Consider the following 72,089-nt stretch of genomic DNA (forward strand, 5'->3'; position numbering starts at 1 on the left):
GGTTAGAGAAAAGGATATTCCGAAGACAGCATTCAGGACCAGATACGGACACTTTGAGTTTCGTGTTATGTCATTCGGTTTGACTAATGCCCCAGCGGTATTCATGGACTTGATGAACCGTGTGTTCAGACCCTTTCTAGATCTGTTCGTGATTGTATTTATAGATGATATTTTGGTTTATTCTCGTTCAGAGGCTGAGCATGCAGATCATTTGCGTAATGTGCTCAGAGATCTACAAGAAAGGAAGTTGTATGCAAAATTATCTAAATGTGAATTCTGATTGAATTCTATAGCCTTCTTTGGTCTTATTATTTCGGGTGAGGGTATCTGGGTCGATACACAGAAGATTGAGGCAATGAAGACTTGGCCTAGACCCACGACACCGACAGAGGTTCGTAGCTTCCTGGGTTTGGCAGGTTATTACAGGAGATTTGTAGAGGGGTTTTCTTCCCTTTTAGCACCATTGACAAAGTTGACTTAGAAGGCAACCAAGTTTTAGTGGACTGATGCTTGTGAGCGGAGTTTGCAGGCATTGAAGGACAAATTGACTTTAGTACCGGTTCTGACACTTCCAGAAGGGACCGATGGTTATGCTATCTATTGTGACGCTTTGGGCGTTGGATTGGGTTGTGTATTGATGCAGCATGGTAAGGTTATCACTTATGCTTCTAGACAACTAAGAAACCACGAGAAGAATTACCCTACCCATAATTTAGAGTTAGCCGCGATGATTCATGCACTAAAGATGTGGAGGCACTATTTGTATGGCATTCATGTTGATATCTATACGGACCATAAGAGCCTTCAGTATGTATTCAAGCAAAAGGAATTGAATTTACATCAGAGGCGATGATTGGAGCTACTAAAAGACTATGATGTTGATATTTTAGACCATCCAGGAAAGGCGAATGTAGTAGCCGACACCCTCAGCCGTAGATCTATGGGTAGCTTATCATATTTACAGCAGAGAAGAGTGAGATAATTTGTGAGATTCATCAGCTAGCTAATCTTGGAGTTCGATTATTAGATTCAGGTGGTACCGGAGTTACTATTCAGGACACGGCAATATCCTCTCTAGTAACTGAAGTGAAGGAACGCCAGTATGAAGATCCTGTGCTAGCTCACTACAGAGATACAACCCCTCAAAAGGAGAAGACACCATTGGAGATTACAAGAGATGGAGTCCTCAGATATCGAGGTCGATTATGTGTTCCTAATGTAGCAGGGTTGCGCCAGCAGGTTATGGGAGAAGCTCACTATTCTCGTTATTCCATTCATCCAGGAGCGACGAAGATGTATCATGATATCAGGGGAATATACTGGTGGGACGGAATGAAGAAGGATATAGCAGAGTTTGTTGCTCAGTGCCCAAATTGTCAGCAGGTTAAGATTGAGCATCAGAAACCCGATGGATTATTGCAGGCTATAGAGATTCCGACTTGGAAATGGGCAGTGATTAACATGGATTTCATCATAGGCTTACCTCGTACCCAGCGTAAGTTCGATTCTATATGGGTTATTATTGATAGACTTACAAAATCAGCCCATTTTCTGCCTGTCAGGACTACGTATTCAGCAGAGGATTATGCAAGGATTTACATTAAGGAGATAGTACGACTTCATGGTGTCCCTATATCTATTATCTCAGATAGAGGTGCTCAATTAACAGCTAATTTCTGGAGGTCCTTCCAAAAAGGATTGGAGACTCAAATAAGTCTTAGTACATCATTTCATCCCCAAACAGACGGTCAGGCTGAGCGTACTATTCAGACACTGGAGGATATGCTACGGGCTTGTGTGATGGACTTCAGGAGTAACTGGGATGATCATCTTCCACTTATTTAGTTCGCATATAATAATAGTTATCATTCCAGCATTCAGATAGCTCTATACGAAGCTCTTTACGGATGAAAGTGTAGGTCACCTATCGGATGGTTCGAGGTTAGGGAAACTAAGTTAGTAGGACCAGAGTTGGTACAACAGGCAGTTGAGAAGATTAAGCTTATACGGGAAAGGCTATTAGCAGCTCGTAGTCGTCAGAAGTCATATGTAGATAATCGAAGACGAGACTTGGAGTTTCAGGTAGATGATTGGGTATTCCTAAAGGTATCACCGATGAAAGGTGTTATGAGATTCGGTAAGAAAGGAAAGCTTAGCCCTCGGTACATTGGACCTTATAAGATCATATGCAGAATAGGCCAGGTAGCATATGAGTTAGACTTGCCTTCCAACTTGGAGTCAGTACATCCAGTTTTTCACGTGTCTATGCTCCTCAAATGTATTGGAGATATTCTAGAGTCGTTCCAGTTGACGATATTCAGGTCACAGAGCATCTATCATATGAGGAAGCTCCCATTGCTATACTAGATAGACAAGTTCGGAGATTGAGAACTAAAGACATATCTTCGGTTAAAGTACTTTGGAGGAACAATAATGTGGAGGAGATGACTTGGGAAGCTGAAGAAGACATGAAGTCTAGGTATCCTTAATTGTTTTCGCTTCCGGAGGAGGATCGGACTGAGACATCATAGCCTTAGGTACGTATATGGTACTTGATTCTTATGTTAGTTATTGTCATTGGTCGTGTGAGACCATTGGTGTTATTGATGATTGTGGACCTATGTGGCTTTGTATTGTTGGGGTTTTCTATCTGACATGTTGGTAGTGGTACCATTACAGAGGAGACTCTGCCAAAATTTTTATAAATCTCTAGGAGTTTAACATTCGAGGACGAATGTTTCTAAGAGGGGAAGATTGTTACACCATGTACGTCCCAAGGTGATGTATAATAAATATGAGACTTGTTAATCATGATTTAAATGAATTTAAAGTCATAATATAATTATATATGATGTTTGTACAAAACACATAATGTTTGGGGAAAATCGGATTAAAATTGCGGAAAAACCACTTAGAATTTGCCATATAATAGAGCTTTTTGAGAAATAAATTTCGTATGCTATATGAGGTCTTTTTTGGACATATTATATACTAAATTGAAGGTCTTGGAATGTAATTTCCAAAGCTCTTAACCGTTCATTCATACGACATCCGGATAAAAAGATATAAGTATCGGAAGATGGGCGAATGAGAGGGTGCCAAGCTAGCATCTTTTGACTTTTCAAAAGTTTTGATAAATATGTTTTAACTCGTCTCTCTATTCATTTTACTTAGAATCTGACCAGAGGCACCATAAAAAAATGGTCCTTGAGCTCTCTAATAGCTTCAAATAATACTAACATCCCGGGTACGAAATCGAGAAGCGATAACATCAGAACGATCCCTACGACGTAAGTATCACTATATCGCCTCTATTTTTCTTTGTAGTTTGAGTTTTGGAATGTATTTAATAGTTAATAAAATTTCTAATTTCTGCATTTAAGCTTTAAAATATCAAAAAAAGTTGATAAATCCGTTTTCTAATAGTTAGACCTCACGGGACGGTAATCGGAAGCCGTGAGTTCGAGTTATTTGACTTGTAGTGGACTGTTTTGTGTTGCTTTTGGGCTGTCTATTATGCTACTGATTTATGAATTTTGGAAGGATAAAAATGGCGTGGAGAAACACCACATGTAGTAGGGTAGTAGGTTGGTCGCTCGTCGTTGTAGTTGCCTGCTAATTGATAATTTGTTAATTGGGTGTATTATGGTATATTTGGGAGTTTTGTTGTATTGAAAGTCCCGAATTGTAATTAGGTTGGTTTTGAGTTGCTGATTGTATTATGTTTGTATCTCGCCTATAGTAGGCTTGAGGGAGCAGTAAAATCAGGGAAAATGCTGCCCGTTTTATTTTAGAATCGAGTTATCGTTTGAGATACGTAATATACTACCGCCATCTAAATTGTACACGTATTTCTTTGCTATAGGGTTGGCGCACTAGTTGTCATAAGTTTGTTGTTGAGTTGCATTGACGGCTTGAGGTATGTTAAGGCTATCCCTTTTTTCTTTTTGGCATGATCCAAATGATACAAACGAAACGAGCAAAATACGCAATATTCATAAATGACTCTATTAATAGAAATACTAGGGGTGTCTATATTCTTGATTCCCCATGTGAATTATTATTATATCCTCTATTCATGGATCTCAGAAAAATACGTATTTGATAAAGTTTGTCCGAAAGGCATATTGATTTTATGATATTCGAGTAATCTTATTAACGTATTTCTTATACATTTCATGCATTTATACATGTACATTGACCCATGACCAGAAGGCGTTATATATATATATATTATATGTATATGGGATATGGGAAAAGGTTAAGGCGTTATATATGCACCATCACCTGATCAGCTGGTATACGTTGATGATTTGCCCACAGTGGCCGAGATGATATGATGGGATGCCCTCAGAGGCTTGATGATGTTATGTACACCTATACCTATGCATGATACGACATTTACACGTACGTGCATGATATTATAAATGTTTCAGGATTCACAAAGTTATTTAGACTCCCAGGTGGAATTCTTTACGCCATGTTTTATCTATATCTTTTATGTACTGATTTTCATGTTTTACATACTCAGTTCATTATTCGTGCTGACTTCCCTTTTTGCCTGGGGACGCTGCGTTTCATGCCCGCAGGTGCAGGTAGACAGGCTGACGGTCCCCCTTCTTAAGATGCTTAATCAGCGAGAGTTGGTGTGCTCCATTTGATCCGGAGCTGCTTTGAGTTTTGGTACGATGTGTTTACATATATATATGGGTACGACGGGGCTCAGTCCCGTCCTTTATACAGTTGTACACTCTAATAGAGGTCTGTAAACAGTCATGCATAGTTAGATAGTATATGGCCTTGTCGGCTAGCCCTACCGTATTCCATATGTATATATTATATATGTCTTTTGGGCATGTTTTCTCGCGTAAGTTGTTCATATGAATTAGTAGTTTATTTTCAGACTTTATGCATGACCTACACTTATTTCATGTTTATATCTTAGACGAATGCTTAGTGGTGTTCGATAGGTAGAACTCAGGCACTCGTCACGACCTATCGGTTTGGGTCGTGACAAAAGTCTCATACCAGAATCTTAAAGCATGCAGGCAGAATTTTAAAACTAACAACATTTATGATTACCGTAAGGATATTTGTCAGAAATCTTGATGGGTTATTAGAAATCAACATATTAGCTAAAATTTTTGGTGATCGTCATAATTTTTGATGCTTCAAAATTCTGGCACTAAAAATTTTGGCGAGCATATTTTAAAATTCTAACGTGAGGTTATTTTTCGCAATTTTTTTAATGGGATCAAAATATAAACAATTATTTGAAAAATTCCATCCAACGTAATTTTTAGTCTGGTAAAACTTAGTGGTCGTGAAAAACCTATCAGTAGATATAAGTTAAGTCCAATTTCTATACTATTTGGCTATTAAAATTATGTATAGACAGTTACTCATAGTAAAAACAAGTTGATTTTTTTTAATACCCTGCCTCAGTCAACTCTATAACCCCAAAAGTTAGTATCATCTCCCTTTTTACAAATTCCATATGAATATCTGTCCTTTGCGTCCAACCAATCAACACTATTAAGCCCATAAGCAATACATAACTGAGACAATAGTGAACAACACTCTCCACGACAGCTTTTCAAATAATTGGTGAATAAATGAAGGAATAATCAAAAAAATGTTTGTTTTATTAAAGAGGCTTCTGGGCTCTGGTCCACTTTTGGTGAATATACGTCAGCTCAATCAATCAATTGTCGTAAAGAGGACTTGACATAGGCAAATTTATGTTGAGGAAGCCAAGCCGATTGCCTCCATCTATGATAATTACCTTCACCTTCTCTTGTTTATCATTAATTCTTTTTCTTCCTTTTGTATTTTTCTTCATGTCTTATAGAATCTCTACAGTACTTGTCAAGAATTCTAGTGCCTTATTCTAATATAAAAAGAATTACTTTTTGAAGGTGTTTGAGAAATTAATCAACTATCGCTATCTAAATAAGAGCACAGTTTTTATAACCACATGAAGCCAAATTAAGAATGATGAGGGTAAATACTCAATACTCTGAAAAGAAATAAAGAAGAAAATTGGTTGATTTTTAAGTGATTGTGATAGGGTGGTAGCAGTCGAATATTTCAGAAACAACAGTGTGTGCGTTGCCTTTCTAGAAGTTCTATCATTGAATGCAAAGACTCTAATACTTCAACATAAACTGTATGTCATTGTTCTGAAAAAAAGAAAATGATAGATGATGATAATAATAAGAAAGGTGATTGAAATTTCTGGAAAGTAGATATAGTCTCGAGATTCCAACAATAGCCCATAGCTCTTAAACACAACCTAATAGTCTCTACCCATAATGCTGCCACTACTTTCTAAATTCAAGTATACTAACACTATTCGGCGTTAGCAATTCTGAATGGGCAATCCTAAGTCCTAACCCATGCCCAAGTCCCACAATAGAGGTGTCTAATGGACAAACTGAACTACATTTAAATAAGTCAAATTGAGTTGAATCAATAATGTGTTGAGCAATAATCTGTCAAATATTTGCTAGGATCAAAATGAACTGGTTAACTTAACTAAACAATGAGTTTCAATTTGCCCAATTCAACTCTGTTTTTCATTTACTTCTTTGTTCTTTTATAGTTATTCAATTATCAAATCAAACTAACAAAAGTTAAATCAAACTTAAAAAAATATTTTTTACTTTTGACAAATTTTCCTATGGATTAATTTGGATTACATATGCTATCTAAATTGTTCCACACTTTTAGATGGATTAACTTGGCGTATAGCCAATGACCTGCAAATGAATTTAGATGAACTAAATTTGACACATCTACCCTGCTCGTCGTGTAACAATGCCCGTTGAACAACACAAGCATTCTAGTATATTATTAGCGTTCGGCCTAGAATGTGGTTGTATATTGTTTCTTATCCCTTACTTGGTTTTATTTTTATATTTTGCAAGAGTTTACATTTGTAAATATATATTCATTCCTTTCACTTTTACTTTTTCATTTTAGCAAATTAAGATAAAGATAATTTTTTTCTTATTTTACCCTTATCATTGACCACTAATTCTTCAAAAAAATTTCCCAAGACTTTTTGAAATGCTATCAATATTATTATTATTATTATGCGTATTGCGGTAAAATATGTACTTCATTTATTAACTCTTAAGAAGAATGCATGGACAAGTAAAAGTGAAAGGAGGAAATATAATTCTTGGATTTGTCCGAAGAGATATGGTTCTGGTTTTGTTTTGTTAGAACAGTGTTTCTTTTTCAATAAAACATATATATTTTTGTTAGAATAAATAGTTTTCTATTAGCAAGACAGTAAACAATCAGAAGCTGTTACGGCAATTCAGAATCCTAAGATTTTATTAATGCTAGTAGAAATGATGAAAAAATGAGTAGTCCACATTAGCTTAGTAATATGCAAGGATACTCCGGGACTATTTGGAAAATGCCAAAATCTGTTAGATATTTAAAGTTGTCATTACAATAATCCAAGGGAAAATGCACAGCCAATGCAAACAAAAAAAACTTATGCATCAAAAGAAAAAGAAATGGTCAAGATTCGCAACACTTTGCAATTTTACTATGCATTGCTATAATAAGTTCAAATTCCCCCGATTGTACCCTCTCTCCTTCCTTCTCCTTCTCTGTTACTTTATTTATTATTACACTTATACCCTAAACAAAAATTTGAAAAAAGAAAATTATAGAATTCACCACCAAGTTATACAATACAGGTGAGCAGTAGTGGATCTAGAGGAAAGATACGGGTTCATTGAACCAATAGTTTTTGCATAAAACTTGTATATGTATTAAGAATTCTACTAAATTTTTTTATATATTTAACTGTAAACTCAATTATTATTATATATTAACTTGATGTCGTTATAAGAATTGATAAACTTTAAATCCTGAACTGTCTTTGCCAAGAGTCTCAAAAGAGTGTAAATTCAACTCTCACCATCCCCTCTTTTTATTTGTTTTTTCGTATTTCCAAAAGTAATAAATTTTTTGTGGAATTCATCCAAGAGAGGAGTCAACGTCGTTTTCTTACGCCAAATATAACTGAAATGCGTGGTCCACTTTAAAACCTGTTAAAAAGCCTTCATTGCATGATATCCAACCGTTATTCATTCACATTATCTCCCTCACTTGGCTTTTCTCCAAACGTCACCTAAAACCGATTAACCCCCCACCCCTTCATTTCTCCCTTCCTAACTTGTACAACTAAATATAAAATTACGGATATCCTCAATTTATTTGTTAGTACCACACTATAAAAGCAGCCTCTTGTTTATATTTTGTGCTTAATACCATCACTCAAGTTCCTTTTAGCCTGACTCCTCTTTCCAACAAGAAATAGTCACCCTTCTATGCTTTTGCTTTACTTTTTTGGTATACTTATTTCTCTTTGTTTGTCTTGTCTTTTCTGTGTTTAATCTTTGAGTCTTTCTGGGATTGATATTTATAGGTTTTTTTCTTTTGCAGGCTATTAAATTGAGAAGAAAATGATGGGATTTGAGAGATTAATGGTGAACTTGAAGACAAAATTGAGGAGGTCTCTGAAAATGAAGGAATCTTACGATAAGATTGAGAAGAGTGAAAGCATGAGAGTGGAGATTAGGAGCAAGAAAGCTCGTAAACTCATCGAACAGACTCTTCAAATTGCTGACTCTCCCAAAACCAGAAGCTATACTTTCTAGTTACTGCTAAAACGTGTTTTTTGTACCGCAAATGCCTTGTAATAACAAATTTCGTCCCAACTTGATAAGAAATCAAGCCAACTGCAGAACCTTAGTGGCGTATCTGTTTTCTTCTCTTCTTATTTTCATACACAAACACACAGGCCAATAGTACTTCTGGGCTGTGTCTCCATCTGCATCAGTTTCTCTGCTTTTTCTTTCTTTTGTATTTGGTGTTCGAAACTCACTTTTTATCAAAACAAAAAATTCTTTATTTTGCTTAGCAACTAAAACCTCTAGTTAAAGATTTTGCTACGTCCGAGTTGTGTAATTTTAGAAAGGGAAAATGATACGGTATAGTCTCTTTAAAAATATTAGTCAAAGAAATATATTTTTCATTTCAATTCATGTGAACCTATTTGATTGGACACAGAGTTTGAGAAAAGAAAGTTTAATTTATGTGAACCCATTTGATTGGATACAGAGTTTGAGAAAAGAGAGAAGACTTTTAAACTTGTGGTGTAAAATGAATCACATATTTTGTGTGGATATAAATCATTGCATAAAAGTAAATTATTTCCAAATAGGGAAAAAGTTCATTCTTTTTGACAGTAAAAAGGAAATAGGTTCACATAAATTGAAACATGGAGTATATCATTTTGTATATATATATATATATATATATATATATATATATATATATATATATATATATATATACTGTATATTATTATTATTCTTATATATAAATTTTCGGCTACGGAATATAAATAATTTCACCGCGAACTAAATATTATCGTTGCTTAGCTTACTAACATTAATTGCATCTAGACACCTCTCTCTCTCTTTCTCTCAACAGATCTTAGGCAGAGCACGTTTTGACTATTTGTTTTGTTTGGCCTGTTTAGCCTGTAATCTTACATTTGCATTGCAGCCACTAACTTTTCACCTTCTTTTTCTTTCCAGTAGACGAGACGAATTAGAGTTTTATAAATTGACATAGAACATATCCAATGTAACATCTTTTTGGGTAAATTTACAGCTCAATGGCAATAGAGTTTCAACTATAAGTTCCTTTTGAAAAAAAGACACCAAAGTTGAGTGAAGATTTGTGTATTTTTGTTTGAATTATTGGAAATTGAATGCTGGTGATTTATGTTTGTGTATTTTTGTCTGATTTGTATAAAGAAAAATGAATTCAGAAGAATCACATAGCAACTTTGAAACGAAGGTAATTGATTAATCGGAAAAGGGTCATATATGCCAATGAACTATACGAATTAGGACAGATATATCCGTCGTTAATAGTTTGGCACAGATATGCCCAATCCGTCCAATACTTGCTCATTCATGCCCTTAGTTTAACGGAACCATTATTTTATCTTTCTTAAATAATTAATAACCGGACTCAATCAAAATCTGTTTACCCGATCCGTTAGGACCCCACCCACCCTTATTTCAAAGATATTTTTTGATATATTATTTTTGTTTGATTGAGAAATTATGTGATAATCAATATTTATTTATTTGAGTAATTTGATAATCGATTTTTTTTGTTATACATCATTTCGGGAAGTAATCCTACTAAAAATAGTAATTGATATTTATTTATTATTTTAATAATATAATATTCGAATTAGTTTGTGCTTTCTTCAATCATTTTACCATCTATTTTTGTTTTCCTCAGTGGTGTTTGTTATGAAATAATTAATTAATAAAAATGGAAAAGAAGCACCATTATTTTAATAGTGGTGCTTGATATGAAATAATATTTGTTATGAAATAATTAATTAATAAAAATAAAAAAGAAGCACCACTGTATTAACAATTTATTACTTATTTCATAACAAATTTGTTATGCAGAAATAATCCAATAAACTTATAATCAATCATATAATGATCACTTATCTAAACAAAAAAACGGACTCATTAGGTTAAGTTATAGTGAACATGGAGTTATTTGTATTTGTATTGGTGAAAAATACAAATAGATTATGAGAAAAATAAAAATAGATGGCAAAATAATTGAAAAAAGCACAAACTAATTCGAATATTACATTATTAAAATAATAAAAAATATCAATTACTACTTTTAGTAGGATTACTTCCCGAAATGATGTATAACAAAAAATAAATTGATTATCAAATTACTCAAATAAATAAATATTGATTATCACACAATTTCTCAATCAAACAAAAATAATATATCAAAAAATATCTTTGAAATAAGGGTGGGTCGGGTCCTAACGAATCGGGTCAGCAAAATTTGGTTGGGTCCGGTTATTAATTATTCAAGAAAGACAAAATGGTGGTTCCGTTAAACTAAGGGCATGAATGAGCAAGTATTGGACGGATTGAGCATATTTGTGCCAAACTATTAACGACAGGCATATCTGTCTTAATTCGCATAGTTCACTGATATATATGGCCATTTTCAGTTTGATTAATTGGATGTTGATACTTGATAGCAAGTGAGATTATATTTACTAACCACAAAAATGCCATCTCAATCTTTGTACTTACAAAAAACCACATCTTAGTCATCGTACTTATCAAAAAACAAAAAGGAAAATCTCCATCTCAATCTTTGTAATCTTGTCTAATAGGGAAAATTGATAATTGCATATAAATCTCTGGTAGATTGCCCTGCTGCTTAACAGATCTACTCAATGATCATTCTTATATACTACTACTATTTGGTATAGAGTAATAAAATTGCTTAGTGTGAGTGATCTAAGAAATGAAAAAAACAAGACAAGGAATTAATTAGTATTGCATGCTGTCTTTATTATTGGACTGTTGCCTATACCGAGATGTGATTAGCTTGCAATAAGACAAATAATGAGTCATTGACAGAGAAAGCAAGAGAAAAACCAAAACAGAAATTAATAAAGGCATGCAAGTTTGGCTTTGTGCCTACTTTTGATTGTCAGCACAGCTAATTATTTAGACAAAAAGATGGTAAGAGGAGTAGGGCAATGAAAGAGAAGAAAGTGAGAGATCAAGCACTACATGTCTCTATGGTGATGTGGATACTGCCTTGACATATCCCCATGTCAGCTGCTAGATCTGTTTTTTTCTCTCTTGACATGAGAAATGTTTTTGTAAAAGATGTAATCCACCATAAATTAATAACTCTATAATCACTACTTATTACATTTTGTTTAGGAATATGTAAAAGTATACTAAACATAAAATAGCAAACAATTATTTTTTCACTCAATATAAACCAACACTTATTTACTAAGAAAATGCTTTATTGACCAAAACCCTATTTGCTTCTTATGATCTTATTTAAGATCACAAACATAATTGATAAGTCGGTTATTATTCAAAAACAGAAATCAGTTTGTGAGCTATTAATTAATTTGGTTATTCTAGTCCATAAGTAATAAACTTAATCAGCATATACATAGTATAGACCAAACAGCCCTTCACACATGGGTAGTATATATGTTGCTGAAACGTACCCCTGCCCCCCTTAAGAATTTGTCGAATTGGGTTTGTGATAGAAAATGATTTAAAGCTGCCCTTTTGTTTCAGCATAAAAAAGAATAGTTTCAATACCAAGCTTGGTTTGATGCAATGGATATGGTTTTTTGGTCCTGGAATTGTCTGACTAACTAAAAGGCACATTCAAGGAGGCCGCCCTCATTGCTTACTGTCGTGAAGAAATGGTTAGTTTCTGATTGTCTTGTTCTGCTTTCTTTTTCTTGTCGCAGACAAAGCTAAACTTATTCTCCTTGGTCCTTAATTGCATCATTAACCACGTAAGAGAAATTAGTGATAACTTCTGCAAACCAATATTATATTTATGAGCTACCAGAAAAGTGTTTGAGGCACCTAAAGGTGACTTCATGGTAAAAAAAATGGGTGAAAACTATGAAAAATTAGGTTCAAATTTAACAGATACAAAAATAGTTAGGGGTTTCTTTACTATCTGTTTAAATTTCGACGGGCAGAATTACTCCGAACTTTTTATTGATTTCCCTAGATATGAAGCTTTACAGCAACCTAAATTCACATTATCAGCCAAGTAAAGAAAATGAAAAGAAAAAAAGAAAGAAGTGCTGCCAACACACTCAAAGAATGAGCTGGTATTAGCTATCAACATGAAATTGTGGATTACAAAACCATTTTGTTTGTCAAGGTCTGACCCATCGAGTAGAGAGATCGTATTAATTTTAACTTAGGAATTATTGTTAGCAAACAAAAATACATTGTTTACAAGCATAATGAGATAGATTGCCTTTCTTGCACGGAAAAATAAAAGTCACTACATTGAAAAAACACGGATCATGAAAAAGTAAAGTTTTTATGCTGAGTGACACCACCATTCGCGTTGATTTGATTTGAGCATTTCTAGCAAATCAACACACTTGGATATGTTGGCTTTTTCCTTCATACTGATTATCATGTAGATTCATCAGGTTTGGTACGATAATGGAGCAAATAGATGCTATATTCAAATTATGACCGTTTACCCTAGATATTAGATAACAATTAAATTTATAATGTGAATTTAAGAATACGAGATTTTACTTAATACCAATTGATAAATATAAAAATTAAAGGCAGAATTAAATTATAAGGCAAATCAAACCAGTGTTTGAATAGAACTCAACCCTTGAGTTGGAATACCCTCGAACTGGTGGATGCAATGACAATAAAAATATGATAAGTTGAAGAACAAGAGTTTGAGCGAGAAAGAAAATTATATTACTTTTGTCTTTGTCCCCCTTACAAATGGTTAGAACCCCTCTTTATATAGTAGAGGAATTTTATATATGGTACAATTCTAACTACAGAAGAAAATCTCAAGATTAACTAAATAACCGTTCTTGATTCGATCCGTTCCGAGATTTCCGCCATGATCTTCGACCAGTCGTGGATATCTCGTCTTTCCGTTATTACGCAATATTCGGTATTGCTTGATGCCTGTCTCGTTTGGTCTCGATTGCTGTCGGTCTCGATCTTGGCAAGTGCCTCGAATCTCGATCTCGTTACCTTGTCTTCGTGCCTCGATCTGATCCATTTCGGAGTCATCCTTCGATGCAAACTCCCGATCTCGATAAAATAATAAAATCGGGTGGGCCCGATTTTAACCGTATACAGATAGTCCCCTCATTTTTTTGAAGTGTAATGACACGAAACGAATTGAGCCTTCAATTTTCTACCTCAATCTGTCGTGACGTCATCCTTGTGATGTAAGAGAAGGAAGTGACTGAAACGTCCCATCTGTACAGTTTTCTAGGCATTAAATGTACGTTAGTCGATGGTCGGCCACCGCCTATATTGAACCGTCGTTGTGAAATTTATAAATAGCCCCTCTTTCCACCATTTCGAACTTTTACTTTTAGATTCTTAATCTCCAAAGCTTTTTATATCTTCTAACTTCTTCATCTGCAAATTTACGATTTTTACTGCTACCATCTTCTCAAAACAATGAATATTATCATCTTCATCTATTTTTAACTTCAAATCCATACAAAAATGGTAAAAACATCAAAGACTGTTCCTCAAAAGGAAAACGCTTCTTCATCGCGGCCGGCCGGCGACAAAACACAGATGGAGCCACGACCTGAAGAGTGTGTTCCCGGGGGGAGGGGGGGTGCGTTATCACTTCTGACTTCAAAACCGATAAAGCCTCATCGATTCCTGGTCGATGCGAGCCAGTGTCGAGGTACATATGTTCGATAACTGAAGGGTACCTTAAGTAGGTAAGGAAAGGCTGCAACTGGAAAGGCAAAGAAGTGGTGATCCCGACCCCGGAAGAAGACATTACCACCCCCATGTGGAAGGATTTTTAAGTGTTTACACTTACCCTTTCACGCTTGGCCCCCTCGACCCGGTCGTTGTAGATTTTTGTCGTCAGTACCAAATAACCCTAGGCCAAATCCCTCCTTCTTTTTGGCGAATTGTTATTCTACTCCGGTTCTTCGTGAGCAAAGTCAAGGGGATGCCTTTCACCCTCGACCACCTCATTAGGTTATACAGCCCCCGCCTTTATCGAGGCGGGTTAATAAAACTCCAACGCCGGACCACCAAGGTACTGTTCTCGAGCATAGACGAGGACAAGGACCGAGGCTGGATGGGCCGGTTTGTTCGAGTAAAGACTTCCGACCTAATCCCGGCCGAGAAGATGCCATTTCCTGAGAAATGAAATATGAAGCGTAAGTATAATCCCACTGTTAGTTCTTATTTATCGTTTTGCCCTTTTGCTTCTTCTTATCGATATCCTTTTCCATGATGTAGCGGTCGCTTGGATGCCCGGTGCGATTCCCAACCTCAAGAGCTAGTTCGGGACCTGGCCTCGACCTCTACGTACGCTGAGCGCTCATGATGCGATTTATCAAAGGGCTGATGGGAGGCCAAAACTCATGGTAAACCTTTTTTCCCATGTTTTTGGTGATTCGATCAAAATGTCTTTGTCATACTTAACTAATTTTCTTGCGTGTAGGCCTGGGCAAAGATGTGGTCATGAGGCCCCCGTCTGGTAAGGAAGAGACTTCGGTCCCGGTTTCGAAACCGGCGAAGGACAACAAGAGAAAAAGGGCCTTGGCTCCCGAGGACCCAGAACTTAAGACAAGGACGACTCGTAAGCCGAGGAAGAACACCATCCCTCTGACCGAAGAATCTGTTCGGCGTCTAAGGGATGAAGACGAAGAAGAAGAAAACGATGGCTCCATACTGGTGGTCCCAGTAAAGAAAACCATCGATGCCCCGAAGACAGCTGGATTGATGGTGGTTGATGAGGCTCCGCCTCGAACTGAGGGGGTATCGGAGAAAGACTTGGGCAAAGTCCTCGAGTCGTTGAAGATCGAGGATGCCTCCCACCAAAGTGAACAAATGGTGGGTATATCTTAAGGGACCGGCCGTGAAGCTCTTCGAACTGCGGAGAACACCCCAAGTGACTCACTTGGGGCAATAGTAATCGGAGACTTGCCCACTCTCCCTGCTTTTTCTGAAGGGGCGATTTGGGAAGCCCGAGCTTTAGGACCCTCGAGATAGACGGAGCTCACGAGGGAGAGGACCCCTTCCGTGATTTGTTTAAAGGTATCGAGGATGCTGCCGGCCCGAGTGATGCATCGGGTCTTTTCTTCGAGGATCAACGAGCCCTGAATCGGGTAAGTCTCGATTCCCTTTGTTGATGTCATATTCTTCCATTTTCTGCCTAACTTTTTTTCTTTTTCATAAAGGCTTTCGCTCTTCATCAGGAGGTATTTTCCAAGTCTTAGGCAGAGCTGAGCCGATGTGAGGCTGACTTCCGAGGGCTTTCGGAGGAGAGAAATGCCCTCAAACTTCTTAGTGGGCAGAAAGAGGAAGAGATCAAAGATCTTCGAGCCGAGTTGGCTAAGGATCACCAAGATCAGACAGACCTAATCGAGCAGGTAATGAAAATCTTAAAAGCTCATGGGCTCGATTCGGGAACGGTGGCTAACATTTCAATCTCACAGTTACAGCAGAAGATCGAGAGGATCGAGCAATTTCGTGAAGAGGTCGACACGATAAAGGCGGAGTCTTTGGGGTGGAAAGAAGGTATGGACCGCTTTGCTGCAAAATAAGAGGCTGCTCGAGCCCAATTATCATCGATCGAAAGCCAACTTCAAGGCATGAAGGAGAAGAGCTCGACTCAAGTAAGGAAAATAGAGGAGCTTGAGGCTCGGTTGGCTTCCGAACTTGCCAAGGCCAAATCTGAAGCCGAAAATGCAAAGGTCGAGGAGGATGCGATCGTGGCCGTCTATCGGGCCGATGCTGAAGCCGCTCAAGTCCAAGCGAGAGAGACATCCGAGACCGCTCACACTCGAGCATATTGGATTGCTGAACTTGCCAAAATGCCAATCTCTGAGGGAAACCCTCGAGGAGATTCACGCTCGAGGTTTCGATCTTACCAATGAGATAGCAGAGGCTAGAAAGCATGAAGCCAAAGCTGGAGCGCTGGCCACTTCCGATGATGATGGCAGCAAGAGTGGGTCCAAGAATGGGGAGGACCTCGATGTAGAAAAAGCTGCCCCCGGAGGAGATCAGGAACCTTAGGATTTTTCACTTTTAATCTTTTGTATAGGATTCTGATCGGACTTTGTAAATATTCATATATATAAAGATCTCTTTCCTTTCCAATTTGTCTTTATTTCTTTTATGCCTTGTGAAAGTTTTGTTCATAAGTTCGAGGCTTAGGCATTTTGATCGAAACCGAATTAGTATAGTTTTTATAATCGAGTGAGTACTTGCTCGAACTTGGAATAGGGAGACTCTTAGGTTTTAATTGAGTGAGGATGATTTCTTCGAACACAAAAATAAACTGGCCCTTTAGGCTCTTGAATTAGGCCGATATGGCCATGGAAAAAAGAATGGCTTTCTCCCCTTTTCGGCTTGAAAGGTTTATCATTTAATCATATAAATTCTGTCGTGTCTTAACACAAAATAAAGGATTTGCTAGAGAATTTAAACGGTTCCGTACCTATTAGGATTTTTAAGGGTCGATATTATCGAGACCCTTTATTTCGTAATGCCTCAGAATAAAATAAAGGATTTGTTCGAAAGTTCGAATGCCTTTGTATCCATTAAGGTTTTCGAGGGTCAATTTTATCGAGACCCTTAGAAATTTAACCAAGGGTAGCCTTTTTAACCGGTTTGTGAAAATATTCGAAGGCCTGTTTAATAACGAAAATCGGACGTCTCCGAACCGTGTTGATTTAGCCGCAGCTTTTAACTTGGGATTCGCCTTTTGGGCTTGTTCCCCTGTTATACTTCAAACTTGTTCAAAGTATCAGTCCCCGAGTGAGGTGGCTGTGGCCTATAAAATCGAGGATTGCCTTTGAGCCAGTTTCCACCATAGATCATGTATGAAATTGTAAAGTATAAATTTTTCTGAATCATGGAGCATCTGGTAAGGAAAAAATACTTCTTCCAATAGATTATACATGCGTACATATTTTGCCTTTTTAGGGCTCAAGTAATCTATATGGACACGGTTCATTTGACCGTTTGGTCCTCTACAAAATTTACCTATCGAGGCCCTATCGACATGAAGTGTTTTCCTTGTAGCTATCCGAGGGTGATGCCCCTAGAATTCGAGGTTGATTGTAAAGGAACCTCGGATACTGTTGAATTGTTCTAAGTTAGCACGAACAATGGTTTTCTCGTTAAAAATGTTGCTCTTCTCGAACTAGGACTCTACCTACCGCGATTTTCGAGACTGCTAAGTACAAGTAGAGTTGCTCGTCTGCTTTCGGAGTATGAAGCAGTGGTGGGCTCGAGAGATACCACTTTAAATCTTCCAATGCTTGTTGGCATTCCGGGGTCCATGCAAAATTGTTCTTCTTTTGAGCAGTGAGAAGAACTTGTGACTTCTATCTGAAGACTTTGAGATGAATTGGCCTAGGGCGGCTATGTGCCCTGTTAATCTTTGTACGACCTTAACATTATCCACGACTGTGATGTCTTTGATCGCCTTGATCTTATTGGAATTGATTTCGATACCTCGATTTGATACCATAAAGCCAAGGAACTTGCCCGAACCGACCCCGAACGCACATTTCTCCGAATTGAGTTTCATGTTGTATTTCCTTAGTATATCGAAGTCTCCTGCAAATGTGTCAAATGGTCCTCTGCTCGCAGGGACTTAACTAGCATATTGTCAATATAAACTTCCATTGACTTACGTATTTGTTCTTTGAACATTCGATTCACTAAGCGTTGATAAGTGGCACCAACATTTTTTAGTCCAAACGACATTACATTATAAGAATAGGTAACGTACTTAGTGATGAACGAAGTTTTTTCCTGATCCTCCGGGTTCATTTGTATTTGATTGTACCCGGAGTAGGCATCGAGAAAACTTAGGATCTCGTGGCCGGTCGTGGCATCGATCATACGATCGATATTCGGCAGAGGAAAAGAGTCTTTAGGATATGCTTTGTTTAAATCTTTATAATCTACGCACATCCTAAGTTTATTTCCCTTTTTAGGGACTACAACTACGTTCATTAATCATTCGGGATATTTTACCTCCCGAATGGATCCTATTTTGAGAAGTTTGGTTACCTCGTCCTTGATGAATGCATGTTTTACCTCGGACTGGGGTCTTTTCTTTTGTTTTACCGGGCGAAACTTTGGGTCCAAGCTCAGTCGATGTGTAGTGATTTCCGGTGGGATCCCTATCATATTTAAATGGGACCAAGCAAAACAATCCATATTGTTGATGAGAAATTTAATGAGTTTTTCCCTGAGCTCAGGGGTCAACCTCGTTCCCAGGTATACCTTTCGGTCGGATAGATACTTGATCAGTACGACCTGCTCTAGCTCCTCGACCATCGATTTGGTGGCGTCGGAAGCCTCAGAGATTATGAAGGATCGAGGGATCCAATGGTCATCGTCCTCGTCCGTTTTCTGTTTCTCCGATTGAGTCAAGGATGGCAGTTGTGGTTGCTATTTAGCTTCCTATTTTCCTTTGGACTCCGATCCTTTTGTTGATGAAAGTGCCGATATCGGTATCACTTCGTCGACCCCGAACATCTCTTTGGCAGCGTGTTGTTCCCCGTACACCATTTTTATTCCATCCGGTGTTGGGAACTTCAGCATTTGGTGAAGTGTTGAAGGGTCTGCCCTCATATTGTGAATCCAGGGTCTTCCGAACCGGGCATTGTATCTCATATCTCCTTCGATCACATGGAACTTGGTTTCTTGAATAGTCCCAGCTGAATTTACTAGTAAAATGATTTCTCATTTAGTCGTTTCGCTTGTCGTGTTGAAACCATTGAGAACTCGAGTTGCCGGCACAATCTGATCTTGTAGGCCGAGCTGCTCCACAACCCTCGATCGAATAATATTGGCCAAGCTTTCTGGATCAATTAAAACACGTTTAACCTGAATTTTATTCACATGGACAGAGATTACCAATGCATCATTGTGGGGTTGTGAGATCCCTTCTGCTTCCTCATCGTTGAATGATAAAGTGCCTTCTGGTACATAGTCTCGAATTCGTTTTTCCTTGATGATTGATACCTTAGTGCATTTGAAAACGGGCACTTGTGGAATATCGATCCCACCAACAATCATGTGAATCACGTGTTGTGGTTCTTCCTGCTTGTTTTTCCTGTTTGCATCGTTGTCTCTAAAATGATTTTTAGCTCGGTCTCTTAAGAACTCTTGAAGGTGACCCTCATTGAATAGCCGGGTGTCACGAACCAAACTAATCTCTGTCGTGATGGCGCATATCGTGGAGCTAGGCAAGCTCACTCATTTCCAAAACAAACCGATATTTTCATTTCAAAGATAATTTCAAGGTTATTTAACATAAAATCTCCATTTAAAGAGTTCCAATTAAAGAAAAGAAAATAGAAGTGCGGAAAAGAAAAGCCCGACATCGGGGTCTCACTAGTCATGAGCATATACTACAATCTGTCTAACAATATCAAGGCTAACTTAGCCCGAAAAATAGCTAAATACAACTAGAGGAAGATAAGAGGGAGAAGAGCAGGGGCTGCGATCGCCAAACAACTACCTTGCTATCTCCACAAAAATCTACAACCAGAACACTCAATAACCGCTACCGTATCCAGCTACACCTGAATCTGCACACAAGGTGCAGGGAGTAACGTGAGTACGCCAACTCAGTAAGTAACAACAATAAATAAAGACTGAGCAGTAGTGACGAGCAATAAAGCGTATAACGTTCATATCAGGAAATCTGAGTAAAATACCACATGCTTTTAAAAATCAGGATTTGAATCAAATTATCTAGTTTAAACCCCGTTCCAGTAAAAATCATTTAAAGACATTTTTCCAACAGTTTTTCAAACAAAGGCTCAATGCAAAGGTGAGCAAAAATGATGAAATCATAAACAGCCCCTCGGGCAAAACATCACTCATATACAGCCCCTCAGGCAAACCTTACAGTCACTCGTGCCACTCGGGCATACCTCACAATCACTCTTGCCACTCGGGCATACCTCACAATCGCTCATGCCTCCCGGTCATTCAGCACTCGACACTCGCACTCAGTAGGTACCTGCGCTCACTGGGGGTGTGTACAGACTCCGGAGGGGCTCCTTCAGCTCAAGTGCTATAATCTGCACGGACAACTCACGTGCCAAAATAATAAAGTATGCTGCAGGCGGGTAGCCCCGATCCACACTCATCCTCACAAATCAGGCCCTCGGCCTCACTCAATCATAAATATGCTGCAGGCGGGCAGCCCCGATCCACACTCATCCTCACAAATCAGGCCCTCGGCCTCACTCAGTCATAAACTTCTCAAGCCTCTCGAGCATTTCAATAAAATAGGGCATTCGGCCCAAAATATTTATATGTATCAAAATAGAGTCATAAAACTGAGTTATGCGGTAAACAAGTATTTACATGACTGAGTATAGATTTTCAATCGAAAACAATGAGAGGATGATAAGAAAGAGCCCCTAAGGGTCCAAACAGCTTTGGGCTTTGGCACAAGGCCCAAACATGGCACTCAACCCAATTTACAGAAATTCTTTCTAAAACATATAAGTATCATATGGTTTCAACAAAGTATGCAACTTTACAGTTGCTACGGGACGGACCAAGTCACAAATCCCCAACAGTGCACGCCCACACGCCCCTCACCTAGCATGTTCGTCACTTCAAAATAGTAGAATGATACGAAATCCGGGGTTTCATACCCTCAGGACTAGATTTACAATCGTTACTTACCTCAAAACGTGAAACTTTTTACTCTTCTATGCCTTTGCCTCGCAAATCGGCCTCCGAATGGCTCGAATCTAGTCACAAATAATTCGTTTCAGTCAATAAAATTTATTGGAATTAATTCCATAAGAAAATACTAGTTTTTCATAAAAATCCAAAATTTAGCTCAAAAATCGTCTGTGGGGCCCATGTCTCGGAGCATGACAAAAGTTATAAAATCCGAAAGCCCATTCAACCACAAGTCTACCCATACCAATTTTACCAAAATCCGACCTCAACTCGACCCTCAAATCTACAAATCTTATTTCCAAATTTCTAAGTTCCAATCTCCGATTTACACCTCAAAATCATGTAATCTAGTCGGATTATTCGATGATAATTCAATATTATGAAGTAGAAATGATCACAAGGGACTTGCCTCAAGTTTTCCTTGAAAATATATCAAAACTCGCCTCTCCCCAAGCTCCAATTTGTCAAAAATGGCAAATGGGACGAAGTCCCTGTTTTTATAATTCTGCCCAGACAACCTCGGTTCTGCCTCGATCTTGGCCTTAGATCATGTCTTCGACCCGGCCTTCGACCGTGGCCCTCGACTCTGGGCTCGATCATGGCTTCGATCGTGGCCCTCAACTCTGGGCTCAATCATAGCTTCGATCGTGGCCCTCGACCCTGGGCTCGTGGCCCTCGACCCTGGGCTCGATCTGGGCTCGAATCTGGCAGAAGAATTTCCAACAGAAGGAAATTGCAGCAGCTGTTGTAGTTCAATTTTTGATCCGTTAACCATCCGAAACTCACCCGAGGCCCTCGGAACCTCCACCAAATATACCAACAAGTCCTAAAATATCATACGAACTTAGTCGAATCTTCAAATCACCTCAAACAATGTTAAAACCATGAATTACGCCCCAATTCAAGCCTAATGAACTCTGAAATTTCTAATTTCTACAAACAACTCCGGAACCTATCAAATCACGTCCGATTGGCCTCAAATTTTGCTCACAAGTCCTAAATGACATAACAGAGGTATTCCAATTTTCAGAATCGAATTCCTACTCCGATATAAAAAAGTCAACCCCGGTCAAACTTCTCAAAAATAAAACTTTCGGCATTTCAAGCCTAATTCCTCTACGGACTTCCAAATAATATTTCGGACACGCTCCTAAGCCCAAAATCACCATACGGAGCTATTGGAATCATCAAAATTCAAATCCGAGGTCGTTCATACATAGGTCCATATCCGGTCCACTTTTCTAACTTAAAATTTTTAATTATGAGACTAAGTGTCTCATTTCACTCTGAAATCCTTCCGGAATCGAACCAACTAATCCGATATAACATAATATAGCTGAATAATACAAAAAGAAGTAGGAATGGGGAAAACGGGGTTATAACTCTCGAAACGACCGGTCGGGTCGTTACATCCTCCCCCTCTTAATCATCCGTTCGTCCTCGAACGGGTATAGAAACATACCTGGAGTCTCGAATAGGCGTGGATATCTGCTCTGCATCTCCTGCTCGGTCTCCCAGGTGGCCTCCTCCACAGGCTGACCTCTCCATTGCACCTTCACTGAAGCTATATCCTTTGACCTCAACCTTCGAACCTGCCGATCTAAAATAGCCACCGGCTCCACATCATAAGTCATATCACCCTCCAACTTCACCGTGCTGAAATCCAAAACATGGGACGGATCTCCAATATACTTCCGGAGCATGGAAACATGAAACACTAGATGCACACTCGACAAGCTGGGTGGCAAGGCAAGCTTATAAGCCACATCTCTTATCCTCTGAAGCACCTCAAAAGGCCCAATGAACCGGGGGATCAACTTGCCCCTCTTCCCAAACCTCATAACACCCTTCACGGGTGATACCTTCAGCAAAACCTTCTCCCTAACCATAAAAGACACATCACGGACCTTCCTATCCGCGTAGCTCTTCTGCCTGGACTGCGCCGTACGAAGCCACTCCTGAATCAATTTCACCTTATCTAATACGTCCCGGACCAAGTCTGTACCTAAGAGCCTAGCCTCACCCGGCTCAAACCATCCAACCGGAGATCTACACCTCCTCCCATACAAAGCCTCGTACGGAGCCATCTGAATACTCAACTGATAACTGTTGTTATATGCAAACTCAGCGAGTGGCAGAAACTGGTCCCATGAACCCCCAAAGTCAATGACACAAGTACGCAACATGTCCTCCAATAACTGAATAGTGTGGTCGGACTGCCCGTCCGTCTGAGGGTGAAAAGTTGTACTTAACTCAACCTAAGTACCCAACTCTCGCTGCACGACCCTCCAAAACTGCAATGTGAACTGAGTACCCCTATCTGAAATGATGGAAACTGGGACACCATGCAGGCGAACAATCTCTCGGATGTAAATTTCAGCCAACCGCTCTGAAGAGTAAGTAGTACCAACTGGAATGAAGTGCGCGGACTTGGTCAGCCGATCCACAATAACCCAAATAGCGTCAAACTTCCTAGAAGTCCGTGGGAGCCCAACTACAAAGTCCATAGTGATCCGCTCCTACTTCCACTATGGGATCTCTAACCTCTGAAGCAAGCCACCTGGTCTCTGATGCTCATACTTAACATGCTGACAGTTTAGATACCGAGCCACAAACCCAACTATATCCTTCTTCATCCGCCTCCACCAATAGTGCTGCCTCAAATCCGGGTACATCTTCGCGGCACCTGGATGGATGGAATACCGCGAGCTGTGGGCCTCCTTAAGAATCAGCTCTCGAAGCCATCTACATTAGGCACACATATTCGGCCCTACATTCTCAGGACCCCGTCATCACCAATAGTCACATCCTTAGCATCACCTCTCCGAACCCTGTCCTGAAGAACGAGCAAGTAAGGGTCATCATACTGACGCTCCCTGATACGGTCATAAAGAGAAGACCTGGAGACCACACAAGCCAATACCCGACTAGGCTCCGAAATATCCAATCTGACAAGCTGTCCTGCTAAGGTCTGAACATCTAATGCCAAAGGTCTCTCTGCTGCTGGAAGATATGCTAAACTCCCCAAACTCTCTGCCCGGCGACTTAAAGCATCGGCCACCACATTGGCCTTCCACGGATGGTACAAAATAGTAATATCATAGTCCTTAAGAAGCTCCAACCATCTCCGCTGACACAAATTAAGATCCTTCTGCTTTAACAGATACTGCAGACTCCGGTGATCAGTATAGACCTCACAATGAACCCCATACAAATATTGACGCCAAATCTTCAAGGCGTGAACAATGGCTGCTAACTCAAGATCATGGACATGATAGTTCTTCTCATGGGTCTTCAACTGACACGAGGCATAGGCAATCACCTTACCCTCCTGCATCAAAACACAACCAATGCCTATCCTCGAGGCATCATAATACACGGTGTAAGAACCTGAAGCTGATGGCAGAATTAACACTGGAGCTGTGGTCAAAGCAGTCTTGAGCTTCTGAAAGCTCTCTCCTCACATTCATCCGACCACCTGAATGGAGCCCCCTTTTGGGTCAATTTGGTCAAGGGCGATGCAATAGATGAAAATCCCTCCATAAAGCGACGGTAGTAACCCGCCAAACCAAGAAAGCTCCTAATCTCCGTGGCTGAGGACGGTCTGGGCCAACTCTGCACCGCCTCTATCTTCTTCGGATCCACCTGAATACCCTCACTGGACACCACGTGCCCCAAGAATGCTACTGAACTGAGCCAAAACTCGCATTTGGAGAACTTTTCATAAAGCTTCTCCTCCCTCAATCTCTGTAATACAATATTTAAATGCTGAGCGTGCTCCTCCTGGCTACGGGAGTACACCAGGATGTCATCAATAAATACAACAATGAATGAGTCCAAATAGGGCTGAAATACATTGTTCATCAAATGCATGAACGCTGCTGGGGCATTGGTCAGCCCAAAAGACATCACCAAGAACTCATAATGGCCATATCGGGTTCTGGAAGCTGTTTTAAGAATATCTGAATCCCGAATCTTCAGCTGGTGATAACCGGACCTCAAATCAATCTTGGAGAACACCCTCGCTCCCTGAAGCTGGTCGAATAAATCATCAATGCGAGGCAAAGGATACTTATTCTTGACTGTGACCTTGTTGAACTACCTGTAATCAATACACATTCTCATGGAACCATCCTTCTTCTTCACAAATAGAATCGGTGCACCCCAAGGTGACACACTAGGCCGAATAAACCCCTTATCAAGGAGTTCCTGAAGCTGTTCTTTCAATTCCTTCAACTCCGTCGATGCTATACGATTCGGTGGGATAGAAATGGGCTGATTGCCCGGCACCAAATCAATACCAAAGTCAATATCTCTGTCAGGCGGCATGCCTGGTAGGTCTGCAGAAAACACATCCGGAAAATCACGTACAACCGGAACAAAATAAATGACAGGAGTCTCTGCACTAACATCCCTCACAAAAGCCAAATAAGATAGGCAACTCTTCTCAACCATGCGCTGAGCCTTCAAATATGAAATCACCCTACTTGGTACATAATATACAGAACCGCTCCACTCAACCCTCGGAATTCCCTGCATAGCCAACGTCACTGTCTTAGCGTGATAATCTAGAACAACATGACATGGAGATAACCAATCCATACCAAAGTCAACCATACTAAGCTACAATATATCTACTCGGGTCTCCAGACCCCCAATAGTCACCACACATGAACGATATATGCAGTCCATAATAATAGTATCACCCACAGGAGTAGATACATGTACAGATGAAACTAAGGATTCACGGGGCATATCCAGAAAATGGGCAAAATACGAGGAAATATATGAATATGTGGAACGAGGGTCAAATAATACTGAGGCATCTCTGTGGCAAACTGAGACAATACCTGTAATCACAGCATCTGAAGCAATAGCATCTGGTCTGGCAGGGAGAGTATAGAAACGAGCCTGACCACCCCCTGATCCACCTCCCCCTCTAGGGCGACCCCTAGCTGACTGACCTCCACCCCGAGCTGACTGGGCGGGTGGTGAGGTAGCTGGTACTGTAGTGGGAGGCTGACTCCTCTGCTGAGATAGACCTCCATGACGACGAGGAAACTGCCTCCACATATGCCCAAGTCCCCCACACTCAAAACAACTTCCTGGTGTTGGCGGCGGAAACTGAAGTGAACCCCTAGCACCGGGATGACTGGTAGATGAACCTGGCATGGAAGAGCCCTGAACAGGTGGAGCACGGGACGAACTCTGAACTAGAAGGGCACTAAATGATGAGTGGCCCTGATGAGAACTGTGAGAACCATGGCCAGATGATGCACCCCGATGAAATGGCCGAGCTGACTAAGCCTGTCTGAAATGACGACCTCTACCGTGCTGGAACTGACCCCCAAAAGGAGCACCGCTGAATCCACCCTGACCACGAGGCCTCTTGGCCTCCCGCTCAACCCTCTCCTGACCGCGAACCATCTCAATCTGCCGAGCAATGTCGACAACCTCATCAAAGGTAGCACCCGAAACCCGCTCCCTGGTCATGAGCAACTGTAGCTGATAAGTGAGGCCATCAATAAACCTCATGATCCTCTCTCTGTCCGTGGGAACTAACCAGATAGCATGATGGGGGCCCCTCAAAGAATCACATTTCATACTGCGTCACAGACATATCACCCTAGCGGAGCCGCTCAAACTGTCTACGCAGCTCCTCTCTGCGGGATCGAGGCACGAACGTCTCCAAAAAGACCACGGATAACTGCTGCCAAGTAAGGGGTGCTGCGCCAACAGGCCTACACCTCTCGTAAGTCTCCCACCATCTGAGTGCAGTCCCAGAAAACTGAAAGGTAGTGAATGAGACCCCACAAGTCTCCAAAATACCAGCAGTACGGAGTATCCTCTGACACCTGTCCAAAAAGTCCTGAGCATCCTCTCTTTCTATGCCACCGAAAGATGGTGGCTGAAGTCTCCCAAACCTCTCCAACCTGCGCTGATCATCCTCAAGCATAGCAAGAACCACAGAATCCTGAGCAACAGCAACTGGTTGGGCTGGTGGTAGCTCTGGTGTCTGAAGTCCCTGAATAACCTGCTCGGGTGTACGAGCGACGGGAGTCTGGGTGCCTCCCCTGACCTGAGAAGTGGTTGCGGCCGTCGAAATAGAGACCGCCTGAGCAAGGCCAGTACATGCTGTCAGAATCTGAGCTAGGGCCTCCTAAAGGCCTGGAATCACAATAGGCACAGGTGGTGCCTGAGCTGGTGCATCAACAACTGGAACTTGGTCCTGATCTGGGACAACCGGTGGATCTGTAGGTACTGCCCCAACTATTGTATGGGCTGCACCTCTGCCCCTACCACGGCCTCTACCGCGGCCTCGGCCTTTCGCGGCCCTGGCTGGTGGTACTAGTAGCTGGCCCTCCTGACCGGTAGCACGAGTCCTCACCATCTGTGAGAGAATGAAACAACAGATGTTTAGTTACTAGAATCAACAGATTCGCACGACAAAAATTCAAGAATGTGGAGTTTACTAAAGGTTCTGCAACCTCCTGAAGATAAGTACAGACGTCTCTGTACCGATCCGCAAGACTCTACTAAACCCGCTCATGACTCGTGAGACCTATGTAACCTAGGCTTTGATACCAATCTGTCACGACCCAAACTAACCTCTATCATGATGGCGCCTATTGTGGAGCTAGGCAAGCCTACTCATTTCCAAAACAAACCGATATTTTCATTTCAAAGATAATTTCAAGGTTATTTAACATAAAACCTCCATTTAAAGAGTTCCAATTAAAGAATAAAAATTGAAGTGCGGAAAAGAAAAGCCCAACATCGGGGTGTCACTAGTCATGAGCATATACTACAATCTGTCTAACAATATCAAGGCTAACTCAGCCCGAAAAATAACTAAATACAACTAGAGGAAGATAAGAGGGAGAAGAGCAGGGGCTGCGATCGTCAAACAACTACCTTGCTATCTCCACGAAAATCTACAACCAGAACACTCAATAACTGCTACCGTGTCCAGCTACACCTGAATCTACACACAAGGTGTAGGGAGTAACGTGAGTACGCCAACTCAATAAGTAACAACAATAAATAAAGACTGAGTAGTAGTGACGAGCAATAAAGCGTATAACGTTCATATCAGAAAATCTCAGTAAATTACCACATGCTTTTAAAAATCAGGATTTGAATCAAATTATCTAGTTTAAACCCAGTTGCAGTAAAAATTATTTAAAGACATTTTTTCAACAATTTTGCAAACAAAGGCTTAATACAAAGGTGAGCAAAAATGATGAAATCATAAACAGCCCCTCGGGCAAAACATCACTCATATACAGCCCCTCGGGCAAACCTCACAGTCACTCGTGCCACTCGGGCATACCTCACAATCGCTCACGCCTCCTGGTCACTCAGCACTCGGCACTCGCACTCAGTAGGTACCTGCGCTTACTGGGGTGTGTACAGACTCCGGAGGGGCTCCTTCAGCCCAAGCGATATAATTTCACGGATAACTCACGAGCCAAAATAATAAAGTATGCTGCAGGCGGGCAGCCCCGATCCACACTCATCCTCACAAATCAGGCCCTCGACCTCACTCAATCATAAATATGCTGCAGGCGGGCAGCACTGATCCACACTCATCCTCACAAATCAGGCCCTCGGCCTCACTCAGTCATAAACCTCTCAAGCCTCTCGAGCATATAAATAAAATAGGGCATTCGGCCCAAAATATTTATATGCATCAAAATAGAGTCATAAAACTAAGTTATGCGGTAAACAAGTAAGTATTTACATGACTGAGTATAGATTTTCAATCGAAAACAATGAGAGGATGATAAGAAACAGCCCCTAAGGGTCCAAACAGCTTTGGCACAAGGCCCGAACATGGCATTCATCCCAATTTACAGAAATTCTTTCTAAAACATATAAGTATCATATGGTTTCAACAAAGTAGGCAACTTTACAGTTGCTACGGACGGACCAAGTCACAAATTCCCAATAGTGCACACCCACATGCCCGTCATCTAGCATATGCGTCACTTCAAAATAGTAGAATGATACGAAATCCGGGGTTTCATACCCTCAGGGCTAGATTTACAATCGTTACTTACCTCAAAACGTTAAACTTTTTACTCTTCTATGCCTTTGCCTCGCAAATCGGCCTCCGAATGGCTCGAATCTAGTCACAAATAATTCGTTTCAGTCAATAAAATTTATTGGAATTAATTCTATAAGAAAATACTAGATTTTCATAAAACTCCAAAATTTAGCTCAAAAATGCCTGTGGGGCCCACGTCTCGGAACCTGACAAAAGTTATAAAATCTGAAAGCCCATTCAACCACGAGTCTACCCATACCAATTTTACCAAAATCTGACCTCAACTCGACCCTCAAATCTACAAATCTTATTTCCAAATTTCTAAGTTCCAATCTCCGATTTACACCTCAAAATCATGTAATCTAGTCGGATTATTCGATGATAATTCAATATTATGGAGTAGAAATGATCACAAGGGACTTACCTCAAGTTTTTCTTGAAAATATATCAAACATCGCCTCTCTTCTAGCTCCAATTTGTCAAAAATGACAAATGGGACGAAGTCCCTATTTTTATAATTCTGCCCAGACAACCTCGGTTCTGCCTCGATCTTGGCCTTCGATCATGTCTTCGACCCGGCCTTCGACCGTGGCCCTCGACTCTGGGCTCGATCATGGCTTCGATCGTGGCCCTCAACTCTGGGCTCGATCATGACTTCGATCGTGGCCCTCGACCCTGGGCTCGATCATGACTTTGATCGTGGCCCTCGACCCTGGGCTCGATTTCTGGGCTCGAATCTGGCAGAAGAATTTCCAACAGAAGGAAATTGCAGCAGCTGTAGTAGTTTAATTTTTGATCCGTTAACCATCCGAAACTCACCCGAGGCCCTTGGGACCTCCACCAAATATACCAACAAGTCCTAAAATATCATACAAACTTAGTCGAATCCTCAAATCACCTTAAACAACGCTAAAACCATGAATTACGCCCCAATTCAAGCCTAATGAACTCTGAAATTTCTAATTTCTACAAACAACTCCGGAACCAATCAAATCACGTCTGATTGACCTCAAATTTTGCTCACAAGTCCTAAATGACATAACAGAGGTATTCCAATTTTCAGAATCGAATTCCGACCCCGATATTAAAAAGTCAACCCCCCGGCCAAACTTCTCAAAAATAAAATTTTCGGCATTTTAAGCCTAATTCCTCTACGGACTTCCAAATAATATTCCGGACATGCTCCCAAGCCCAAAATTACCATACGGAGCTATTGGAATCATCAAAATTCAAATTCGAGGTCGTTTACACATAGGTCCATATCTGATCCACTTTTCTAACTTAAAATTTTTAATTATAAGACTAAGTGTCTCATTTCACTCCGAGTTCCTTCAAGACTCGAACCAACTAACCCGATATAATATAATATAGCTGAATAACACAAAAAGAACTAGGAATGGGGAAAACGGGGTTATAACTCTCGAAACGACCGGCTGGGTCGTTACATCGGGCCACCTCCTCCCTTAGTTGTCTGCAGTCTTCGGTTCTGTGACCATGCGTACCATGATATTTACATATTTGATTGGGGTTCCTTTGGGATGGATCGATCTGTAGGGGCCTGGGCCATCTAGTATCTTTGATTCTTCCAATGGCTGACACAATACCTGATGCGTCGATGCTGAAGTTGTATTCTGATAATCGTGGTGCCTCTGTGGGATCGACACGTTTATCGAAACCATTTTTGCTCATGAGCCCTCGAGAGCTCTGTCCTCGATCATTCCTTCGATCATTTCGGATGGGATTGCGTCCTGGGCAGCTGTTTCTATGATCTATATTGTATGGTTAATATCGGTCCCTGTTCGACCGAGGTTCTCTGTCGATATCTCTCTAAGTTCTTCCAATAGGCGTGATCAGATAAGCGAAACTGGAAGGGGTCCCTAATTGATCATCCTCGACCCTGATCTTAGACTGGTATCGATTATGTACACTGGCCCAAGTTACCGCTGGGTATTCGATTAAATTCTGCTTTAACTGTAGTGAGGCCACCAAACTCCGATCGTTCAAACCTTGAGTGAAAGCTTGAACAACTCAATCGTCTGTGACTGGTGGTAGTTCTATGTGTTCCATCTAGAACCAAGATACGAACTCCCTCAACATTTCGTTATCTTTCTGTTTTACCTTGAAGAGGTCCGACTTCCTAGTCGCAACCTTTATTGCTCCGACGTGTGCCTTTATGAAAGAGTCTACAAGCATGGCGAAGGAACCGATGGAATTAGGTGGCAGATTGTGATACCATATCATTGCCCCCTTCGATAGAGTTTCTCCAAATTTCTTTAGTAGAACTGGTTCGATCTCATCATCTTCTAAATCATTTCCTTTTATCGCACATATATAGGAGGTGACATGCTCATTTGAATCGGTGGCCCCATTGTACTTGGGGATTTTCGGCATGCGGAATTTTTTCGGAATGTGCTTTGGAGCCGTACTTGGGGGGAACGACTTCTGCACGAACTTCTTCGAGTCCATACCTTTTAAAATTGGTGGCGCCCCTGGTATTTGGTCAACCCGAGAGTTATATGTCTCTACTTTCTTGTCATTTGCCTCGATTTTCTTTTCTCATGTTTCAATTCGTTTAGTGAGCTCCTCAAGCATTTTTATAATGACGGGGTCAGTCCCTGATTCATTGGCGTTCGACATTTTCGGCACTAGCTCGGTCCTGTGGACGACTTCTGGTTCTACCTCACTCAGCGCTCGATGTTGATTTTGTAGTTGTGCTATGGTGGCTTGTTGAGCTTGTAACATTTCAAATATCAATTGGAGGCTGACTCCACCATCTCCTCCGCCCTGCGTACTTCGACCACCAGATCGACCTTCCCTGTGTACGCTACCTTCGGGGTCAGCGCCTAAATTTGTATTTAGGGCGATATGTGAACTGGCGTCGATGGGGTTTGCAATTGGTACTCCCTCGAGATCAGCTTGAGGCACCTCGATTCCTGGGGCGGCTATATTGTCGTTCTCCCCGTAAAATCCGAAACCGTTGTCACCATGTGTGGGTGTTATTTGTGAGTTTGACATGTTTTTTTCCTGAAAACAAAAATACTTACAAGAACAAGCGTAAAGTAGTGTGTGTTATTGAAATCAGTATTTAGCAATCACTATTATCTTTAGCCCTACGGTGGGCGCCAAACTGTTTATCCTAGAAATAGATAACAATTAAATTTATAATGTGGATTTAAGGATACGAGATTTTACTTAATACCAATTTTGATAAATATAAAGATTAAAGGCAGAATTGAACTATAAGGCAAATCAAACCAGTGTTTGAATAGAACTCAGCCCTTGAGTTGGAATACCCTCGAACTGGTGGATGCAATGACAATAAAAATATGATAAGCTGAAGAACAAGAGTTTGAGCGAGAAAGAAAATTATATTGCTTTTGTCTCTGTCCCTTCTACAAATGGTTAAAACTCTTCTTTATATAGTAGAGGAATTCTATATATGGTACAATTCTAACTACAGAAGGAAATCCCATGATTAACTAAATAACCGTTCTTGATTCGATCTGTTCCGAAATTTCCGCCATGATCTTCGACCAGTCACGGATATCTCGCTTTTTCGTTATTACGCTATCTTCGGTATTGCTTGATTCCTGTCTCGTTTGGTCTCGATTGTTGTCGGCCTCGATCTTGGCAAGTGCCTCGAATCTCGATCTCGGTACCTTGTCTTCGTGCCTCGATCCGATCCACTTTGGAGTCATTCTTCGATGCAAACTCTCGGTCTCGATCAAACAATAAAATCGGGTGGGTCTGGTTTTGACCGTATACAATGACGAAATACTTCTGTTCTTCTGATATATGCATTTTTTCTGTAGATATAGAAGTATCAAATGGACGGGTTGGGTCAATTTTGGGCCGGTCAAAACGGGTTGAGTCAATAATTGGGCGGGTCATTAGTGTCAAATGAGCGGGTTGGGTGAATTTTCGGCGGGTCAAAACGGGTTGAGTCAATAATTCGGAGGGTCAAAAGTTATTTGGGCTAGGATGGGTTGGGTCAAGATCAGCTAAAATTTGGGTCATAGCCCATCCCGCCCAACTCTTATCAATATTTCGTTAATATACGATGTTTTCTTATGAATTGTATAATTACTAAATAAGACTTTTTTTTACTTTGTTATGGTCATATATAACATATCAAACAAAAAACAAATTTATTTCTAAGTTATTTTGGCAAAGTTACTCATGGATCAATTTGGGCTTAAAATCAACCCAACTTTAAATGGGGTCAAGATGAGTTGAATTAAATAAATGGGCGGGTCAATAACCCGCCCTACCTTAGACGAGTTGGGCGGGTCATTTGGGCTTACAAAGGTCAAAGATGTCTCTAACACAAAGGTAGCCATAGACAAAATAGCCGCAGCCAAAACTTGGTAGAATTGTGATTGGGAAATAGATTTTAAAGCATCACCGAGGAATTGGTACGGTGAATATGGAGAAGTGAAGGGAATGGTGGAGCCTTGTGTGAATATTCTACTCGTCCATAGTATAAAATTCAAGTTTACAAATGTTTACACGTCAATGATAAACACTAACTTTTCCAGAAGTGAATAAAATGCAGGGAAGAACATTTGGGGCCAGAGGTTCTCTGTTTTATAATTATCTCTTGTGGTCTCTGTCAGCTATTCAAATCATTTTCAAACTGGGAAGAATAAATGATAAATAGCAAAATTTATTATCTTTATGCATCTTCTTAAACAGCTTTTGATCAAGGAAAAATCTGAGAAATTCTAAAGTCCATAGACATTTCACTGCTCAACAACTCATAATTTTGAGAAAATAAAGAATCTAGTCAATAATAAACAAAATTAACACATAAGTTTCCATTTTTCTAGGGATGGAAAACTACAATGATAAATCAACAAAGATGAGAAATGGAGCGAACGACGAAACAGTGTAGAACGCCTGGGAACTGTATGATCAATCTATTGTAGCATTGAAATGTCCATGGACGCATAGGAGATATTAGACAATAGGAATGAACACAGATACAAACTACAATAAGATCTTCCTCTATTGTTACTGAGTATTGGAATGAGGTGAAAAGCCTCTTTTCTATTTGTAACAACAAATTTTCGCGTCGAGAAAAATAAATAATCAAGACTGAAAAATTGCGTAAGAAATATAGTATTTGATTTCAATAAGTAATGAATGTTACAATCTCTATAGTATTCCTCTGATTCTTCAAGAATATAAACTATCTTGATGAGCTTGATTTTGATTTGATTCAAGGGTTTATAAAGGTTGGTCTTGAATCTTGTTCTTGAACTTGATTATCTCTTTTTTTACGTGAGGCCGTCCACTTAAAACAGCCAACTGGGCTTAGGATAGAAAATGACTTTGGTACAAAACTATTAAGTACTTAACTGTGAACTCTGGCATTCAGGGAGAACCACCTATGACATTTTCTATGAAATGTTTTAACATGTTCCTCTGACCTACAACAAAAAACAGCCTCCTTACCACGGAGGAAAAGGGATGCGAAGCGAGGATGGGACTGCTCTCTACGTACATTAACTGATATAAATGCTTTTGGCAATAAATACTGTACCTGCAATAAAACGAGGCTTGCGCAAAGGGTATATGGGAACCTTTCTGGTTGGTGCCTATGACGAGGATATTGAGAGAGGTTAGAGGTAAATATCAATTGAAGTACATTTGAACAGTGTTTATTCGTAAAACGATACGGTTAAATTTATACGTATTTTTTAGACAAATGAATTAATTCGATTCTGAAATAACAAGATAATTGAAGAAATATATACTCGCTCCATTTTAATTTATGTGAACTTGTTTGACTGGGCACGGAGTTTAAGAAAAAATGAAGACTTTTAGAATTTGTGGTCCTAAACAATTCAAAAAAGGGCCAGAGTATTGTGTGGTTATAAAAGCTTCTCATTAAAGATAGAATTGTAAGCTTAAGCAAAATTATTTCCAAATTTAGAAAGGGGTCATTCTTTTTTGAACGGACCAAAAAGGAAATAGGTTCACATAAACTAGAACGGATGTGGTAACACTTAGCCTTGATAGGAAGACGAAATGACAGAAATAAAGACTCTGGTAGTGAAGCCTCCAAGCGCAACAATAATAAGAACAAGAACAAAAAATAAGAAGGTAAAATTAATTAGAGCTTTGAGTAGATTGTAGAATTAGTTTGCCAGAAAATTCGTGTCCTTACAATGATAACAGAGCTCACTATTTATAGCTACATCTAGGAAAGGAGGTTCTAGAATCGTGCCCTTCTTTAATATCAATTATGAGAGCATTGATGAAGATGTAACGGTGAGCATAAATGCCAAATTCCTTATAACTGGCAACGTACTTAATGCTATGGAATGTTCTCCATTAAATGCTACCGGACGAAGAGTATTTATTGCATCTTTATGAGCGTTATTCTTTCTGGTGACAGACGGGACCGTTGCCTTCAGTTTTGTCTATCCCTGTCTTAGGTTCCACGTGTCCCTCTTTTGGGCGGCCACGTAGCATAGCATATTTTACCCTATACAAATAGTCCCCCTGCTTTCCGGTAACATAACTTTGTGTCATCGGGAAGTTGGTAGAAATACTCTTTTGGCGAAAATTACTACGATTCCCTCTGAAGGCTTCTGTCGGTTGATTAGATGCACGTCTCTCCGCATTTAATGCCCCGAACACACGTCATCCCATGATTCAACATAGCTTTTGCCAATTATCGAGGTAATTATGGCCATGAATTTAGCCGCTAAAACTTTTACTTATATGCATCAACCTCCTTCCCTTATACTCCATAATTTTCCAAGCTTTCTAAAATCTTTCTTGCTGTTAATAAACTTTTCTTTAAATCCCTTCAAACAAAAAAGTTTTTCTTTCATCCAAATGGCTTTTTCTTCAAAGAACGTTAGCTCTTCAAAGGGCAAGAACAAAGCCGAGGATGCTTCTCCTCCAACGGTGGATTCCATCATTCCTAGAAGTCTTGTTACAACAAAAGACTTCGAAGAGAAATTTCCTTCGGTTCTCCCTCGCACATGGGCTGTTGGTATATATCCTTCTTACATCTATTCATCCAGTATTCCTGTTGTGAAGGAAGACTGCCGCTGCCATGATTTGGATATTGTTGCTCTTGATCTATCAGAGCGAGTGACCCTACCCAAGGATGGTTTTATATATTTTTACACGTATCCCTTTACTTTGGGTGCATTCTCTTTGAGTGGAGAGTTTGACTCCGTTATTGCGGAATTCTGCCTTCCCTATCAGGTATGTTTGGCACAAGTAAGTCCTTCTGTGTGGAGGACGATTGCATGTCTCTGGCGCTTGTGCCAAGAGACGGGAGATGAGCTATCTTTAGCTCATGTGATAAATCTTTGTTCCCCCAAAATCTTACGCGGGGGAATGATAAATTTCAACAAACCTGGACACGATGCTCTATTATCTAGCATGGATGATGACAACGATCGTGGGTGGATGGAACGGTTCATTGCGGTTGCCACCAACGACATCATTCCAGCAACAGTTTCATCCTATCTGAAAGCATGGAACCGCACTCGTAAGAGCCTTGTTTAATATTTATTTTATTATGTATTCTTCTATACCTGTATTGATCCTCCATATTTTGCTTGTTTCAGCAACTCGATGGTTTCCACCGATGGTTGAAGGCTTAGACTAGTGGGTCCAAATGATCTTGGATGTCACTACGCCATGTTTCAGTTTTTTATGTGAAGAAATTGATTGATCCTTTCTATCTTTTCTCTGAAATCAGGTCTAACCGCGGGATCTGTTGTTGTCCCTAAGGAGGACGCTGATCCTACTGATGCGGTGAGGCTGCTTCAGGAGGCGCTTACTCGAACAGGTGTCTCTGGTCCTGCTTCGGGCACAAATGTTTCATTACGGAGTCCCCGGCCGGAGGACAAACAACCAAAAAGAAGACGTTCCTCCACGGTCGTGGAGATGAATAAGAGGGCAAAGACTGCTGCCCTCGAGTCGTCTCCGGTAGTTGTGGTGACTAGCTCTCCTCCCGGGCCGGTCATAGACACTGTGATGATCGACGATGATGGAGAAGCTAGTGATGGGGGAGCCTCTCTACATAGAAGGCGACGATCCTCATCAACTCATCAGAATTCTCAACCTGTCGAGGATGATGTTTCGGTGCTCTGGGGGGAATACGATATGGTGGAAAATGCCAACTCCCGCTTCCGTGTCTCAGTTGCCGCGTCGGGTATTTTGGGGCTGAGTACCGGGTCCCTTCCGTCCTCGGCTGACGAGCAACCAACAACCAGCACTGTGTTTGCTGCAGCTGCTTCTCACTCTTCAACTCCATCAGCTTCATCTCCCTCTTCACTATCACTAACAACTGCTACATCATTTCCACCGGTTGTACCTGACCACGAAGAAGGTGTTCCTCTTCCCCAGTCCTATTTCATGGGAATTTGGGGCAAAATTATGTTGCCTCTTCTAAAGATCCACAAAGGAGGAGGAATGTTACTTTTTCGGTTTCTACCGGATGCAACTTGCTATCCCGACTGGTGGAGCTTTCTAATTATCTGAAGCCTGTAGCTTAAAAGAAAGATTGGGAAAAGATTGAGGCACTCTCGGGAGAGTGTTTGTTGAACAACACCATGCACAACGCCGCAACGGTACATTCCTTTATTCATTTAGTATTTCTTCTATTTTTGCCTGAACATATCCTGAGTTTTGACTTTCTTGTGTTGTAGGCCAACTTTCTTGCTTCCGAGGGCCTTTTAGAGGTTGATTCGTGAGAAGGAAGAAATTACCTCCGCACGGGATCAACTTTTGGCAGAGGGGAGCAAAGTGTCGCTCGCCTCTCAGAATTAGAAGCCAAAGCCACTGAGGCCACTGTATTGGAGGCTCGTTTGCAGCAAAACGAAGAAGAAGTGGAGACCCTTAGCTGAGAGATTACCCTGTTGAGGGTTCAGTTTGAAGAGGCTGAGGCCAAATGGATTGAAGTTCATAATGTCGTTCTTGTTGCATCCGATCGCGAGGTTGCCTCCGCTGAAAGATTGAATATCTTAGAGGCAACCTTGAACTCCAAAACTGAAGAGCTTGTTGTTGCGGGCACGAAACACGCCCAACTGGAGGAGAAGTATAGGAAAACTATCGAGCATAATAGGCTCTTTAGTTCAATTGTCCGCGACCTTGATGTTAGCCTTAGATCCGTTAGATCCGCCCGGAAAAGCCTTTCTGCCGAGGTAACCCAACTCAAATAAGAACTTAAGTGTCGAGCGGCTTCCCTCGTCATTGAGAAAACTTATGCTATGTACAACATGAGGAGAAAAACCTTGGAAGAGGCCAAAGCTAGTTTCATTGACCTTGATGCTGAAATTGCTAAGGCCCGTGAGCTTGAGTTGTCTCCTAAAAATGGTCTCCCGGCAAAGCCTGCTGCTTCCGGTTCTTCCGGTTTCGGTTCCGGTTCCGAAACTTCGAGAACTGAAGAGGAAGCGGAAGACGAAAATGTTGAAGGCTAAAATATTGAGCCATCGGCGGATCTATCCACTTCCCCTGGGGGAACGGACACTTCTCTTCCTCTGAGTTCCGGAGATGCTACAGTTTAGCCTTTCTTTTCTTTTTCCAATTCTTGTATCTGTGCCATTTTGGCATGTTATTGTAAATAAAATCATCTTTTTGCTCAAGTATTATTTGAGTCTTTCCTTCATTTGAATATTTATGCAGGTTTTAATCTTTGCATTCTTTTCTTTTTGCTTAAGAGTTTTGCGTAAGTTTTACTATTTGCGTCTTACTATGTGAAGCCTTGGGTGTATTTTTCCCGAAAGTATTTTGATTCCGGGCATGAGTTCTTCCGAAATCAACCTTTTAACGTAAGGGTTTTTGTAAGAGAAGGTCGTCTTATGTTTACGGTGCTCTAGAAGAGGACCTCCCATATTCATTACGGCACTAGCATTTGAAGTACTTATTTAACTTTCAAATGACAAAGTTAATTCATCGTTCAGACAAGAAACAAGATAAAACAAAAGGACTTTATTTTATTCCTTCTATTTTCAAAAAGTACATAAGCATTTATTATGCTGAGAAAAGAAATTGCTATTACTTGTGGCTAACTTGTACAATTTATTTCTACGAGGCTGGTCGCGCAGTCCCCGGTTCGGATGATAAAACTATGTTTTTGGTTTTTACTACCCGGTTGATGTGGAAGTCATTGTTATCGTATCCTCATATCGTTCCTTCCCTCCTCCCCAAGTGTTCAAATGCGAAGAATGCGATTTGGAACATTGGAAGCCTTGTACCTTCGAGGATCCCACTAATGAATTGATAGATAATCCTTAACTCAGTAACAAACTTTACTTCCCTTTCAGGAATTTATGCTATCCAGAGAAGGACTTATCTAACAACCCTCTAGTGGTTTTGTACTTGTGAACGGTCGAGTAACCTTTGCTCGATAGCAAACTTAGCTTCCCGATGGGAATTTTGTTATAGAGCAAAAGATTATCTAACCATCCCAGAGTGGATCTTTGCTTGTGTGCCTTGCTATTAAAGGTCTTATTGCCACTGTTGGAGCTTTCTTCGTATTATGTTTTCTGTTGCTGCCTCATTAAAAACCTTGCCAGAAAAACCCAATTGGGACAAAAACTAGACGAAGGGAGAAAGAATGCAACACATACTCTCAGTTCAGGTAATGTTCATGAGCAATAATATCTTTTGAGGTGTGCCACGTTCCAGTTGCTGGGCAACTTTTTCTCTATCTTGGTTCTCTAATTCATATGAAACTTTTTCGGTGACAGCTAAAACCCGGTATGGGCCTTCCCATATTGGACCTAGCTTCCCTACGTTGAGCTCCTGGGTACTTTGATTTACTCTCCTTAGGACCAAGTCTCCTACTTTTAAATAACGTAAATTGGCTCTTCGATTATAATACTGCTCCATTCTCTGCTTTTGGGCTGCCATTCTTACATGCACCTGATAAGTGGGATTCTGACTACTTATTAGCATTTGTTAACTTTTATTTTAGTCTAAAAGTATTGAATTGTGCTCCCAGAACTAATGAAATTGTACAAAATTGCAAAAATGCTGGAAGTTGGGCTCCTAAGATTGTACAAAGTTGCAACTAGAACTGCCGGAGGGATCGGGAGATAAGTCTCATTCTGGCTCGGGTCCAGTCTCTTGAAGACAAAGGTTTTTCACCCCTTTGCCTCAAAGCTCAAAGTACTTCTGTGAATCGGAACCCCTGCTGTGATCCATGGCGGTGGTGGCCCAGGAGCTGCTAGAATCTCTGCTAACCAAGGTGGGGCCTCATCTCCCATTGCATACTTCTCTAAATATTCTATCGGCTCAACATCTCAGTCATTGCTCGGCAGGATGAATCGTCCTACCCATATCCCAACACTATTATAGAGTATCTCACGGATGTGAGGGTAGAGCCGAGGGATTATGATACAAAGGTGTGGCCGAAGAAGCCTTTCTCATGGCACTCACTGATGGATACGAACAACCCCAAGAGAAAAGGTCAGCCGTCTACCACCACAGGCCAGTCTGATGAGCCAGCCGCGGTAGTTGCGGAGGCAGTTGATGTTCTATATACTTCGGTCGAGCCTTCCTCTAGTGCCGCAGTTATGCCTCCACCATCATCCACAAACCCTTATGCAGTTCCTGTCACAGTCTCCACTTCAACTTTGAAGTCAGTGCCCTTGCCTACTGCTCCACTTTCTATGTTGCGAGTCTTCCAAACATTGGCGAGGCTTAACAACTAGATGCAGACAGCCACTGTAAAGATGTCTGACCTATCCAGTACTGTTGCAGCACAGTCTTCAGTTCAGGTACCTCAGATTCCCCCGACAGTTGAGGAGACATTGAAGAAGCTCCTGGAGAGCCAGAACACCATCATGGCTAGCCACTGTAAAGTTGTCTGACCTATCCAGTACTGTTGCAGCACAGTCTTCAGTTCAGGCACCTCAGATTCTCCCGACAATTAAGGAGACATTGAAGAAGCTCCTAGAGAACCAGAACACCATCATGGCTACCTTGGTACAACATGGGTCAGTGATCGAAGAGCTGGGCAAAGAAGTAAAGAAGATGAGAAGGTCCCAGGCCAGTAGAAGTCAGTGGACAAGCTCCGAAGGTAGGTGACCAAGCTTGCTGCCGCCGGAGATATCCCTTTTGACATACTGATTTACCCACACCCTTCAGGCCCTGATCCTACAGCACCATTAGCACCGGTAGCACTAGCTGGCCAGTCTGAGGAGCCAGACTCTGCTGCCGACACTGCCGAGGCAGTGCGCCAGATGTTCACCAACCCTGTCACACCCAAAGCTGAGGATGATGAGATCCAGTTAGATGAGACTGAGGGCGGTAAAATTGCTGGGGACACAGAGATGTCCAAGGAGCCATAAAAAGTTTTTTTACTCTTTTCCCTATTTTACTCTTATTTTTTTAAGCACTAGGGACAATGCTTATTTTTATTTAGGGGGTGGAGTGTATTTTGATGATATTTGGTACATTCTGAGACAATTGGCCTGTAATAACTTGATATTATTTTCATTCTCTTTCTAATTCTGTATATATTCTCTCTTTTTCTCTCATTATATATATTCAGTAGATTTTTGTTTATTAGCTTCTTTATTTTTGTTCCGTTATTAGTTCTTAGTTTGAGTTAGTAGCTTCTTTGCTTGTTTAGTAGCTTCTATTTATGTTGCATTAGATAATAAGCCTTTGATTTTCTTTATGCCACGGTTCTTTCCAAAGGTAGTTTTTGTGTGAATCAGGTGACTCTTCCCAACGATGGATGGCATGACAACCTTTTTAAAGGAATCAGTTTGTTTTTGGTTTTTAGGTAATAATAGTAGTAGTAATAAATAAAGACCTAATTAAGTCATGCTCGAAGAGGCAAACATGCTTTATTTGGTATCAACACACTTAACTACGTGTTTATGGTTAGAAACAAGGTTTTTTTAAAGAAATAGCTCGAGTTAGTGACTTTGTGACTCTTGTGTTGACTTTTGCAACCATCGAGTGGTTTAATTAAACCATAGTGATTTTCAATCTTGTATGTGATCGTTGTTGGACCTCGACTCTATCCTTTTTAACAATCCAGTTGTGTGAGGGGTGAGATACTTTGTTGCTAGTCCAAGTACCCATGCGAAAGGTCTAGAACTTGCCACGAATGTGTTTCAAGGCAAAATCTCAAGTTCTGCTTGATCTCGGGTGAAGGGATTCAAAGAGAGGTAATGACCCCAAAGATGGAGAAACCAAAGAGGGAGAAAATGAATGTAATGATCAAGAAAGAGTGATGTCGAGTCTCTCTAGTTCCCCTAGGAAAAGAAAGTGCCTCAAATAATTAACAAAGTGTGAGCCGAGAATAAAAAATGGAGTGCTTAAGGAAAGGTGTAACCACTCAACCATACTTTATCCAACCCTAATCCAAAAAGCCTTCATTACATCCCGAAAAAAGTCCTATTTGATCTCGAGCCGAGTGAGCTTACATTAGTGGCGATCTACATGAGGGGCAGGCCTATAGTACTTGAAGTCGTACTTGCGACATTCTCTTGAGAGAGATGAGTGAACCTTTCATAAATCTTTAGATTAAGTGCTAAAATTCTTAAGTGAGCCAGGAAACTGAAAAGTAGAGGAGGAAGAGTTTGGAATCCACCATGACCTACATGATAGAGAAAGAGTTCTTGACGAGTAAAGTCAACTTTTGATGCTCAAATGTCGCACTAGAACTATATGTGCACAAATGTTTAACTTGTCGCCTTGTTGATAATAGATAAGTAGTGTGGGTAATTATTGGTCCCAATTGATGTGTGGATGGCTCACATTCGACTCGGTGAAATGACCCTTAACTCTTGGAGGTGGGAACTAAATTGTTTGCTTGAGGACAAGCAAATACTTAAGTTTGGGGGAGTTGATAAGTGGGGATTTTAACTACTTATTAGCACTTTTTAACTTTTATTTTAGTGTAAAAGTATTGAATTGTGCTCCCGAAACTAATAAAATTATACAAATTGCAGGAATGCTGGAAGTTGGGATCCCGAGATGAAATTCGACTAAAAAAATGAGCAGTCTAAGCACAAGGCAATAAAGGGGCACAACAACATAAAATGTGCGGTCCGCAGAAAATATTGCGGACCGCAAAATTCCATCTGCGGCCGTAACCAAAGAGGGAAAAATCTACAGTCAATTGTGTAAATTACGGACCGCACATGAATTGTGCGCCCGCAAAAGCTGGGCTATGATTCAAGACCAGAGAGTATGCAAATTTCCAAGTCCAGGATCTCAGTGAATTGCGGACCGCATAATATTTGTGCGGCCGCAGAAAATAGCCTTGCGGCCGTAACCCTAACATTGTGGACTGCAGAAGATTGTCTTGCGGCCGCAGTTCTAAATCTGCGGACTGTAGAAAAGCTGCTTTGCGGCCGCAGTCCAGAATTTTGCGGCCGCAGAACTCCTACTCCTGTCAAATGAAGAAATCTGCGGACCGCACATGGAATTGTGCGGCCGCAGAAACCTCCCGAGGGGTATTTTTGTCCAAGATTTTCAGCCTTGTATAAATAGACGAGTTTCACAAAATTAGGTTAAGTGAGAATATCATCAATTACTGTAGCCGTTTTTCTTTGCCATTTTTGGAATTTTACTTTGCTTTGGTGTATTTTACAATAGATTTAATCATTTTAAACTTCCATTATGAGTTTAATTAGTCTTTCTTCTTCATTTTCTTCAAACCCAAGTATGAGTAGCTAGATTTTTATTAGGGTTGTGACCCAACCCTAGTGTGTAAACCTTATGGGTATTTAATTTAGTGCTTGTTTAGGAGTGGGTGTTTATTATTTAGCTTAGTTCATGCTTTAATTTGAGGAATTAATGGTTGCAAACATTAATTCATGCCTATTTGACTTAGTCTCTTCTTGAGAAAGAGAGATCTAGTCTAGGATAACTTGGCTAACAAGGAATTGGGTCAATTGAGAGATTGATTTACCCAATTAAAGGGTTCTACCTAGAGATAGTAATAACCTGACTTGAACTTTTATCAATTGTTTTGTGTGATACCCATTTGGTCTTGAGAAAGACAAATTGGGCAAAACCACTCTCTGACCGAGAGGTATTGAGTGGGTAATTTAGAGTTGATAGCTATAATACACACCCAGTCAACAAAACAAGTATTAAAGTCTTTATCCCATTAGGCAAACACCTAGGTAATGATCACAACCCTAGGCTCTTTATCAATTTGGAAAACCCCCAAAAATAATTATCTCTAGTCTTCTTTCTTTATTTTGCAATCAATAGAGTAAAATTAGAAATAGAAAACCATTCTTTTTGTATAAGTACAAAATCGATAATTAAATCACACACATTGAGATGTATACCCCTAACTCCCATCTTAGCTCCTTCTGGATTCGACCCCAACTCTTAGTTGGGTTTCTATGATTGCAAACAACCGTTTCATACCTCTTTTGAGGTGTGCAATTGGACGCGATCAGCACCATGTTCCTGCGCTCATCGAGTAGCTCCAAGTTGACTAACATTGCTTCATTATTTGATTATTCATCTAATTGGAAATATCTCAAGGTAGGTTCCCCTACTTCTACTGGGATTAAAGCTTCTGCCCTGTACACAAGGGAAAAAGGGAGTTTCTCCTGTGCTCGATTTGGCCGTTGTTTGGTATGCCCATAAAACTCTGGGTAATTCCTTGGGCCAATTACCTTTAGCCGTTTCTAACCTTTTCTTGAGGTTTTGTATAATCACGTTGTTCGTTGATTCTGCTTGACCATTTGCGCTCTGATGGTAGGGTGAAGATGTAATCTCTTTATTTTTAAATCCTCGAGGAACTTTGTGAATTTTGCACCGATAAATTGTTGCCCATTATCGCATGCTCTCTCTTTTGTATTCCGAACCTGCAAGTTATATTTTTTCACAAGAAATCTACCACTTCGTGCTCGCCGATCTTCTGATAAAGAACTACTTCCAACCACTTAGAAAAATAGTCAATCAAAATCAAAAGAAATCTTACCTTTCTGGGGGCTGGTGGCAATGGCCCGACGATGACCATCCCCTATTTCATGAACGACCAAGGGTACAGAATCGAATGCAACGGTTATGCCGGTTGATGTACCAGTGGTGCATAGCGTTGGCACTTATCACACTTTTGTACGAAGTTTTTGGCATCTTGTTCCATGCGGGGCCAATAATATCTTGCCCTTACCAATTTTAGCACTAAGAAATCTGTGCCCGAATGATTGCCGCCTATCACTTCGTGGACTTCTTGCATAGCATAGTTAGCTTTAGATGCCCCAAGCATCGGATTAGCGGGCCTTGAAAACATTTTCTATACAGTTGGCCTCTCTTAAAGCTATATCGTCCTGCTTTGGCGCGTAGCACCCAGGACGCTTTGGAATCTTCGGGAAACTTCCCGTGCTCGAGATAATCAATGATTTCATTCCTCAAGTCCCAGACTAAATTAGTCACATTTACCTCATAATTGCTATCTGTATCCAAGACCAAGTTCATTAGTTGTACTACCATCCTAGACTCCGGTCCCTTTATTTATGTCAATGATCCAAGGTTAGCCAATGCGTTTGTTTCTGCATTATCTTCCCTCGGGATATGAGTAATCGGCCATTCCTGAAATCGAGCCAACAGAGCTTGGACCTTTACCACATATTGTTGCATGCGCTCCTCTTTGGTTTCGAAGATCCCATAGACCTGATTTACCTCCAGTTGTGAGTCGCATTTAATTTCGATGACCTCAGAATCAAGTCCCCAGGCCAGTTCGAGCCCTGCAATCAAAGCCTCATACTCTGCTTCATTGTTAGTTAAAGGGATCGTTCTAATGGCTTGCCTTACGGTTTCCCCCGAAGGCATGATTAATACTATACCAAGCCCGGACCCTTTTACGTTAGAAGTTCCGTCCGTAAATAAGGTCCAAACCCCCGATGTTGATTCTGACACCACTACTGCCTCTTTTTTCCCCAGAGGCAGTAATCCCGGACTAAAATCGGCCGCAAAGTCAGCCAAGACTTGTGACTGAATTGCTGTCCTTGGTTTATATTTTATGTCAAACTCACTAATTTCGACGGCCCATTTGGCCAATCTACTTGTGAGCTCGAGGTTGTGAAGGATGTTCCACAAAGGGAAAGTGGTAACCACGGCTATCGAGTGCCATTAGAATTAGGGCCTCAGCTTCCGAGCAGCGACTACGAGAGTAAGGGTAGTTTCTCCAAATGGGGGTAGAGAGTTTCTGCTCCCGTTAAAATTTTACTAACGTAATAAATAGGAGATTACATACCTTCGTCCTCACGGACTAAAATTGCACTTACTGCGACTTTCGAGATCGTGAGGTAGACTAACAATGTTTCACCTTCTTTTAGTTTCGAAAGCAACAAAGGGCTTGACAAGTACTTATTCAAATCTCTCAAAGCCTGCTGGCACTCCGGGGTCCATTTGAAATTATTTTTATTTTTTAGCAGTGCGAAGAAATAGTGATATTTTTCTGATGATCGGGAAATGAACTTGCTCAAAGCTGCCAATCTCCCCGTGAGCCTTTGAACTTTCTTCACGCTTGACAGTTGGTCCGGGATATCTTCGATGGCCTTGATCTTATCATGGTTTACCTCAATTCCCCTATGCGATACCAAAAATCCCAGAAACTTACCAGAGCTAAACCCGAACACGCATTTCTCAGGGTTAAGTTTCATATTATGCTTCCTTAGGATGTCAAAAGTTTCTTACAGATGTTTAAGGTGATCACTTGTATTTAAATACTTACCAAGCATATCGTCTATATAAACTTCCATCATTTTACCTATTTGTTTTTCAATCAACTTATTCACGAGCTGTTGATAAGTGGCTCCAGCGTTTTTCAACCCGAAGGGAATCACATTATAGTAATATGTACCAAAATTCGTAATAACCGAAGCCTTTTCCTGATCCTCCAGGTTCATCTTAATTTGATTGTACCCGGAATAATCATCGAGGAAACTCATTAACTCGTGCCCGGCCGTAGCATCGATCATTTGATCAATATTTGGTAGTGGGAACGAGTCTTTCGGGCACGCCTTATTCAAACCTTTATAATCTACACACATGCAAAATTTATTGTTCTTCTTAGGAACTACTACTATATTAGCTAGCTAGTCTGGATACTTTACCTCTCAGATCAAACCGATATTGAGTAAGCGAATTACCTCTTCCTTGAGAATTTATTCCTGACTTCGGTAATAGGGCATTTCTTTTGTCTTACCGGAGGAAAGTTGGGATCCAAACTTAACTTGTGTACGGCTACCTCCGTCGGGATACCTGTCATATCCGTATGCGACCATGCAAAATGATCGGTATTAGATTTAAGAAATTTAATAAAGCCAGACCTGAGCTTGGGGTGCAACCCTGTCCCAACGTGGAATTTACTTTCTAAGAACTCTTCGAACAATGCAACTTGCTCAAGTTCTTCTGCTGTAGATTTCATTGTATCTGTCTCTTATGGAACCTGAAAATACCTCGGCACCTGATAAAATTCCGACATTTCTGCCCCCGGGCTAACTTCATCTAATTCGGGAGCAGGCGCTGGTTCTTGTAATTGCTATGTCGCTTGTTCCTTTCCTTTGCTACTGGAGATCAAAATTGCATTCATCTCCCTTGCCACCGGTTGGTCACCCCGTATATGTTTAACTCCTTCGGGCGTTGGAAACTTCAGAAATTGATGATATGTTGATGGTACAACTTTCATCTCGTGCAACCACGGCCTTCCCATGATAATGTTATATCTCATATCACCATCTACCACTTCGAAAAGAGTTGTTTTCATCACTCCTTCAGCGTTTTTGGGTAACAAAATCTCTCCTCAGGTTGTCACGCTCGCGAGGTTGAATCTGGCGAGGAGTTTTATAGTCGGAATGATGCTTCCAGTGAGTTTAGCTTGCTCCAATACTCTCCATTGTATGATATTGGCCGAACTTCCTGGATCTACTAGAACACGTTTAATCTTAAAAGCTAGCTCATTTACAAAAATTACCAGTGCGTTGTTGTGCGGTAGCAGCAATCTGTCTGCTCCTCCTCTATAAGAGTGATATCGTCTTCGGCGACTTCCCGGAGCCTTTTGCTATGGGTTATTGATACTTTTTTCATTTTCGCTGCCAAAAAGGTGACCTCGTTGATCTTGTTCCCCCAAAGATCATGTTGATCATTTAGCGCGGGGGATCTTCTCCTACTTTTGAGGTTTTCGCGTTGTCCCGGTTATGATCATAATTGTTCTTAACTCGGTCGCTCAAGAATTTTCTAAGATGACCATTCTTCAACAGTGTTGCCACTTCTTCCCGGAGGTGTCGGTAGACCCCTGTCCAGTGGCCATTCATCCCGTGGTATTCACACCACAAGTTGGGATCCTTCTGGCTGGGATAAGATTTCATTGGTTTCGAAAACTATGCTTCTTTGATATTTCTCATGGCTGACACCAACTCCACTATACTGGCGTTGAAATTGTATTTTGACAGCTTGGGGTAGGAAGGATCACGCGCCCCCGACGCTTCTTTATCCTACAATGATCTATTATTCCGACCGCGATTAGTTCTTCTGTCGATGGAAAATGTGTCCGCTGACCAGAAGACTCTGTCGCGACCTTCGGTCCGTTCGTAAGGCAAAAACTAGCCCCTTGAAGACTGTCAATCTGTGTCGAGATCGTCTTTTGATTTTTCTCGATTCTTCTCCTGTCATTTTGTTGAGGATGGAAAGCCAACCTGATCATCTTTGATCCTTATCTTTGATTCATACCGGTTGTGGACATCCGCCCAAGTTGTTGCTTGAAACTCAAGCAGGCTTTCCTTCAATTTCTGGGAAGCGTATGAACTTCTCGGATTCAGTCCCTTGGTGAATGCTTCAACCGCCTATTCATCCGAGACAGCCGGGAGCAACACTCTCTCCTTATGGAATCGGGTAACGAACTCTCGTAGCAACTCGGACTCTCCTTACGCAATTCTAAATATATCGGCCTTTCAGGCCTATACCTTTTTTGCCCCGGCATGAGCCTTGATGAAAGAGTCTGTGAGCATCTCAAAGGAGTTTATGGAATGCTCGGGTAACAATGAATACCACGTCAAGGCTTCCTTTGTGAAAGTCTCTCCAAGTTTCTTCAGCAAAACAGATTCAGTCCCTTCACCGCTGTTGTATAGGTGGTAATATGCTCATGAGGGTCTGATGTTTTGTCATACTTTGGCACATCAGGCATTTTAAACCACAGGCATTCACTTCCCTCATAAACCGTAAGAGTTCATTCTTGAAGGGATTATTTTCATTATTGAGGCCGGATCCGATTCCCCCGGCTCCATCGGAGCCAACTTCACCCCTCGGGGTGTTGTAGTCGACCTTCTGCGTGGTTTGATTCGCTGGAGCACCAGGAGGAACCAGATCTTGTCTATTCGCATTATTCGAAGCCCCCGACAGCTCCTGCTTCAACTCTATCATAACCTTATCCTATTGTGTGAGGTGGCCTAGAATGATCGCATGTTGTTCTTGTAGGACCCTTACCGCGTCAGCGACATGTTCCTCCTCAGCTTTATTGGGAGTTGTCTCCCGAACACGTCGAGTATGTTGTATGTCATGCACCAGTGTGGTATCATTCCCCTCATTGTGGGTGTCGGTGATTGAGTCCTCGAAATGAGGTTGATCCCCTCGAACCTCGGGATTGTGCGTGTTGTTAACACCGTTATCTACCATTTCTTGTGATTTTTTTCTAATACAAAATATTCAAAACACGTTAGTAAAAAAGGCAAGGATCAACTTAATTGCACGGCTATCTAGGCCCCACGGTGGGCGCCAAATTACTTACCCATAAAATGGTACGGTTGAATTTATACGTGATTTCTAGACATGTGAATTAATTCGATTATGAAATAACAAGATAATTGAAGAAAGATATAACACTTAGCCTTGATAGGAAGATGAAATGACAGAAATAAAGACTCTGGTAGTGAAGCCTCCGGGCGCAACAATAATAAGAACAAGAACAAAAAATAAGAAAGATAAAATTGATTAGAGCTTTGAGTAGATTGTAGTATTAGTTTGTCAGAAAATTTATGTCATTACAATGATAACAGAGCTCACTATTTATAGCTACGTCTAGGAAAGGAGGTCCTGGGATCATGCCCTTCTTTAATGTCAATTATGAGGGGCATTGATGAAGATGTAACAGTGAGCATAAATGCCAAATTCCTTGTAACGGGCAACATACTTAATGTTATGGAATATTCTCCATTAAATGCTACCGGACGAAGAGTATTTATTGCATCTTTACGAGCGTTATTCTTTTCAGTGACAGACGGGACCGTTGCCTTCGATTTTGACTATCCCCGTCTTAGGTTCCACGTGTCCCTCTTTTGGACGGCCATATAGCATAGCTTATTTTACCCCATACAAACGGGCAAACTTCAAAAGTTTCAAGGAAGTTACAATTTCATCTTATTAAATTGGTGATTGAGGGGATTACTTTCTCTAAATAGTGTAATATTTATGTTATCATCCCAACTTCTTGTCCACGGCAAAAAGTTGAAACTCAAAAAATAGAACTCCACCAACAGGAGTGAAGTTTATGAGACTGAAAATAACCAACAGTTCCAACTATATAGAGAGCGATATATCAGGATAAATAGTTCCAACTTTAGAAAGAAGTTGCTACTTTTCGCTGACAAACAAAGCGACTTGATAATTAACTCCGAGACTCCCATATCTGAAAACGTGTACTTCCAAACAAGAAAATAAGAATAATTTTTTATACTAGCTAGATCTCAGCTGTTACAAAAGATGGCGGATCAATTCACAATGGAATCAATTGTACTTACCGTGGTAACACAATGTGTTAACAACTCTAAGATACCTATATCTACAAGTGTACACCTCAGAACTGGAAAATAGAACAATTCATGATATAACAGGATCATGCTTGTACAGATTTTCGATTAAAATAAAAGTTGGTAAGTCGAGAATACTTTTCCTTGTTGATTCTCAGCTATTGGACAACTAGTTGGCGATGTTATTGTGAGCAGGCATCTAAAATAAATGTGTTATGAACCAGCACCAATCCAATCTCACACAAGTAGCTATTGGACTAACAAGAACTATTGGACCGAGTACGAGCAATATGGCTAGGTTAATTTGGGATCCGGGTTGAGTAGTAGTTTGTAGACATAGGATAGTTCCCTTAAAAAGTGAAGTGGCTATGGGTTGGAGGTTATGGATATTGTTGAGAACTCTGTTCCCCTCGTCTTTCGTTCTTCTGACTTCTTCATCTGGACTATCTCTTTCTGTTCTCCCTCGGTTCTCTCTATTATTCTTCTCTGAATATCCTTCTTAGTTCTAGTATCTGTTATTATAATGATGGACTCATTGAGTTTATAAATTAAATTTATCATTTTCCTGATTTACCTTGTGTTGTGAATCCTGGTTCTTAACAAAATGGCACCAGCAGAATGTCACGCATATAATTATCAAAAGCTGATGTTAGAGTTTCAAGATGAAAAAGACATTATCTATCAAATTTCATTAGTTTCAACCAAGTTGGCCGAGGATCACTAAAAATGGCCTGCATTATCATGTGGACCACCTTCTCCGGATGGAAATCATGGATGTTAATTTCAGAGTCCAGAAAAATGTCAGATACAATGACACAGAAATTGAGCTATACAATAAAGGATAAAACCAACGAACCCATTATTAATCGTTAATATGTCATGTTCAAATTTCTTTCCTTCAAATCTCCAACATACTTAACCGATTAAACCATCATCTGTGATGACCGATATATCACACTTTGTTGAAATTTGAAAGCTAAAGGTTTAATGAGTTTAAAATGTTTGACCTATAGTTGACTTTTTAGATATCGGGTCCGTATTTTAGTTTCGGAACCCGGTATAGGTCCAATACCATATTTATGACTTGTCTGTCAAATTTGGTGAGAAACGGAGTTGGTTTGACGTGATTCGGACGTCCGATTGTGAAAATAGAAGTTTTAAAGTTTTCTTACAAATCTTATTTGATTTGATGTTTAATTCGTAATTTTAGGTGTTATTTTAGCGATTTGATCGCGCGAGCAAGTTCGTATGATATTTTTAGACTTGCGTGCACTTTTGGTTTAGAGCCTCGAGGGCTCGGGTGAGTTTCGGATAGGCTATGGAGTGAAAATATGACTTACAACATTGCTGGAATTTCCAGTTCTGGTGAAGGCCTCTCGTATCGCATTTGCGATACCAGGCATCGCATTTGCGACCTCTGAGGGGCTTGCATTTGCGAGCTACTCATCGCAAATGAGAAGAGTAGTTGAGCCACCTTATGTTTGCATTTGTGATACAAAGTTCGCATTTGCGATGGGGACTGGGAGGGGAAATTCTTCGCATTTGCAATCAGTCCAGTTCGCATTTGCAAACTATTCTTCGCATTTGCGAAGAAAGCAGGAATGAGGAGACCTTCGCATTTGCAATAGGTTCTTTACATTTGCGGGGCTTATATTTGCGAACCCTAAGTCGAAAATGCGACACCTGCAACTGATCAAAACTTGACTTAGACGGGATTTTTGGTTCATTCTTCAAATTTTCAAACTCAAGAAACCTAGAGGCGATTTTTCAAAGAACTTTTCTTCCCCGAAACATTGGTAAGTGATTCTAAACTAGTTTCTTTCAATCTTTCACTACTTTTCCTAAGATTTCAACCTAAACTCTAGAGTTTTCATGGTGGAAATTGGGGGTTTTTTGGTAGAATTAGGAATTTTTAAAAAATAAGGATTTAGACCTCAAATTGAGGTCGGATTCCAAAATAAATTACATAGTCGGGCTCGGAGGTGAATGGGTAATCGGGTGTTGGTCCGAATTTTAGGTTTGAACCAAGCGGGCCCGGGTGTTGACTTTTGTTAACTTTTTCAATAATAACCTAAATTGAATCTTTTACAATCGTGGGTAATTCCTAAGGCTTATTTTGAATTGTTTGGTCGGTAATTTGCTAGATATTGTTGTTTCGGAGGCTTGTATGAAAGGCAAAACTGTGGTTGAACTTTGAGTGATCTTTGGAGCGAGGTAAGTGTTGTGTCTAACCTTGACTCGAGGGAATTAGGAACCCTCAGACTATGTGTTATGTGATTCCCATGTGAGCGGCGTATATGCGAGGTGACGAGTGCTTATACGCCTCCGAATTATCTGTTTTCCCAGATTTACCGCATTTCCTTAATTATTTCCTTTGTTGTCTTAACTGTTATATGGTCTAAATGCTTTCCATGATTAATTGCTACTTGTTATTCAATATCTTCTCTTGTTCACGGAGTTAGTTCTTCCATAGTTTCATAATTCCCTGTTATTTGCTTAAATTGACTTACTTGAACCTTCTAACTGTCAATTACTGGATTGGTCTCGCTATGTAGTACAACTCGTGTAGATTTTCTATATTGTACGAGGTTTCCATTTGGTTCAGTTTGGTATTTGTTGATTGTAAAGGTTATTGTGGTTTGAACTGTTGATTTGACTGTGCATTAAGTACATGGTACTGATATGGTGGGATCGGGCTGCACGCCAAAGCAGGTGTAATAATGGTGGATTGATGTGGTGGAATAGGATGAATTTGTACTATACGGTGGGATCGAATTGTACGCCGCAACAGGTGGAATAAGGGTGGATTGAAGTGGTGAAATAAGGGTGAATTATGATACTGATATTAACATATGGTAGGATCGGGTTGTACGCCGCAATATCGTTATGGTGAAATAAGGGAGGATTTTGTGTTGTCTGATAGGATCGGGTTGCGCGCCGCAACAACCTATATGTTCCCATTTCTTGAGTTGTGTTGGTTTTTCAGATATTTGTATCTGAATTATTAAAGATTGGTAATTTTGGACGACACTGGTTTATTCTTGAGGTTGTGGTTATTATTTTTAGTTGGTTGTTTAATTCTGTTCAGTATTCCCATTTTCTGTCATTATTATATATTGAGTTCGGGTTGTAGTATAGGTGACCCGCCTTCGCCTAGTCACTACTTAATCGAGGTTAGGCTCGGCACTTACCAGTACATGGGGTCGGTTGTACTGATACTACACCCTGCACACTGTGCAGATTTTGGAGTCGGTCCCAGCGGCGGCTACTAGAGAGCTCGGATTGGACAGCCTGCGGAGACTTGAGGTACAGTTTCTCAACGCCCGCAGCTCCTAAAGTCCCCGTATTTATTTTTATTTAGCTGTGTATTTTCATTCAGACAACTTTGTATTTATTTCAGACCCTTATATGTATTACTCTAGAAGCTCGTGCATTTGTGATAGCAGGTTCAGGAATTTGTAGCAAATGTTTTTATGGTTTTAGCTTCCATATTTATATTTGGATTATTGTAGTTAAATCAGTTCTTCTTCATTAATTAAATTTAAATTGTTAAAAAGGATAAATTTTTCTAACGTTGGCTTGCCTAGCAAGTGAAATGTTAGGCATCATCATGGTCCCGACGGTGGAGATTCTGGGTCGTGACAAGCTGGTATCAGAACACTAGGTTACATAGGTCTCACGAGTCACAAGCAAACTTAGTAGAGTCTGGAGGATCGGTACAGAGACGTCTGTACTTATCTTCCGGAAGCTATGGAGTTAGGAACAGTTTCACTTCTATTCTTTTGTGTCGTGCGATTTTATTCTATCATTGTTGATTGGACCCTTCTATTTTGTTATCTTGCAGATGGCGAGAACGTGTACCGTATCTTCAGCTGAGCAGCAGCTAGAGCCCCCAGTGGCAGCTCCTATGAGGGGTAGAGGTCGAGGCCGAGGTCATGTCAGAGGCCGAGGCAGGGGTAGAGCTCAAACCAAAACTCGAGCAGCAGCACCAGCGGTGGAGCCTCAGGTGGAGTTTGATGAGGAGGTTCCAGCCCAGGTTGTGCCTGTCGGACCAGCTCAGGTCTCGGAGGGGTTCATCGCCACCCTAGTGCTTCAGGATGCTTTGGTCCGTTTGGTGGGTCTTATGGAGAGTGTGGCCCAGGCCGGTACATTTTCTTTGGCACCAGCCATCTCTCAGGCTGGAAGAGGAGCATAGACTCCCGCTACTCAAACTCCGGAGCAGATGGCTCCCCGGTTTCAGATTCCAGCAGCCCAGCCAGTTGGGGTAGTTCAGCCGGGCGTTGCGGCACAGGCCGGTGATAGATCGGCTATGTCTTATGAGGCTTTATGGAGATTGGACAGGTTTACTAATCTCTTTCCAATTCACTTCAGTGGTGCATCTTCAGAGGACCCCCAGGATTATCTTGACAGCTATCTATGGAGCATGGGTATAGTGGAGATCAATGGGGTCGATTTTGCTGCATTCCAGTTGTCGGGTTCCGCCAAGAAATGGTGGAGGGATTATGTGTTGACCGGACCAGTTGGGTCACCTGCTCTTACTTAGGACCGGTTCTCTCTGCTATTTCTTGAGACGTTCCTTGCTATCACTCAGAGAGAGAGAGAGAGAGAGCTACCACAGGCAGTTCGAGTGCCTCCAGCAGGGCAGTATGACCATCACCTAGTATGAGACCCGCTTTATGGACTTAGCCCGTCATGTTATTCTTCTGATTCCTACCGAGAGACAGAGATAGGGTGAGGAGGTTTATTGAGGGACTCGCTCATCCTATCAGGTTGCAGATGGCCAAGGAGACCGGGAGTGAGATTTCTTTTCAGACGGGCTGCCAATGTCGCCAGGCGGATCGAGGATGTTCTTTCACAGGAGAGAGGGCATGGGTCAGATAAGAGGCCCCTTCATTCCGGTAGTTTTAATGGTGCCTCATCTGGAGGCAGGGGTACTTTTGGTAGGGGCCATCCTCCCAGGCCATATCAGTCAGCACTTCAGGCATCCCACAGTGCTTCAGGGAGTCGTGGTCCTTATGTGCCTCATTTTGGGCAGGAAGCCTACAGTGCACCGCCAGCTCCTATCAGTGCACCTCCTATTCAGAGTTACTACCGTGGTCATCTGGCCCATTATGGCCAGTCTCAGTTTCAGCAGCCACAGCACCAGGATGGATGTTATGAGTGTGGTGGTTTTGGGCACATCAGGAGGATTATCCGAGGTTATTGGTCGGCACGCCATAGAAGAGTTCTCGTGCCATGATTCCGGCACCGGTTACATCACCGCCTGCTCAGCCAGCTAGAGTTAGGGGTCAGGGAGCCATAGGTAGAGGTCAGACCGCTAGAGGTGGAGGTCAGGCTGTTAGAGGTGGAGGTCAGCCGCTAGAGGTGGAGGCCATCCAGCAGGAGGCCGTCCTAGAGACGTAGTTCAGAGTGGTGGGGCCCAGTCCCGATACTATGCCTTTCCAGTCAGGCCTGAGGCTAAGTCATCTGATGCGGTTATCACAGGTACGGTTTCAGTTTGCAGTAGAGATGCCTCAGTTCTATTTGATCCGCGTTCTACTTATTCATACGTGTCGTCCTATTTTGCTTCATATTTGGTTATGCCTCGTGATTCTTTGAGTGCTCCTGTGTATGTGTCCACACCTGTGGGAGATGCTATTATGGTAGATCGTGTTTATCATTCGTGTGTGGTTACCATTAGGAGTCCTGAGACTAGTGTAGATCTTCTACTTCTCGATATGGTTAATTTTGATGTCATTTTGGGTATGGATTGGTTGTCACCTTATCATACTATATTGGATTGTCACTCCAAGATGGTGACCTTAGCCTTGCCAGGGTTGCCTCGATTAGAGTGGAGAGGGACTCCTGGCCATTTTACCAGCAGGGTATCTCTAATGTGAATGCTCGACATATGGTCGAGAATGGGTGTCTAGCTTATTTGGCTTATGTCCATGATTTTAGTGCATAGGTTCCTTCCATGGATTCAGTACCAGTTGTTTGTGAGTTTCCAGAGGTGTTATTTGTAGATCTGTCGGGGATGCCACCCGACAGAGGTATTGACTTCTGCATTGATTTGGCCCGGGCACTCAACCCATTTCTATTCCTCCATACCGTATGGCCCCATCAGAGTTGAAAGAATTAAATGAGAAATTGCAAGATTTGTTTGATAAGGGCTTCATTAGACCTAGTGTCTCGCCCTGGGGTGCGCCTGTGTTGTTCGTGAAGAAGAAGGATGGATCGATGAGGATGTGCATAGATTATCGGCAGTTGAGGAAAGTCACCATCAAGAACAAGTATCCATTGCCAAGGATTGATGACTTATTTGATCAGCTTCAGGGTGCCAAGGTGTTTTCAAAGATTGATTTGAGGTCTGGCTACCATCAGTTGAGGATTCGGGCATCCGATGTCCCTAAAACAACCGTTCGGACTCGGTATGGGCATTATGAGTTTCTAGTGATGTTATTTGGGTTGACAAATACCCCAAGAGCATTTATGGATTTGATGAACCGGGTGTTCAAACCTTATCTGAATTCCTTTGTGATTGTGTTTATTGATGATATCTTGATCTACTCCCGCAGTCGAGAGGAGCATGAGCAATATCTTTGGATCATTCTACAGACTCTGAGAGACAGCCAGTTATATGCTAAGTTTTCAAAATGTGAGTTTTGGTTGAGATCAGTCGCTTTCTTGGGGCACGTTGTGTCAGCAGAGGGTATTCAGGTGGATCCTAAGAAGATTGAGGCTGTTCAGAACTGGCCTAGACCCACTTCAGCTACAGAGATTTGGAGTTTCTTGGGATTGGCGGGTTATTACCGTCGGTTTGTGGAAGGGTTTTCATCTATAGCAGCCCCATTGACCAGGTTGACCCAGAAGGGTTCCCCGTTCAGATGGTCAGACGAGTGTGAGGCGAGCTTTCAGAAGCTCAAGACAGCTTTGACTATGGCGCCGGTGTTGGTGTTGCCCATAGGTTCAGGGCCTTATACAGTATATTGTGATGCATCTCGTATTGGACTTGGTACGGTATTGATGCAGGATGGCAGGGTGATTGCATATGCGTCGCGGCAGCTGAAGGTTCACGAGAAGAATTACCATGTTCATGACTTAGAGCTTGCAGCCATTGTTCATGCGCTGAAGATTTGGAGACACTATATTTACGACGTGTCGTGTGAGGTATTCACGGATCATCGGAGTTTGAAGTACCTTTTCAAACAAAAGGAGCTTAATTTGAGGCAGAGGATGTGGTTAGAGCTATTGAAATATTATGATATCACCATCTTGTATCATCCCGAGAAGGCCAACGTGGTGGTCGATGCCTTAAGTAGGAAGTCAGTGAGTATGGGAAGCCTTGCGTATATTCCAGCCGGTGAGAGACCGCTTGTATTAGATGTTCAGGATTTGGCCAATTAGTTAGTAAGGTTGAATGTTTCTAAGCCCAGTCGTGTTCTAGCTTGTACAGTCGCTCGGTCTTTTTTGCTTGAGCGTATCAGGGAGGGGTAGTATGATGACCCTTATTTGCTTGTCCTTAGGGACACGGTGCGGTACGGTGATGCCAAGCAGGTTACAGTTGGAGATGATGGAGTTTTGAGAATGCAGGGTCGAGTTTGTGTACCTAATGTGGATGGACTTTGTGAGTTGATTCTAGAGGAGGCCCACGGTTCTCGGTATTCTATTCATTCGGGCGCCTCCAAGATGTATCAGGACTTGCGGCAGCATTATTGGTGGAGGAGGATGAAGAAGGATATAATTGCATATGTAGCTCGGTGTCTAAATTTTGAGCAAGTAAAGTACGAGCATCAGAGACCTGGAGATTTGCTTCAGAAGATAGAGATTCCTGAGTGGAAGTGGGAGTGTATCACTATGGATTTCGTTGTTGGACTCACACGGACTCAGAGAAAGTTCGATGCAGTTTGGGTCATTACGGATAGATTGACCAAGTCAACGTATTTCATTCTTGTAGCAGTTACCTATTCTTCAGAGCGGTTGGAAGAGATTTACATCTACGAGATCGTTCGTCTTCATAGTGTACCCATGTCTATCATTTCTTGTCGAGCTACGTGATTCACCACGCACTTCTGGAGGGTAGTACAGCGTGAGCTGGGCATGCAGGTTGAGTTGAGCACAGCGTTTCATCCTCAGACGGACGGATAGTCCGAGTGCACTATTTAGGTATTGGAGGATATGCTCTGCGCTTGTGTTATAGACTTCAGAGGTTTGTGGATCAGTTCTTACCGCTTACGTAGTTTGCCTACAACAACAGTTATCAGTCGAGCATCCAGATGACTCCCTATGAGGCATTATATAGTAGACGGTGTCGATCGTCGGTTGGATGGTTTGAGCCCGGGGAGGCTCAGTTATTGGGTACAAATTTGGTGCAGGATGCCTTAGATAAGGTGAAGATTATTCAGGATAGACTTCGCACAGCTGAGTCCAGGCAGAAGAGTTATGCCGACTGTAGAGTTCGTGATGTTACATTCATGGTCGGAGAGCGGATGTTGCTCCGGGTATCACCCATGAAGGGTGTGATGAGGTTCGGAAACAAGGGCAAGTTGAGCCCTAGGTACATCGGACCTTTTGAGATTTTTCAGAGAGTGGGTGACGTGGCTTACAAGCTTGCATTGCCACCCAGTTTATCATCAAATCATTCGGTATTCCATGTGTCCATGCTCCGAAAGTATCACGGCGATCCGTCCCACGTGTTAGATTTCAACTCTGTCCAGTTAGACAAGGATTTGACCTATGAGGAGGAGCCGTTGGCTATTCTATCCCGACAAGTTTGTCAGTTGAGATCAAAGAGTTATCCTTCAGTTCGAGTGCAGTGGAGAGGTCAGCCCGTCGAGGCAGCTACTTGGGAGTCTGAGTCGGACATGCGGAGTAGTTATCCCTTCCTTTTCACCAGCCCGGGTACTTTTCTATGTCCGTACGAGGACGAATGGTTATTTAAGAGGTGGAGAATGTGATGACCCGATAGGTCATCTAATATTTTAGAACCCAATTCTATGCTTTAAGGCGTTAAAAATATCATTTTTACCCTCCCCGATTTGCGTATGCAGTCCGGCCGTATTTCCGTAAAGCTTTTATGTTAAAAACTGTGAAAAATATAAAATTTTGCTTTGAAAACTATTTGAGTTGACTTTGATCAACGTTTTGAGCAAACGGACCCAGATTCATATTTTGACGGTCCCAGTGGGTCCGTATTGTGATTTGGGACTTGGGCATATGCCCGGAATCGAATTCGGAAGTCCCTAGCCCGAGATATCGGACTTTGTTGAAATTTGAAAGTTAAAGGCTTAATGAATTTGAAATGTTTGACCCACAGTTGACTTTTTAGATATCGGGTCCGTATTTTAGTATCGGAATCCGGTATAGGTCCAATACCATATTTATGACTTGTCTGTCAAATTTGGTGAGAAACAGAGTTGGGTTGACGTGATTCGGACGTCCGGTTGTGAAAATAGAGGTTTCAAAGTTTTCTTGAAAATTTCATTTGATTTGGTGTTCAATTCGTAATTCTAGGTGTTATTTTTGTGATTTGATCGCGCGAGCAAGTTCGTATAATATTTTTAAACTTGTGAGCACTTTTGGTTTAGAGCCCCGAGAGCACGGGTGAGTTTCGGATAGGCTATAGAGTGAAAATAGGACTTAGAACATTGATGGTATTTCCAGTTCTGGTGCAGGCCTATGGTATCGCATTTGCAATACCAGGCATCGCATTTGCGACCTCTGAGGGGTTCGCATTTGTGAGCTACTCATCGCAAATGCGAAGAGTAGCTGGGCCACCTTATGTTCGCATTTGCAATACAAAGTTCGCATTTGCGATGGGGACTGGGAGGGGAAATTCTTCGAATTTGCGATCATGGGGTCGCATTTGCGATCAGTCTAGTTCGCATTTGCGAACTATTCTTCGTATTTGCGAAGAAAGCAGGAATTAGGAGACCTTTGCATTTGCGATAGGTTCTTCGTATTTGCGAACCCCATGTCGCAAATGCGACACCTGCAACTAATCAAAACTTGACTTAGATGGGATTTTTGGTTCATTCTTTAAATTTTCAAACTCAAGAACCTTAGAGGCAATTTTCCAAAGAAATTTTCTTCTCCAAAATATTGTTAAGTGATTCTAAACTAGTTTCTTTCAATCTTTCACTACTTTTCCTAAAATTTTAACCTAAAACCTAGAGTTTTTATGGTGGAAATTGGGGGGTTTTGGTAGAATTAGGAATTTTTGAAAAATATGAATTTAGACCTCAAATTGAGGTCGAATTCCAAAATAAATTACATAATCGGGCTCGGGGTGAATGGGTAATCGGGTGTTGGTCCGAATTTCGGATTTGGACCAAGCGGGCCCGTATGTTGACTTTTGTTGACATTTTCAATAATGACCTAAATTGAATCTTTTGCAATCATGGGTGATTCCTAAGGCTTATTTTGAATCGTTTGGTTGGTAATTTGCTAGATATTTTTAGTTCGGAGGTTTGTTTGAAAGGCAAAGTTGTGGTTGAGCTTTGAGTGATCTTTAGAGCGAGGTAAGTGTTGTGTCTAACATTGACCTGAGGGAATTAGGAACCCTCGGACTATGTGCTATGTGATTCCCATGTGAGCGGCATATATGCGAGGTGACGAGTGCTTATACGCCGCCGAATTATCTGTTTTCCCTGATTTACCGCTTTTCCATAATTATTTCCTTTGTTGTCTTAACTGTTATATGCTATAAATGCTTTCCATGCTTAATTTCTACTTGTTATTCAATATCTTCTCCTGTTCACGACGTTAGTTCCTCCATAGTTTCATGATTCCCTGTTATTTGCTTAAATTGACTTACTTGCACCTTCTAATTGTCAATTACTTGATTGGTCTCGCTGTGTAGTACTACTCGTGTAGATTTTCTATATTGTACGAGGTTTCCATTTAGTTCAGTTTGGTATTTGTTGATCGTAAAGGTTATTGTGGTTTGAACTGTTGATTTGATTGTGCATTGAGTACATGGTACTCATATGGTGGGATCGGGCTGCACGCCGCAGCAGGTGTAATAAGGGTGGATTGACATGGTGAAATAAAGGTGAATTATGATACTGATATTGACATATGGTGGGATCGGGTTGTGTGCCACAACATATATATTATTTACTGTTGTTGATATCGTTACGGTAAAATAAGGGAGGATTTTGTGTTGTCTGGTGGGATCGGGTTGCGCACTGCAACAACCTATATGTTTTCATTTCTTGAGTTGTGTTGGTTTTCCGGTATTTATATCTGAATTATTAAAGATTGGTAATTCTGGACGACATTGGTATTCTTGAGGTTGTGGTTATTATTTTCAGTTGGTTGTTTAATTCTGTTCAGTATTCCCATTTTCTGTCATTATTATATATTGCGTTCAGGTTGTAGTGTAGGTGACCCGTCTTCGCTTCGTCACTACTTCGTCGAGGTTATGCTCGGCACTTACCAGTACATGGGATCGGTTGTACTGATACTACACTCTGCACGCTGTGCAGATTTTGGAGTCGGTCCCAGCGGCGGCTATTAGAGAGCTCGGATTGGACAACCTGCGGAGACTTGAGGTACAGTTGCTCAGCGCCCGCAGCTCCTGAAGTCCCCGTCTTTATTTTTATTTAGCTGTGTATTTTCATTCAGACAGCTTTATATTTATTTCAGACCCTTGTATGTATTACTCTAGAAGTTCGTGCACTTGTAACATCGAGTTCATGGATTTGTAGTAGATGTTTTTACGATTTTAGCTTCCGCATTTATATTTGGGTTATTGCAGTTAAATCAGTTCTTCTTCATTAATTAAATTTAAATTGTTAAAAATGATAAATTGTTCTAACGTTGGCTTGTCTAGCAAGTGAAATGTTAGGCTCATCACGGTCCCGACGGTGGGGATTCCGGGTCGTGACATCATCCACGTCAAATACCACAAAATCACCAAACAACTTGCATTTGTATAATTAAGCAAAAGCTGGAGCATATCACTTGAATTAGATTTTCCTTTAGGGCATATCTTAATCATTAATATAAAAGATTGGGCTGCAGAAGCTTAGAGTTTAACAGAACAATTGGCAGTAGGGCTCTGAAATGAAGAAAACTGGGATTCAATAATGATCGTGTCTATTGGTTCCAAGGTGAATAAACCACCACAGCAAGAGGTTTAGCATATAGATTACTCTACGGAGAAAAATATCAGTCATAGGGTCATTGAGATTCCGATTCGAATTGAGACCTCTTGGCAACTAGACTAGCCAATCCATAAGGGGAATAAATTATAAGTAACTCTTTAGTGTACACTGTTTTTTTTTTTATGCACATGTGATAACACAGGTAAAACAGTTATTGCGATGTACAACAAAAGATGAATTATACAAAAAGAAACATTCTGTAGTTGTTATTCAACTTAAGCAGAGACAACATTGTAAAGAAGATCGTCAACAGAATATATTAACATGTACAAATTCAACATATTCTTATAGATGTTCCTCATTCCCACTGGCACACAATTTTCTCTGTGTTCTTGAAATTGAAGTTGATTAACAAACTCCCATCCATTCTCCTAAACACAAAGCTCTCCACCAAAACATAACAACTAAACTTTGTCCAATACCCATTCTCACTTTCTATCTCTTCTACACCTTCCACTCTTACATCACTCTCTCCTCCATCAAACCATCCCCTTCTCTCTTGCATCCATCTCATTTTCTCAACAATAGCAGAACTCAATCCTACTTTCTCCACTGTACATTTCTTTCTATATTCCTCTTTCACTCTATACCAAACAAAACCTCCACTTCCTTCTTCATCTTTTACAGCTTCTGTCCCACTGATTAAAGTTAACAACTTTCTAACACGTGCATCGACTTCCACGTATGCTTTGTTTCGTCTTGTTTGATTCTCACAAGAAAATATTTGCTCCCACCAACACTTAAGAGTCACTTCATAGAACAAAGATTTATTCATCTGTTCTTTAGTTCTAATATTTCTCTCTTTTACTAGCACACATGGACAATACCATTTGCCAAGAATTACTGGAACTGAACGTTTGGAAGATGATGGAATATTTAATTCAGGTGTATCTGAATCAGATGGTTGAGAGGATAATTGTAGGCCTTGAGCTTCTCTCAAATTCACTTTAAGTGACTGGACACTATTAACTTGCCACCCTTTTTTCCTGAGGAATTTTGGAGGAACTCCATCATAGGCTACAGATTTAGCATAAAACCCACCAAAATCGTAGGGACAAATCTCAAATTGCTGATATGGGTCTTTGTGATTGAAAGGCCTTGGCTTTAGATCATTCATCGAATTGTCAAAGCAACAACTATCCATATCTGCTTCTTTCCAAGATGTATAAGCCCGCCTGCATGAATTGATCGAAAGGAACGAGTAATGAGTTAAGCTTTATGCACTAACATCAATCAGGTCATGTATAAAAGAATTACTTTAAAATTTCTGCAACATATAAACATGAGGTTAAGTTCTATATACTGATTACTGACGTTATATAAAATAAAAAAAATTGCATGGTCAGAGCACTAATAAGTTTAATTGGTAAGTTGATAAAAATAGTAACTAACTAGTTATCACATGTTAAATTACACTGACACAGTCAATGCATATAACTTAAATGGATTTAACTTCCTTGAACTACGGTATATTATTCTCTTATACCATCAAGTTAAAAAAAATAAAATTAGCTATGAACTTCATCGCTATATGTTGCTAATAGAATTTTGATGTTTAACTACAGACTTTTTCCGTAGCTAATTTAGGTTTTATTAGCAGTGAAGTGGCCTACTACAACTTATAAAACTGTTGATAGTAATAATATGTCAATTTTTTCCTGGGATATGAAGAAATTCTAAGTGACATACCCTTTGTGTCTGCCTTTGGCTTTGATAACATAGTAGCGGTTAGATGCTAGAGGTTGATCAAGAACAGGTAAAAACCAAACTTTATGAACACTAGGCTCACCAAACTCTGGATTATGAACAACTTTCACAATTCTGTCCTGAGGAAATGGGAGCTTGGTGATACTGCTGTGCTTGCATATGCCCCAGCAAAAAGTATCCATTTCTTCTGATTCTTCATCAGTAAGTACTAAATACCCTGTAATAGTTGGTGGATTTGCAGGAGGTTTCGAAAGTGCTTTTGAAAAGTTACGGTACAAAGAACGTGGTGTTGTGGCAAACATCGCTTCTGATAAATTCTGTGCTAGTGTTTGATGTTTGCTAGCTGCCTTAGGCTTGGGAATTGGATGGGTTACGTTATTTATACTATGATATTAATATGTTTTCTTATGAGAGAAGGAATATACAGAATGCTTTTACTATCTTTACTAAGTGACTCTTACGAATTGATCAGATATAAAGTTCAGTCATGATAATCTGTTGAAAAGGTTAGGAATTATAATGGAGTAGTAATATTACAATAAAGATTCAGCCAAGAGGGATAAAGAACGATGTAAGTGACAACACGTACGAAAGAAAAGAAAAGCACTTCTATAAAGATAAAAAGAAATAAACTAAAGCAAAGCACCAAAAAAATAATAAGCAAACAAAACAATGATTGGCAACTCAACCTCAATTTCCACTTACTTTAGAGGATATTGTTATTTGCCTCGATAATACATAAAGATAGTGTCCTAACGGGCCGCTTGCTAGAGTGTGGTCAGTTGCCTTTTGTCAAATTTTTACGAACCATATTTAAAAAGAAAATCTTTTGTTTTTGTCCGGACAAATAAAGCAAATTACACTACCCCGATGGAGTGGGGACCAATTTTTAACTCAAACTCAGTAATAATAGCCATCTTTATGCACCATGCAGGTTCCCACACAAAAGTTACAACGTAACAACAATAACAAGTGTGCATTGAATCTCACAAATACTGTCCATAAGAATAAAGTGTACGTAGATTTTACCTTACCTCAATAACATAAAGAGGCAACACAACATCTGTAATTACTCTAGAAAATTATTCGCTGATACAAAGCAGGCATGTGAGTTTTCGTATTCACATAGTGGATGTTAATTTTACCCCCACAACTCATAATTAAAGGAACTGATGTACGGCATATATGACTTATTCTCTCTCAGTTTAATTTCTCTTGTCACTATTCCTTAAGCCACGTGGAGTTACACTTGGAGCTAGAATTTTCCTTGCGGTTCAATAACTTTGGCTTACATCCTTTATTTGTGATAAAATTTACTTACTATATATAAATTATTTATTTAAACCTAGTAAATTATATTTTCTAAAATTCAGAACCTATAAACTCAAAATTATAACTCTATTTTTGATTACGCGTGTACTAATTTATTCTAGTTTGTAATTCACGCTTAGAGGCTTGAGCATGGGAACTTAATGTTGTTAGTAGCTAATTAATCGATGGCATTTTTCAGCCCATTGAATTGGTTTCTATATTCGAAAAAAGGAAAAAATAGTTTTGATAAACCAGTGTTTTAAAAGGCGTTTTCGGGGCGAGGCGCACCAAATATTCCCTGAGGCGATGGTGTGGAGAGAAAGTCTCAAGAGGCGTACGCCCAGCAATTCGAGGCATACGTCCGAGCGTTTGAGGCGCGTTTTTGTCAAGACCTTTTTTTATTGATTGAAACTCTAATTTATGGTCGCTCTCAATTTACTTGAGCTTCTAAGTAGCGTATAATAGATTGTTTTGACTATATATATATATATATCACATATTTATAGTTTTCTTCATTTTTTATGCAATTTTACCTGTTTATAAATATTTACTATAATTTTATTATTTTATAAAATATTAAAAATTAAATACTCATGGGGCTTACGCCCATGCCTCGGGGCTTATGCCTCGCGTTATGCCCACGCATTTTAAAACACCGGTTTGAACCTTCTAGCCGAATTCAGTGTTGGAATTTGGCTCACAGCTATACATAGGAACTTTACATAACGGTCACAATTTAAAAGAAATATAAAAAATTCTTAGCATGAAATCCAATATTACAGTTGTGGCGAAAAATATTTATATTTGTAGCACACAGTTTCATTAAAATAGGAATATTAATTATTAATCTCTAAACATAAGCAATTTGAATGGAAAGTCAATAATTCTTTGTACAAAAATTATGCTTTTTTTTTTCTCTTTATCTATTAGCTTTTCTTCTTTTTCTTCATCTTCTTAATTTTGTTTTCTGCCGAAACCAATATATTTTCTAAATTTGTTCCATTCATTTTTTTTTAATTATATTTCTTAAGTTTTTCTCTTCCTTCTTTCTTCCTTTCTTAATATAAAGATCTTACTTCGGTAATAATATACGTTAATATATACAAAACGTATATAAAAATATATATATTGAATTATTACATATAAAATATACAAAACATATACATAAAAATACATCTTCAATTAAGATGACACTTAGACATGTGAAATATACATAAAAAATATATCTTAAATTTAATTAAGATGGCATATAAATATACAAGAAACATATATATAAAAAATACATCCTAATGGCACTTGACATATAAAATATATTTTAAATATACATTAAAAATACATCTTAAAATAAGATGGCACTTCACAAATAAATACACAAAAAATATATACATAAAAATATATTTTGAATTAAAGTGATACTTGATATACAAAGTATAAAAGATGTATAAATCAATACATCTTAAATTTAGGTGGCATTCACATATGCATCAGATTTTAAAAAATGGAGTGAAGAAGATGAATGTTGGGCTTAATTTTTGTAATATGCTAATAATGAAAAATAAAGTGCTCTTTATGAAATAAACAATAAATGATGCTATGTTTTAAAATAATAGTTAAAAAGGATCAAGTGTGTAAAAAAATTAGAATTTTTACATTCCTATAAACTATTTGAAACTTTATTACCCTCCCTACTCAAGTTTTAATTTAATTACATCATATATATAAATTTACCAATTATATACAATTTAGGAATTAAATGAGTATCTCTTTATATTAGGAATCAATTATTTATCACCCTTATTCTCTCTCCCTCCTACGCTCTCTCTCTCTCTCTCTCTCTCTCTCTCTCTCTCTCTCTCTCTCTCTCTCTCTCTCTCTCAATCCCTAATTTCAATAATGTAGAGCAAAGGAAAAGAGAGCAGCAATTCCACCCTTGACAGCCATTAAAAAGTTTTAAAGCTTTGAATTCGAATTTGAATTTTCAAAAACCATTATTTATTTGGAGTGAGTGTTGTTGCAAATAATTGAGAATATTGTTTGGAGTTTATATCTCGATTTTGAGGGTGTTTTGGTGAAGATTAGACTTGATCTTAGCTGAATTTCAGATTGAAAGAAGAAGAAGAAGAAGAAGAAGAAGAAGAAGAAGGAGGAAGAAGAAGAAGAAGAAGATATGACATACATTATACTTACAAAATTGTAGTAAAGTTGTAGTAAAATTGTCGAAAATTTATATTATGTTGTTTATATATATTTTTTTACTTAAATATTGTATGAAAGTTGAACAATATTGTATAAAAATTATATTTAAGTTGTATGATATTGTAGTTATATATAATTGGGTAGAAATAATTTATGAAAGTTGTAGATAAGCTGTATAATATATAATTAGTTGTATGAAATTTATTTTTACTATGTATAAATCAGATACAAAATATACAAAAAATATATTGTATAAAAATTATATTTAAGTTGTATGATATATATTGTAATTGTATAACTGGGTAAAAATAATGTATGAAAATTATAGATAAGTTGTATAATATATAATTAGTTGTATGAAATATTTTTACAATATTTATGTGATTGCTTCTTAGAGTTGGTTGAGACATAAAATTTTATTTAGTCTTGATGTGTATTCATCTATTAGACCTAGATGGAGAGTAGCAATATCTTGGAAGAAGCATCTTTGGAGTATGTGAATGATTTGTTTCTTTATAAATAAATAAAAAAGGTAAATAACTTGTTTCTTGACCAACTTTTAGTCATCTGAATTCTGCTGGACGTATTATATTTCAGGGATACGATATTAATTTTCTCATTACAAATTATCATTGTGAAGAGATGAAGAAGCAGAAGCTTATTGATTTAATAGTGCAATTCATGAAGGTACACTTATTAATTTTCACCCTTCCAAGGATAAAGTAGCAGTAAAACCTCTGCATCAATCACTTACGTAACTTATTGATATTTATTCAAAGGGTGGAGAAGAATAGGACGGAAGAAAAATAAGGAAAGAGAATAGGAGAAAAAAAAAAGGAAAATGGTGTAACTAAATCCCTTGATTGAAGGCACAAATAATGGATTTGGGAGCCTTTTAAGGTGGATTGTATATATTTTGTAACTAAAATGTATTTAGGTCAGGTAAATACCAAAACATGAACACTTTTCGTAATAAGGTTTCAAATAGTGTATAGGAATGAAAAAATACCTAAAACATTCCTATACTATACATATCATGTGTATCAGGTTGGGCCCAACCTAACCCATTAAGCGATGGGCGCGTAGGGGTGCTGGCCTGGGTCAATCCGAGCCCATGTTAATGAGCCGGGTTCATTGCAAAAGAGAATTGTCCGTCACAGCCCATGACCCATTAAGCTAGTGAGATGGGTCAGGCTGGGTTTATGAGGCCTGGGTTATTTTTTACTTATTGCTTAATTACTAATTACCATAAAGTTCAAATTTTAATATAAAACTTAAAATGTGGGACTAGGATATAAATTTGAAATAAAAAAAAAACTCAAAAACTCAAGTTCGCAAAATTTGTTACAAGTATAAATGAATTTCTTATGTATAAGCAAAATTAAGTTGATGAGATGTTGGGTCATGAGGCTCTGAAGTTAAGGAAAGATGATTATGAAAGGTAAAGATGAAAGATTTCTCAAACGTAAGAAATTCAAGGAGGTGATATATGATGTATTGTCACTTGCTTTAGTCGGTGAATGCTGACGTGATTAAGATATATGTATTGCCACTTCTTGCTACTTGCTAATTATTTATGCACTTCTTGCAAGTTGCAAATTAATTATGTTCTTCTTGCAAAATAAATCTACTATTGGTGGATATAAAGAGGAGATGCTCATTATTTCTCACATCTTACATCATACAGCATTTTCCATTGTTTTATTTCGTTTCCTTTTCATTTGGCGGGGGAGGGGGGATTATTCTGGTGATTTAAGTGCACTAATTAATTAGTTAGAATAAAAGATTACCAATACCTCTATCTATCCACGTTTGAAACACCATATAGAAAACACCATAAAGAAAAGAACACCATCCAACTGAGCGTTTTAAAAGTTTTTCTTTTAAAGATTTTGTCTAAAGTATTTTCCTATAGGTTACATGCACTATCTTAGGAAAATGTAATATTAAAGAAGTTTCCAAGAAAAATCTCCTGCAAAGGTTATTACGTAGAAGAGTGGGCAATTATCTGACTAGTCAAAAGAAATTAAGTACGATTCAACATCACATTTGCTCCTATTTTTCCCATACAGTTAACTGAAAAAAGGAATTTAAGACCATTATATTCTTGGCCCTTAGCCTCGCCAACACGGTATCTTGCTTATTGAGATATATCTTGAAATAGAATTAAACTTTGAAAACATTTCTCTCGCCGCAGAACTACTCTTCAAAGAGTATACAAGCTTTTCCCACCGTCTTTTAAAAAGAAAAAATTAAGTTGATTGTTTCCTCCATTTATTTCGACAAAAATGCGATTGGATGAAAATCATTTGAAGAATATGCTAATTAGAATTCATAATTCAAAACTTCAGTCTTTCAGAATGTGCCTGACCATGTTGTTATATTCTGAATAGAAAAATACCTAAACTTTGGATATATAATTGAACGAAGACAACTTGAGGAAAGTTGGAATATATCTTCTCGACAAATATGTATATTAAGTTTATCATCTCCATATGTCTGCCAACATTACTTATTATCTTACGTTCTTTTCTTTATGGTAATTACTGACGTTTTCAGCATTTTCTAAATGTAAGAATATGCAAGTTGGTGTATTATTAATTAGGGGAATAGCTTATCTTTTGACAATTGAACGCATACAACTTTAAGAAAGTCGGTGTATACCTTCTCCTCTAATATGTTATATTAAATTAAATGTGTCTTTTTGCCGACACCATTAATTCATTATAGTCATGTGTATTGTTAGCTAGGATTGACGTTACGGGATTAGCGTGTAACACAAATAAAGATCGAAGACGTTGAATGATATTAACTAACATATTAAGGAAACAGAATATTCCGTGTTCCAACCAATATGCTACCATTTTGCAATACAATTCAAAATTTTGCTAACGTTGTAAGTATTTTTAATAAACATTTACAATTCTCCCATAAAAATAACTAATTCTCTCGCCCGGTGTTTGACCCAGAATTTTGTGCAAGCGGGTTCAATCTTACAAGTATATAAATTTAGTGGTAAAATAGTAGTTGTCAAGTGGGTTCAAATAAAATATTTATGCAAAATTTACACAACTTTAATCCTAATTTATATATATACACAATATTATTTTTTTTGTGAAACGGATTTAGTTGAACCCGCTAGCCACCACTTGGGTCCGCCACTGCTGTCGCCTACATTAATTACTTGAACATAATATATTCGTTATTTTGCTTGCTAGTTCTTGGAAGACGTACGTAAAAATAAAAGTTCTCTTTAGATATGCTACGTCTTGACATATACATATAAAAATAAAAATAAGTTTTGTTGGTTAAGGAATAAACACCATCCTTTATATATATGATGTGCATATATTAATAGAAGTAGTCGACCCATGTAATACACGAGAAAATACAAATGAAAAATGCTAATTAGCTATTATTAGGTACTGCGTAGCGATCATATTATCACACTATTTATAGAAAGAATCCTTTCTTTGATATGTGATAATTTCTTGCTATTTTTTGCCATTGATGAGCGGTTCAAAAATTGCCCCTCTATAAGTTCGAGGGATTC

The 72,089-nt window shown here is 39.9% G+C and overlaps 1 protein-coding gene and 2 long non-coding RNA genes across 3 annotated transcripts; 2 read left to right on the plus strand and 1 right to left on the minus strand.

Annotated features, from left to right (window-relative positions):
- The first annotated feature begins 8,113 nt into the window (after positions 1–8,113).
- Positions 8,114–8,786, plus strand: LOC104101930 (uncharacterized). The gene is made up of 2 exons (XR_687576.3): positions 8,114–8,376; positions 8,470–8,786. It is a non-coding gene; the product is annotated as an uncharacterized lncRNA (long non-coding RNA).
- A 3,295-nt stretch (positions 8,787–12,081) lies between these two features.
- LOC138906587 (uncharacterized) lies at positions 12,082–34,571 on the plus strand. Its single transcript, XR_011414051.1, has 2 exons — positions 12,082–12,340; positions 34,236–34,571. It is a non-coding gene; the product is annotated as an uncharacterized lncRNA (long non-coding RNA).
- Positions 34,572–63,500: 28,929 nt separating this feature from the next.
- LOC104121572 (uncharacterized) lies at positions 63,501–65,429 on the minus strand. The gene is made up of 2 exons (XM_009633599.4): positions 65,012–65,429; positions 63,501–64,497 (listed from the first exon to the last, which is right to left on the minus strand). Exons 1-2 carry the CDS (start codon positions 65,329–65,331, stop codon positions 63,621–63,623), a joined length of 1,197 nt encoding a protein of 398 aa, XP_009631894.1. The 5' UTR covers positions 65,332–65,429; the 3' UTR covers positions 63,501–63,620.
- Positions 65,430–72,089: the final 6,660 nt, after the last annotated feature.

Source organism: Nicotiana tomentosiformis, chromosome 2 (genome assembly GCF_000390325.3).
Source record: "Nicotiana tomentosiformis chromosome 2, ASM39032v3, whole genome shotgun sequence".
NCBI classification, from domain to species: Eukaryota; Viridiplantae; Streptophyta; class Magnoliopsida; order Solanales; family Solanaceae; genus Nicotiana; species Nicotiana tomentosiformis.

What these genes read in the sequence shown, in the direction of transcription:
- LOC104121572 (XM_009633599.4), bottom strand. Translation starts at nt 65,331, where the DNA reads ATGTTTGCCACAACACCACGTTCTTTGTACCGTAACTTTTCAAAAGCA. An exon ending in GCCAAAGGCAGACACAAAGG is followed by an intron (nt 64,498 to 65,011) that starts GTATGTCACTTA and finishes CAATTCATGCAG; the next exon opens with GCGGGCTTATACATCTTGGA.